This window comes from Scyliorhinus torazame, chromosome 11, assembly GCF_047496885.1.
Source record: "Scyliorhinus torazame isolate Kashiwa2021f chromosome 11, sScyTor2.1, whole genome shotgun sequence".
Classification (NCBI taxonomy): domain Eukaryota; kingdom Metazoa; phylum Chordata; class Chondrichthyes; order Carcharhiniformes; family Scyliorhinidae; genus Scyliorhinus; species Scyliorhinus torazame.
In genome coordinates, this window is record NC_092717.1 from 23,029,154 (window position 1) to 23,101,242 (window position 72,089).

Below are 72,089 nucleotides of genomic sequence, written 5' to 3' on the forward strand. Positions count from 1 at the left end.
AGGTTTTTTTCTCTATGCTGAGATGGTCCATTATACAAGTGACCTAATTGTTAGATATTGTGCATTGCTGTGGTGTACAATGGTGTACAAAAAAAAAGGTTAGGAGGGGTTACTGAGTTACGGGAATAGGGTGGGAGTGAGGGCTTAAGTAGGTTGGTGCAGACTCGATGGGCCGAATGGCCTCCTTCTGCACTGTATGTTCTATGTTCAATGTAATGGGTGTGACAGGAACATGCTTGAAACAAGATATGTCTCCACATTAAAGTTTTCAGACTCACCTGTCACACTTCAGGTACTGCACTTTGTCACACACGCACATACACACACAGTTGCAAATCTCTATGTGGCGATATGCCTGTGAACAATATTACATTCACTCAGCCGTGCGACCTCCGACCAGCAGGTGGCGTTGGGCATCAGTCATGTGACACCCGGCTATCGGCAGAAGGTTGTAAAGCGTACACCAGGACAGTCGCACATAAGGATAGTTCCAGGAGAGTCTAGGAGACTCAGTCAGTAACTTGGTCTGTATAGCATTCTGATTGTTACTTTACCACGTGTACAACAATAAGACATCATTCTAGTTAAGTCACCAGCAGTTCTGTAGAATCATTGCATAGATAAGATCACAGAATACAACACTCTGTTTTACATTTTTTTCAGTAACTCATTGGAAAAAGGAAAGCCTATTACTTGCTTCCTGGTTAAGCTTCCCCAACATTGGTAAATGCTCTCCATGATGCGGAAGTTCCTGAATGCAATTATTTTCTAAATGACCTCAACGCAGAATCTGCTTTCCCTTAGCAGCAGAATAATATACCGTGTATCACATGGTATTATGCTCCCCTCAGGAAATAGCCAACCCTCCGACTTACCACAAGCAATCACAGAATTTACAGTCCGGAAGGAGGCCATTCGACCCATCGAGTCTGCACCGGCTCTTGGAAAGAGCACCCTACTTAAGCCCACACCTCCACCCTATCCTCACACTTCCACCCTATCCCCGTAACCCCACCTTACCTTACCTTTTTTGGACACGAAGAGCAATTTAGCATAGCCAATCCACCTACCCCTGCACATCTTTGGACTGTGGGAGGAAACCGGAGCACCCGGAGAAAACCCACGCAGATGCGGGGAGAACGTGCAGACTCCGCACAGACAGCGACCCAAGCCGGGAATCGAACCTGGGACCCTGGGGCTGTGAGGCAGCAGTGCTAACCACTGTGGTGGAAAGTCAATTTGGCAGCTCCTCCGAAAGAGTCACCAAACTAAGCAATGGTACAAGTGACCTGATGGTCAAACCTGATGGTTTGTGAGAGATGGTGGCGATCACATCAGTTGAACAATTTTACTCAACTGAGACCTTCTTTACAATCGCTCTTGTACCCCAGTTCAAATCCCAGCATGTGTGGATGCTGTCCCTTTTGGTCATAATGTGTACTGCAGGGCTCAGGGGCAGGTAGAATCCTAATTAAGCAGTGCTCGCAGCTTTATAAAACTTACATTAAGATGCAATCACAGAGCAGCATGGCGTTCTCCACACCGGGAATTGCCTCAGACGTCCTCAAGCTTGTTGTCATAGAATCCCTGCAGTGCAGAAGGAGGCCATTTGGCCCATCGAGTCTGCACCGACCCTCCGAAAGGGCAGCCTACCTAGGCCCGAGCCCCAGCGCTGTCGCCGTAAACCCAACTCACCTTTTGGACACCAAGGGGCAATTTTATCAAGGCCAACCCATCTAACCTGCACACCTTTGGACAGTGGGGGGAAACCGGAGCACCGGGAGGAAACCCACGCAGGCACGGGGAGAACGTGCAGACCCCTCACAGTGACCCAAGCCGGGAATCGAACCTGGGACCCTGGCACTGTGAAGCCATTGTGCTAACCACTATGCTACCGTGGGCCAGTCCGAAGCTAAGTATGCATCAATAGCTGTAAATTGTGACCATCGACTAGAACTGGCAGCGCACAAAAAACATAATTAAATCGAGAGAGACTAAAGACTGAGGTGTGAAGACAAATGCTCTTGGCAAAATGTTTGAGCAAGCGGAAATTAAGACCATAAGGCACAGGAGTAGAAATAGGCCATTCGGCCCATCGAGTCTGCTCTGCCACTCGAATCTGGCTGATCTGTTTCTCACCCCCATTCTCCTACCTTCTCCCCATAACCCCTGATCCCCTTATTAATCAAAAACCTATCTACCTCTGTCTTAAAGACCCTCAGTGATTGGCTTCCGCCGCTTTCTGTGGCAATGAGTTGCGCTGAATCGAGGGGAAAGGAACATCATGGAAATGCTACACTTTAAATTGAAACTTCCACTGACAAACGGATATGAGCAACGTTCTGTCAATGATCTGACATTTTCTTGTTGGTGTCACTGTGCCTCTGATTCTATGCTTGTTTGACAAGAAAATCGGCCGGCCTAGGAAAGTGTGTGGACTCCAACGTTGCATCAAACTCCGCACAGACAATGACCCAAGCCGGGAATCGAGCCTGGGACCCTGGCGCTGTGAAGCAACAGTGCTAACCACTCTGCTACCGTGCTGCCCACTCCCTGCGTTCAGATCCCACCTGGTCTAAATTCTGGACTAACACTCCATGGCAAGAGAGAGTGTTGTACTGTCTTTCAAATGAGAATGTTTCTCAGTCAATAGCACACAAACAGCTTATCTGGTCATTATCATATTGATGTTTGCAAATTGACTGCTGCGTTTCCTACAGCACGGCAGTGACTGCACTTCGAGACGACTTCATTGGCTGCAAAGCACTTGGGATGTTCCTGAACGGTGCTATATCAACGTAAGTCTCTTTTCAACTTTAGCCCTGACGAGCAGCATGAAGTTTAAGAAGACCATTTGTATCCAATCAGCCTTTCCCTGGGCCAGGATTGGACAGCCCCTCCCTCCAGTTGGGCTATTAAGTTTCCACCAAACTGATTCAAGGTTTGAATGGCTCCCAGCATCCGCCGGGGGGAGGGGGGAGGGCTGTGGATGTGGTGTTCTTTGTGGTTCGGATCCGAGGATGGTTGGCGTAGTGCCCACAAAGACCACAACTAGCTTTTATATTAAACAAAGCTAATGATTTATTTACACTACTTAATTGAATTTGACCTCTTACTTCTATATAATCAACAATTGACAAAAAATATACAATCTACACTCATCTACCACTAATCTCGACACTAATACAATAACTATGATCTGCTCTCACTCACACTAGGTTTCCTAGAGTCTTTCTCCTAGCCTTCTCCTCAACCTCTCACCGAGAAGCCTTAGCATCGATGCTTTATATAGTTCTGCATCTCGCTCCCTCTAGTGGTTGATTCCGACATAACATTAACCCTTACAGTGCTGTACATTTCTCATAATGTCACAGTGGAGAGTGGGGAGGGGGGGGGGGGAGGGGAGGGGAGACATGTCGCAGCGGGGCCGTATCCTCCTGGCCCTGGATTTTCTCTCCATCATTGGCGACTTCATACAAAAGAGCACATTTGAACCTTTTAACATAATGACCACTAATGATGAGTAAAAAGCCCATACTCTAAGACCCTCAACTATCAGGCCCCATGTCGGTGGTTTGGACTGCGTGTGGTGGTCAATTGGCAGTTTGTTTAACGTCTCCCCGCCTTTTTATATTGATTAAAGTTCAGCTGTCGACTCACTTCCACTCATTTATTGCGGTCAAAATTACCCCCAAGAGCTTTACTGGGACTTCTCCATTTTGATGCCGGTTCGCAGCATTCACACATGGGCTTTCCTTTGATTGTCCGAGTTTGCATGTCCAGAGCAAGGGAATTCTGACTGGGAAAGGAGAGTCCATCCCTCTGGAAATAAGACTGACAAATTGTCTTTCTGGGGCACCTTTAATGTAGTTAAACATCTCGAGGTGCTCCTGAGGAGCTTTATCAAACACAATTTGACACCAAAGGCACACGAGGAGGCATTAGGGCAGGTGACAATGATACTGGTGAAAGGGGTAGGTTTTTAGGGAGCGTCTTGAAGGTTGAGCCCGGAGCAGAGAGGTGGCGAAGTTTACAAAGAGGGAATTGGAGGAGGACGTGGATCTCGCTGGTGGCACCTGATAAGTTGACCAGGAAGCAGAATTGACAGAAATCATACGGAGGCATAGCGCCCAAATCAAATGTAGTCTGGATAGAGTCTGAGGAACTCCTGGTGTTCCTGGTTAAATGAAAAGAACAAACACGGCAAATTTGACCGACCAGTTCGAAATTGTGTACCTGCTCTTTCATGTCGACGTCCCCATAACCCCTGAGTGTGGGTGAGGAGACCATGTGGAGGACACACTGTTTTGCACTGTGGGCCCTAGAGGGCAACACTGCTGGCTGCACAAAAGGGGAGGGGGGGGGTGGGGGGGAGGTCGGTTACTAACTCGCTCGGGTGGAGATCGTGTGCGAGCTTCAGGCACTGATATCGCGAGCGATGGAATGAATAAACAAGTGAAATGAAAAAATGAAAATCGCTTATTGTCACGAGTAGGCTTCACTGAAGGTACTGTGAAAAACCCCTAGTCGCCTCATTCCGGCGCCTGTTCGGGGAGGCTGGTACGGGAATTGAACCGTGCTGCTGGCCTGCCTTGGTCTGCTTTAAAAGCCAGCGATTTAGCCCAGTGTGCTAAACCATGATGAGGAATGTGGATTCTTTCGGTTCCCGGACACGGGTAACAAATGCCTGCTTTATATGGGTGACGGGATGGGGGGGATTGGAGGGGGGGGGATAAATGAAACCATCACTGAATACAGTCTAAGCTTAGGTCCTATTTTGTACTAACTAAGAGCTGGCCCAAAGCAATGGTACTGGTCAAGGTGCAATTTGCTCTTATCTAGAAATAGAAGCCGCCAAACTGAGGTTCAATTTTGTACATAGAATCATGGCATCATAGAATTTACAGTGCAGAAGGAGGCCATTCGGCCCATCCAGTGTGTAACGGCTCTTGGAAAGAGCACCCTACTTAAGCCCACGCCTCCACCTTATCCCCGTAACCCAGTAACCCCACCTCACCTAAGGGTAATTTAGCATGGCCAATCCACCTAACCAGCACATCTTTGGACTGTGGGAGGAAACCCGGAGCACCCGGAGGAAACCCACGCAGAGACGAGGAGGACGTGCAGACTCCGCACAGACAGTGACCCAAGCCGGGAATCGAACATGGGACCCTGGAGCTCCGAAGCAACTGTGCTAACCACTGTGCTACCGTGCTGTCCCGAAACATGTTTACTTCCAGCCTCACCCTTTTCACCCCCTCTCTAAACCGCCTTCCCCCCCCACCCCAAACAACCGCCCGCAATTATATTGGCGCGAGTTGATTTTAAATCAGGTTCGAGCCCTGCAAGGGGTGCTTTCCACTGATTGGCTTCTGCCCCTGATAGTGAACATCAGGAGATATATAAACCTCCGTTACAGCGCCTGTGGGAAACTCCAGTTACAGTTATTTTTTGCACCCCTGTGCTTATTCCGCAAATGTTGATCTCCAATGTCCTGCTGTGGGCTGTTTGCACTGGAACAATTTGATCGTAGATTGTGACCAGAATCTCAAACACAAACACAAACAAGAACAAATTGTATTTTACAGTAAATTAGACGCACATCTGCGATTTGTACCTTTGTTTGGTCTGTTCTTCTTTTGAGTGTAACAAAATCCTGTGACAATTTAAATTGTATTGGGTTTTCTTAAATAACAACAAAAAAAATTGATTCCTGGTCCTGGGGTAGTTTTTATTTTCCTCTTGTGATGCCTCTTTCAATTGGCAGGACAGGATTAACTCTTCTTCATAGAAGTGTATTATTCATAGAATTTACAGTGCAGAAGGAGGCCATTCAGCCCATCGAGTCTGCACCAGCCCTTACAAAGAGTACCCTACTGAAGCCCACGTATCTACCCTATCCCCGTAACCCAGTAACCCCCACTTAACATTTTTTGGACACTAAGGGCAATTTATCATGGCCAATCCACCTGACCCGCACATCTTTGGACTGTGGGAGGAAACCGGAGCACCCGGAGGAAACCCACGCAGACACGGGGAGAAGGTGCAGACTCCGCACAGACAGTGATCCAGCCGGGAATCAAATCTGGGACCCTGGAGCTGTGGAGCAACTGTGCTGACCACTATGCTACCGTGCTACCCCGTGTTTTTTTTTAGCAAAAATAAAACAATTACAGGTGAGTAACTGGCTGGCACTCAGTTTATGGACACAGCTTTGACAAAGGGTCACCTGGACTCGAAATGTTAGCCCTTTTCTCTCCCTACAGATGCTGCCAGACCTGCTGAGATTTTCCAGCATTTTCTTTTTAGTTTATGGACACAGATCTTTAAACAGATTCATTGCATCACGCAGTACAGAAAGAGGCCATTCGACACATTGCCCCCTTATTGGCTCGCTGAAACAGCAGTCTCATCAGTCCCATTTTCCTGCTCGTGAAATGAAAATCGATTATTGTCACAAGTAGGCTTCAAATGAAGTTACTGTGAAAAGCCCCTAGTCGCTACATTCCGGCGCCTGTTCGGGGAGGCTGGTACGGGAATTGAACCGTGCTGCTGGCCTGCCTTGGTCTGCTTTAAAAGACAGCTCTTTAGCCCTGTGCTAAACCAGCCCCATTTACCACAGACCAGTGTTTTTTTTCTTTTTTTGCATATTTATCAATTCATTTTTGAAAGCAGACACTTAGTCCCACAGCCCTTTCAGGCAATACATTCCAAACCATAACAACCCACTCCTTGTAAAAAAGAAATGTCTGGTTTTCCAATTATCGCAAATCTATTCTTTCTGGCCCTCCTTCTGTGGCACCAGTTCCTTTCTATCATGCGCGTTGCAATTTTCAACATCTCTATTAAATCCCTGATGTGTTTCGCTGGCTTGTCGAAGGATTTCATATATTTGATTTACCTCAGAGCAACGCAGAGGTGAAACTAGTTCCTGAGTGTGAAAAAGGTTGATTTCTTTCAGATATCCCTGCTGCCCCGCAAAATGCTTGCCGCACGCTTATCCCGGCTCAGCTTCTAGAGATTTCCATCAGCTTCTGTGGTACCGGTTTACTTATCTCGGAGTCACTACCCGAGTTCAACCAATCAAGCACAGTGAGCATAGATCAGTTAGCAGACTTGCATAATCGAGCACAGAACGATCAAATCACTGAACGTTCCAATTCCTCGTCTGGTGTTGTTGCAATCCTGTCATAATTAAGTGCCAGCTTTATTTATCAGTGAGAACAGCTGTTACTAATTGGGGAAAGGTTAGGGCATTGTTCTCAAGTATACAGAAGGACCAGCTTCCACCTTTGCCGGACGTGGGGGGGGGGGGGGGAAGAGGGGGGGGGATACAAATCTTGCCTGCAGCCTCTCCAAGGCATTGGCATCCTTTCAAAAGTGCAGTGCCAAGCATTGGATGCAATGTTTTAATTGAGGGTTAATCAGTGACTTAAAACGCTTCAGCAATAACCTGTTTGCTTTTTAATGATATGGTTTGGATCTTCATGCCGCTGCCACGTTGGAGGCAGTCTCACTTCCATTTTAGGCTCTGCCTATTTTCATCCGCGTGGGAAAGGGGGAGGGCCGTGTTTTGTGTGTGGACTCAGAAAGAGGTCAGGAGTCCGTGCCTTAGGGGCGGCACGGTAGCACAGTGGTTGCTACTGTTGCTTCACAGCGGCAGGGTCCCGGGTTCGAATCCCGGCTGGGGTCACTATATGTGCGGAGTCTGCACGTTTTCCCCGTGTCTGCGTGGGGTTCCTCCGGGTGCTCCGGTTTCCTCCCTCAAGTCCTGAAAGACATGCTCGTTCGGTGAATTGGGCATTCTGAATTCTCCCTCTGTGTACCTGAACAGGCGCCGGAGTGTGGCGACTAGGGGCTTTTCACAGTGGCTTCATTGCAGTGTTAATGTAAGCCTACTTGTGACAATAATAAAGATTATTATTATAGGTGGAAATATTTTCAGAACTCATTTGCATTTTCTCAAGGCTGCCGTCAAGGACTTCAGCGCAATATCCTTTGCAAGGGCTGCTGAAAGCTGGTGGAGGTTGGACTGAAGTTGAGAAAATTTTATTCGCCGTTACCCCAAACTGTTGATAGTTTGTTAAAGTCACCTGGACATCACTATTCAAAGTGCAAGCCTGACATATGAGAGAGGATGGGATTGGGGGGGCAGGGGGAAATATAACTTCAAGGATTGCAACAGCACATCACTAGAAAGGAAATGTGTCATCGATCTAGATTTAGGGCATGATTTAATGAAAAAGTTTCTAAGTGTGGTAGCGAGTGGGAACAGCCACAAGCTTCCCGACACTTGACTTGGCAAAACCGCCACCGCTATAAATTGTTGATTGGTCCAATTAATGAGGCCCCATTGTTTTCATGCCGCAAATGATGGCTGATTTGCCGGGACAGCGCTCGCCAGACCCCCGCTAACAAGGGAGAGAAGCTCTTAAACCGCTCCTGCACAGCCAAGGCCACTCAGCTCACAGCCATGCCTCTGGGAAGCCCAGCTCCATGACTCGGGAATGCCGACCTGGGCAGATTATTGCGTGCAGTCGCGACGAAATGGGATCCCCAGTTTCCCCGAGGGTCTCAGAAGGTCAGCCTCAAGGCATCCAGTGCCGCCTGGGAGTAAGTGACAGCGGGCGTCAGCTCGGGGAATGTGACCAGGAGCACCAGCACCCAGTGCCACCACACCCGCCCAACACCGGCCCACCCATGTCTAGCAGTGCCGCCCATGCCACCCACCCCTCATACCCCCACACGGGCCATCTCCCTAACGCCCTCCACTGCCTGCCAAAAACCCCTCACCCACCGAGCCCAACAGGACACCCCCTCCCAGAGCCCCCTACCCACCATGATGAACGGCATGTGTAGCTAATGATGCCCCCTCTGTGTCCCCGCAGGAGAAGTTGGCTCACAACAGACGGGAGAGGAGGGGTACCGGACATCAGAGTCATCACCCCCTACGAGGGGCGGGCCCTGGAGTTCGTGGGGGGTTGCCGAAGACAGATCTGCCACTGATGTAGAGGTTGGCGTACGGCGCTGAGATGAGGATCCGCCAGATGACCTGTCACACATGAGTTGTTAATGCCATACAGACTGACCCATTCCTCCGCCGACCACTTGTCCATTCTCCCACAGGTTCTCCGTCCTCAAGGAGACGGCCCATCCGGTATGGTTACCCCCCCACCCATCTCCCATGAGACACCTCAGAGGAGAGCTCCAAGGATACCATCGTCGATGTGTCACAGCTGTCATCCCCACCCTTCACCACACACCTTGCTGGGCAATGTTCGTGGTCAGGTTTCTGGAGCACATTCCGGTGAGCACCACACAGTCGCTGATGTACATCAGGCGGAGGCAGGAACGCCCAGGTGAGATGGCAGTCAGAGGGCTGCTGGATCCCAGGACCCAGCTGGGTCCCAGCCTGATGCTGAGTCTGTGGAAGAGGTTATCCCGGAGCTGATGCAGACACTAGGGTGCGGCCGTGAGATTCAGAGAGGTTGTTAGCAACCCTCCAGCAGGTACACAGCCAATTGGAGGAATCCCAGAGGCTACCGGCACAGGAGATGGTGCTGGCAATGCGTGGCACTGAGGCCAACACTGCTCGGGTGGCGATCGCAGTGGAGAGCCTGGTGCATGACGTCGGCAACATGAATGAAGGTGTCCAAGACCTTATGTAGCCCGTGACAACATGAGGGTCTCAGCAGCACGTCGCAGTTGCTGTGGGACTTTACCCAGTACCAGGCAGTACTTGATGAGGCACTGCGTCCTAGTCTCAGGTGGGTTGGCCGAGGTACTGCAGAGCATGTCCTGGTCGCTGGGGAACGTGTCCCAGTACACGTGGGCATTGCTGGGGTGTTCCAGAGCATGGCCCACTCACTGAGCACCATTGCCAAGGGCATTGCTGGGGTGTTCCAGAGCATGGCCCACTCACTGAGCACCATTGCCAAGGGCATTGCTGGGGTGTTCCAGAGCATGGCCCACTCACTGAGCACCATTGCCAAGGGCATTGCTGGGGTGTTCCAGAGCATGGGCCACTCACTGAGCACCATTGCCAAGGGCGTCGACACCGTGCTGCAGTGGTGGAGCCTCCAGGTCCGGCAGAGCCCGATGACGCTGGGTTAGCCGGGACTAAGTCCGGCTGCCCTTCATTCCCGACGTGAACCCCAAGGCCCTATGGGCACCGACCGGGAGAGGGGGCATCCGGTGTCAACCCAGAGCCACCCTATGGAATGGCGAAGGCAGCCACCCCCTCCCCCGAGCCCCACCCCACTGACAACGGTGCATCTCGGAGTCAGTTACCGGAATAGGGTGGCGCTCCGATGCAGAGGGATCTGGGTGTCCTCATGCACGAGTCTCAGAAAACTAACGTGCAGGCGCAGCAGATAATAAAGAAAGCAAAAGGAATGTTGGCATTTATAGCTAAAGGAATTGAGTATAAGGTAAGGAAGTGTTGTTGCAAATGTACAAGGCATTGGTGAGACCACACCTGGAGTATTGTGTACAGTTTTGGCCCCCTTATTTGAGGAAAGATGTAGTTACATTGGCGGCAGTTCAGAGGAGGTTCACTAGATTGATTCCGGAGATGAGGGGTTTGTCATATCAAGAGAGATTGAGCAGTTTAGGCCTATACACTCTTGAGTTCTGAAAAATGAGGGGACATCAAGTTGAGGTATATAAGATGATAAAAGAGATTGTTATGTGAGAGTACCTTTAAGACATGGATGTTTAAGCAATGTACCTTTAAGAAAACAGTGATGTCAGAGAGGGTGGGGCTGGGCTTTAGATCAGCCATTTTGCAGTTTAGCTTTGCAGTTGGAAAAGAGCTTGGGCGTGTCTGTGTTTGCAGTGAGCTGGATCTCTGACATGAAAGACTAACTCTGGATCATTTGAGTGATTTAAACTCGTAATAGTAAAGCCTTTAACCTGATGTGATTCTGTTTAAAGGTGTTAAGCCTCTTGAAAGTTTGAAGGACCATTTTGAAGTAAAGAGTGTTAAGAGAACCAATGTTTATTTGAGCTGTTAAGTTGAGTTCATGGAAAAAACATTGTTTTGTGTTTAAAAACCCACGTGTCCATAATAGTAATCCCACTCCGAGGGAACAAGCCATGTGCTAGGAAAAGCAACAAATACATTAAAGGGAGAGGTTTGTTGAACTCCATGATACATTTTAGGGTTCTGAAAATGCCTCGCCCATAACAATTGGGGGCACGTCCAGGATAAAAGTCTATCTATTGGATTGGCTTTTGTGACCTTAAAGACAGTGAAGGATTGTTGCTTTTCTGATGTGGTATTTTAGTTTAAGTGGGGGGATGTTGTGAGGCTCAGAAGTTTTTGGGGGTGGAGAATGCCACACGTAGTACTTTACGGGCAGAAACGAAAAGTAGACTGTTAGATTTGGCAAGAACATTGCAGTTAACATTATCTGACAAAATGCAAAAAGATGAGGTAATTATGGCGGTTGTTAAGCATTTAAAGTTGCCTGAGATACAGTTTGACTCATTGGAAATGGCAACATTTCAGTTGCAAATTAAACAAATGGAACATGAGAAAGAATTAAAGCGGCTTGAATATGAGAGTGAGAGAGAGGAAAAAGAAAGAGAAAGAGAGAGAGAGAGAGAGAGAGAGAAGAGAAAGAGAGAGAGAGGAAAAAGAAAAGGAGAGAGAAGAAAGGAGAAAAGAAAGAATAGCCCTAGCAGAACAAAAAGAAAAAGAAAGGGAGTTACAGATCAGGGTAAAAGATAAAGAGCGGGAGTTTGAACTTCAGAAAATGGCCATGAAACATGACAATCAGTTACAATTGGCAGACGTAAAGGGAAACGCACAGTTGGATGATAGTGATGAGGATAGTGAGAAAGAGAGTCAGCGTCGAAGGCTTTGTGGGAATCTATTTAAATATGTCCAAGCATTGCCAAGGTTTGACGAGAAGGAAGTGGAAGCCTTTTTCATTTATTTGAGAAGGTAGCTAAACAAATGAAATGGCCACAGGACATGTGAGTGTTACTGATTCAAACAAATCTGGTAGGTAGAGCTAATGAGGTGTTGGCATCACTACTGGAGGAGGTATATGGAACGTATGAGGAGGTGAAGAAATCCATCTTAAGTGCATATGAGCTAGTGCCTGAAGCTTACAGACAAAGGTTTAGAAATTTAAGGAAAGAATTTGGTCAAACATACATGGAGTTTGAAAGGCTCAAACATAGTAATTTTGATAGGTGGATAAGGGCTTTGAAAATAGACCAAACGTATGAAGCTCTCAGAGAAATTATACTTTAGGAGGAGTTTAAAAATTCAATTCCTGATGTAGTGAGAATTCATGTGGAAGAACAGAGGGTTAAAACTGCGAGGAGATGCAAACGATTGTACCACCTGTTCAAGAAGTAATTGTTAAGAAGGTGCCAGATGTCTTTAAAGAATGTACTTGTGTGGGTAAAGTTTACTCATGTGTATCAGGAGGAGCAGGTAAAGAAGTTACAATTTTAAGAGATACAGGGGCTAGTCAATCTTTAATGGTAAGAGATGAGGAATTATGTAGTTTGGGAAGAATGTTGCCAGAAAAGGTGGTGATATGTGGAATTCAGGGTGAGCGGAGTAGCGTTCCATTATATAAGGTAAGGTTGGAAAGTCCAGTGAAGAGTGGTGAAGTGGTAGCAGGAGTAATAGATAAACTATCTTGTCCAGGAATACAGTTTATCTTGGGTAATGATATAGCTGGATCGCAGGTGGGAGTGATGCCTACTGTGGTTGATAAGCCTTTGGAAAATCAGTCAACTGAAGTGTTGAAGGACGAATATCCTGGGATTTATCCGGATTGTGTAGTAACAAGGTCGCAAAGTCACAGGTTAAGACAAGAGGAGAAATCAAAGAGTGAAGATGAAGTTGAAGTGCAATTATCAGAAACGATTTTTGATCAGATGGTTGAAAAAGAACAAGAACAGGTGGAGAATGAGGCGGATATTGTTAGCTCAGGATAATTGGCGGAGTTACAACAGAAAGCTGTAGAAATAAAACGGATATATCAGAAAGCGGAAGAGGAATCTGAGAGTATACCAGAGTGTTATTACCGTAAAAATGATGTCTTGATGAGAAAATGGAGACCTGTACATATGCAGGCGGATGAAAAGTGGGCAGTAGTTCATCAAGTAGTATTGCCGGTAGGGGATAGAAAGGAGGTGTTGCGAGTTGCACATGAGGTACCAGCGGGAGGTCATTTGGAAATAAGGAAAACTCAAGCTAAAATCCAGAAACATTTTTATTGGCCTGGACTACATAAAGATGGAGTTAAATTTTGTCAATCATGTCACACATGTCAAGTGATAGGGAAACAAGCAGTGATAAAACCAGCGCCCTTTATACCCATTCCGGCATTTGAGGAACCTTTTACAAGGGTCCTAATCGATTGTGTAGGACCGCTTCCTAAAACAAAAAGTGGGAATCAATATCTTTTGACTGTAATGGATGTGTCTACTAGGTTTCCAGAGGCCATTTCGGTACGTAATATTACAGCTAAAAGGATTGTGGAGGAGTTACTTAAATTCTTTACTAGATATGGACTACCCACAGAAATTCAATCAGATCAAGGAATTAATTTTACTTCAAAGTTATTCAAAGAAGTTATGGATAAGCTTAGGAATAAAACAATTTAAATCAACTGCGTACCATCCAGAATCTCAGGGAGCGTTAGAAAGGTGGCATCAGACATTAAAGACAATGTTGAGGGCATATTGTCAAGATTATCCAGAGGATTGGGATAAAGGAATCCTATTCGTATTGTTTGCAATTAGGGATGCACCTAATGAGTTTACCAAATTTAGTCCTTTTGAATTAATTTTTGGTCATGAGGTAAGAGGACCACTTAAATTGATGAAGGAAAAATTGGTGGCTGAGAAATCGGAAATTACACTGTTGGATTACGTGTCAAATTTTAGGGAACGATTAAATAGAGCAGGTGAATTGGCTAGACAACATTTAAAAGTTGCACCAAATGTGATGAAACAGGTAGCGGACAAGAAATCCAAAGTTCGTAGTTTTGCCAGTGGGAATAAAGTTTTAGTGTTGTTACCAGTGGTAGGGAAGCCTTTAAAAGCTAGCTTTTGTGGACTGTATCAGATTGAAAGGAAATTATGTGAGGTGAATTATGTGGTTAAAAACACCAGATAGAAGGAAGACTCACCGAGTGTGTCATGTGAATATGCTTAAAAGGTACTTTGAAAGGGAAGGAGAGAAAAAGGAGGTTTTAATGAACCAAATCCAGATGACTGTGAATTTGACATACCTCAAATTAAATTGCAAATGAGGATGTTCTCAAAAATTGGGATGAATTGTTAAGTTACCTTCCAGAGGAAAAACAAACTGACCTGAAAGAGTTATTGCTATCACATGGGCAAGTTTGTAGAGATAAATTGGGAAGTACTAAAATGGCTATACATGATGGAGATGTTGGAAATGCTGTTCCTATCAAATAACATCCATATAGACTTAATCCTTTAAAATTGGCACAGGTTAACAAAGAGATTGAAAGTATGCTTAAAAATGGCATAATTGAAGTGGGTTGCAGCCAATGGAGCTCACCCATAGTGATGGTACCTAAACCTGACGGTACCCAACGTGTGGACTACAGAAAGGTTACAAGAACGGACTCTTATCCTATCCCACGTTTGAAGGATTGCATTGAGAAAGTGGGACAATCTGCTTTTATTTCGAACTTCCAGACATGGAAAGAACATTTAAAACATCGTATGGAGTTCTTCGATCGACTTCAGGAGGCGGGTTTGGTGATGAACCTAGCCGAAAGTGAATTTGGAGAAGCCCAAATTACTTTCCTTGCGGAGTTTCCGATACCCTCAAGACGAAGGGAAATAATGCAATTTCTTTGCATGAATGGCTTTGATCGAACAGTTGTGCAAAAGATTTGTGATGTGATTACTCCACTGATGGAATTGCTGAAGAAACGTAAAAAATGTCAATGGAGAGCGGACTTTCAACAGGCATTTGACTGCCTGAAAGCTGTGATCACCAATGCTCCTGTATTGGAGAATTGCAAGGGACTCTGTGGTCAGATTGAATTAAAGTATCTGAGTCTAAAGAGAAATGCCGAGGAGTTGAGGAATGGATGGATCGTGCAGAGACTTTGTTCAAAGAGGCTGTCAATTGAGAAGGTTTTCGGTTGGAGGAAGAAGAACGAAGAAAAATGGACTATATTATTATGCCTGTTTGAGTGTGTTGTTTTCTTTAAATGGAAATGTATATTTACTGTGTGCATTTCTTAGTGGATGGTGCAAACGTGAAAAATGAAACCATCTTGAAGTTGATGGGGGTTTTTGTTCTTGGGGGGCGGTGTCATGTGAGAGTACCTTTAAGACATGGATCTTTAAACAATGTACCTTTAAGAAAACAGTGATGTCAGAGAGTGGGTGGAGCTGGGCTTTAAATCAGCCATTTTTCAGTTTAGTTTTGCAGTTGGAAAAGAGCATGGGAGTGTCTGTGTTTGCAGTGAGCTGGATCTCTGACATGAAAGACTATCTCTGGATCATTTGGGTGATTTAAACTCATAATAGTAACGCCTTTAACCTGATGTGATTCTGTTTAAAGGTGTTAAGTCTCTTTGACGTTTGAAGGAACATTTTGAGTAATTATTTACTGTTGCAATATTTTCGGAGCTATCTTTGAAGTAAGGGGTGTTAAGAGATCCAATGTTTATTTCAGATGTTAAGTTGAGTTCATGGAATAAACATTGTTTTGTGTTTAAAAACCCACGTGTCCATACTTGTAATCCCATCCCTAGGGAACAAGCCGTGTGCTAGGAAAAGCAACAAATACATTAAAGGGAGAGGTTGGTTGAACTCCATGATACATTTTGGAGTTCTGAAAATGCCTCGCCCACAACAAGATGGATAATGTAGACGTGGAGTGGCTGCTTCCTCTTGTGGGGCATTCAAGAACGAGAGGTCATAGTCTCAGGATAAGAGGTAGCAAATTTAAATCAGAGATGAGGAGAAACTACTTCTCCCAAAGGGTTGTGAATCTGTGGAATTCGCTACCACAGAGTGCGGTGGATGCTGGGATAGTGAGGAAATTTAAGGAGGAGTTAGACAGATTTTTAATCAGTAATGGGTATAAAGCTACAGGTTGAAGGGTTACGGAGAACGGGCAGGATGGTGGAGATGAGGCCATGAAGAGATCGGTCATGTTCACATTGAATGGTGGACCAGGCTCGAAAGGCTAAATTCTAAGGAAAATGTATTCTGTCTAATTCCATCTTCCAGCTCTTGGTCTGTAGCCCTGAATGTAACAGCACCTCAAACATAAATCTGGTGTTCTTGATTAATAACAGGCTTTCTTGATTAATATGGGTATCAAGTGTTACTTGGAGAACATAGAACAGTACAGCACAGAACAGGCCCTTCGGCCCTCGATGTTGTGCCGAGCCTTGTTCAAAACCAAGATCAAGCTATCCCACTCCCTGTCATTCTGGTGTGCTCCATGTGCCTATCCAATAACCGCTTGAAAGTTCCTAAAGTGTCCGACTCCACTATCACAGCAGGCAGTCCATTCCACACCCTAACCACTCTCTGAGTAAAGAACCTACCTCGGCCATCCCTCCTATATCTCCCACCCTGAACCTTATAGTTATGCCCCCTTGTAACAGCTACATCCACCTGAGGAAATAGTCTCTGAACGTCCACTCTATCTATCCCCCTCATCATCTTATAAACCTTTATTAAGTCGCCTCTCACCCTCCTCCGCTCCAAAGAGAAAAGCCTTAGCTCCCTCAACCTTTCCTCATATACCTATCCTCCAAACGAGGCAGCATTCTGGTAAATCTCCTTTGCACCCTTTCCAATGCTTCCACATCCTTCCTATAATGAGGTGACCAGAACTGCACACAATACTCCAAATGTGGTCACACCAGGGTCATGTACAGTTGCAGCATAACCCCACGGCTCTTAAACTCAAGCCCCCTGTTAATAAACGCTAACACACTATAGGCCTTCTTCACAGCTCTGTCCACTTGAGTGGCAACCTTCAGAGATCTATGGACATGAACCCCAAGATCTCTCTGTTCCTCCACACTCTACAGAACCCTGCCGTTGACCCTGTAATCCGCATTCAAATTTTTCCTACTAAAATGAATCACCTCACACTTATCAGGGTTAAACACCATCTGCCATTTTTTGGCCCAGCTCTGCATCATATCAATGTCTCTTTGCAGCCTACAACAGCCCTCCACCTCATCCACTACTCCACCAATCTTGGTGTCATCAGCAAATTTACTGACCCACCCTTCAGCCCCCTCCTCCAAGTCATTGATAAAAATCACAAACAGCAGAGGACCCAGCACTGATCCCTGTGGTACACCGCTGGTAACTGGTGTCCAGTCTGAAAATTTTCCATCCACCACCACTCTCTGTCTTCTATGTGATAGCCAGTTACTTATCCAATTGGCCAAATTTCCCTCTATCCCACACCTCCTTACTTTCTTAATGAGCCGACCATGGGGAACCTTATCAAACACCTTACTAAAATCCATGTATACGACATCAACTGTTCTACCTTCATCTACAAACCTAGTAACCTCCTCAAAGAATTCAATAAAATTTGTGAGGCAAGGCTTACCCTTCATGAATCCGTGTTGACTATCCCGGATTAAGCTGCATCTTTCCAAATGGTCATAAATCCTATCCTTCAGGACATTTTCCATTAACTTACCGACCACCGAAGTAAGACTAACCGGCCTATAATTACCAGGGTCATTCCTATTCCCTTTTTTGAACAGAGGAACAACATTCGCCACTCTCCAGTCCTCTGGCACTATCCCCGTGGACAGTGAGGACCCAAAGATCAAAGCCAAAGGCTCTGCAATCTCATCCCTTGGCTCCCAAAGAATCCTAGGATACATCCCATCTGGCCCAGGGGACTTGTCGACCCTAAGATTTTTCAAAATTGCTAATACATCCTTCCTCAGAACATCTACTTCCTCCAGCCTACCCGCCTGTATCACACTATCATCCTCAAAAACATGGCTCCTCTCCTCGGTGAACACTGAAGAAAAGTATTCATTCAACGCCTCTCCTATCTCTTCTGACTCCATGCACAAGTTCCCACTACTGTCCTTGACCGGCTCACGCTGGTCATTCTTTTATTTCTCACACAAGAGTAAGAAGCCTTGGGATTTTCCTTGATCCAACCCACCAAGGACTTCTCATGCCCCCTCCTAGCTCTCCTAAGCCCTTTTTTTAAGCTCATTCCTTGCTACCTTGTAACCCTCAAGCGACCCAACAAAACCTTGTTTTCTCATCCTTACATACGCTTCCTTTTTACTCTTGACAAGACATTCAACCTCTTTTGTGAACCATGGTTCCCTCACATGGCCATTTTCTCCCTGCCTGACAGGGACATACCTATCAAGGACACGCAGTATTTGTTCCTTGAACAAGCTCCACTTTTCATTTGTGCCTTTCCCTGACAGTTTCTGTTCCCATCTTATGCTCCCTAATTCTTGCCTAATCGCATCATAATTACCCTTCCCCCAATTATAAACCTTGCCCTGCCGTATGGCCCTATCCCTCTCCATTGCAATAGTGAAAGACACTGAATTGTGGTCACTATCTCCAAAGTGCTCTCCCACAAACAAATCTAACACTTGGCCCGGTTCATTACCCAGTACCAAATCCAATGTGGCCCCACCTCTTGTCGCCCTATCCACATATTGTGTCAGGAAACTCTCCTGCACACACTGTACAAAAACTACCCCATCCAAACTGTTCAACCTATAGAGGTTCCAATCAATATTTGGAAATTTAAAGTCACCCATGACAACCACTCTGTGACCTCCACACCTATCCATAATCTGTTTTGCAATTTCTTCCTCCACATTTCAATTACTATTTGGGGGCCTATAGAAAACTCCTAACAACATGACCGCTCCTTTCCTATTTCTAACTTCAGCCCATTTTACCTCAGTAGGTAGATCCCCCTCGAACTGCCTTTCTGCAGCCGTTAAACTATCCTTGATTAACAATGCTACTCCTCCACCTCTTTCACCACCTTCCCTACTCTTACTGAAACATCCATACCCCGGAACTTCCAACAACCATTCCTGTCCCTGTTCTAACCATGTATCTGTAATGCCCACAACATTGTAGTCCCAGGTACCAATCCACGCTCCAAGTTCACCTACCTTATTCCGGATGCTCCTTGCATTGAAGTAGACAAACTTCAACCCACCTTCCTGTCTACCGGTACACTCCTGCGACCTTGATACCCTCCTCAGTACCTCACTACTCTCAACACTGGCTTCTGGACTACAGCTCGTTTTCCCATCTCCCTGACAAATTAGTTTAAACCCCCCCTGAAGAGCCGTAGCAAATTTTCCTCCCAGGATATTGGTGCCCCTCTGGTTCAGGTGCAAACCGTCCTGTCTGTACAGGTCCCACCTTCCCCAGAATGTGCTCCAATAATCCACGTAACTGAAACCCTCCCTCCGACACCATCCCTGCAGCCACATGTTTATCTGCACTCTCTTCCTGTTCCTCAACTCGCTAGCACGTGGCACCGGCAACAAACCAGAGATGACAACATGGTTTGTCCTGGCTCTCGGCTTCCATCCTAGCTCCCTAAATTCCTGTTTTAAATCCCCGTCCCTTCTCTTACCTATGTCGTTGGTACCGATGTGTACCACGACTTGTGACTGTTCCCCACTCCCCCTTAAGGATTCTGAATACACGGTCCGAGACATCACGGACCCTGGCACCCGGGAGGCAAGATACCATCCGTGAGTCTCTTTCGCTGCCACAGAACCGTCTATCTGTCCCTCTAACTATCGAGTCCCCAATAACTATTGCTCTCCTGTTCTCCCTCCTTCCCTTCTGAGCCACAGGGACGGACTCAGTGCTGGAGATCCGTTCACCGTGGCTTACCCCTGGTAGGTCGTCCCCCTCAACAGTATCCAAAGCGGTACTGAGGGGAACGACCACAGGGGATCCCTGTACTGACTGCTTCCTCCCAGCCCCTCTCACCGTCGCCCATCTATCTTGATTCTTCGGAGTAACCACATCCCTGAAGCTGCTATCTATGACCACCTCTGCCTCCGAATGTTCCGAAGTTCATCCAGCTCCAGCTCCAGTGCCCTAACGCGGTTTCTGAGGAGCTGGAGATGGGTGCACTTCCCACAGGTGAAATCAGCAGGGACGCTGACGGCGTCCCTCACCTCAAACATTCTGCAGGAGGAACATTGCACTACCTTCCCTGCCATCCCCGCTAGCTAACCTGCGGATAAAAATAAGAAAAAGAAAGAAAGAGCTTACCTGATATTCACTCAACCCCTTAAGTTAGAAGAGGTGGAAGGGTGGGGGACACTACAAGTGTAGTGTCTCGAGTTGAGGAACCGCCCAACTTAAATACAGAGAAAAATAAAGCACATTAGCAACCACTGTGCCCCGCACGATAACAGCAATCAGCTGTTATGGTCTCGCGCAAACAATTTCAATCTTAACTACTTACCCAGCAGTCACTCTGTCCTCACTCCGACCGGATTCAGCTGGAAACCCCCAACAGTAAGTTTTTTAAAAATTTACTCCGCTTAGCAAGCACTCACTCAGCAACCACTGCGCCCCGCACAATAACAGCAATCCAAAGAGGCAGGAGAATGGGAGTGAGAATTATCTCCGCATTGATCGAATGGTGGAGCAGACGTGAAAGGCGGCATGGCCCAACTCTACTCCTGTATCTTATGGTCTTATGTCTGTCCCTTTCACTAGACTGTCTATATCCTCTTGAATTGTGCGACTATCCTCCTCAGGCCCTACCAAGATACCCGCAAGCATGAATTTCCTGAAGGTTCCACCTGCTGTAATGTTGTTAGGGAGGGGGTATTCAAATGGGGGCAGATAAGAAGAGACCAGAGGAGGTTTCTTGAATGATGGAGTATATGGAAAAATAAATGGTAATAAAATTGGCAGGCCAGAGACTGGGGGGAGATATTGGGCGTGCAGAGAGGTAAGAGAGATATTGGGGAGGAGGAGAGATTGGAGGTGTGAAGAGATGAGGGGAGATGTTGGGGGGAGGAGAAATTGGGGGTGCGGAGAGATGAGGGAAGGTATTTGGGGGTGGAGAGATTGGAGCTGTGAAGAGATGAGGGGAGATGTTGGGGGAAGGAGAGATGGGGGTGTAGAGACATGGGAAGACAATGGGGGGGGGGCGGCTGGTGTGATTGGGATGTGGGAGATGGGGGAAGGTATTTGGGGGTGGAGAGATTGGGGTGTGGAAAGATGGTGGAAGATATTACATAGAACTGTACAGCACAGTACAGGCCCTTCGGCCCACGATGTTGTGCCGAACTAGTCTGAAACTAAGATCAAATCAACCGACTCCCAATCATTCTAGTGCACTCCATATGCCTATCCAATAACCGCTTGAAATTCCTAAAGTGTCCGACTCCACTACCATAGCTGGGAGTGCGATCCACGCCCCAACCACTCTCTGAGTAAAGAACCTACCTCTGACATCCCTCCTATATCTTCCACTATGAACCTTATAGTTATGCCCTCTTGTAACAGCTACAACAACCCGAGGAAAAAGTCGCTGAACGTCCACTCTATCTATCCCTCTCATCATCTTATTCACCTCAATTAAGGAACCTCTCATCCTCCTTCGCTCCAATGAGAAAAGCCCTAGCTCCCTCAATCTTTCCTCATAAGACCTACCCTCCAATCCAGGCAGCAACCTGGTAAATCTCCTCTGCACCCTTTCCAATGCTTCCACATCCTTCCTATAATGAGGTGACCAGAACTGCACACAATACTCCAAATGCGGTCTAACCAAGGTCTTGTACAGTTGCAGCATAACCCCACGGCTCTTAAACTCAATCCCCCTGTTAATAAATACTAACACACTATAGGCCTTCTTCACGGCTCTATCCACTTGGGTGGCAACTTTCAGAGATCTATGGACATGAACTCCGAGATCTCGCTGCTCCTCCACATTCTTCAGAACCCTGCCGTTAACCCTGTAATCCGCATTCAAATTTGTCCTACCAAAATGAATCACCTCACACTTATCAAGGTTTAGGGGTGCAGAGAGATAGGGGAAGATATTGGTGGAGGTGGCGAGATTGGGGGTGTGGAGCGATGTTGGAAGATATTGGGTGGAGAGATTGATTGGTGGAGAAATGCAGAGCGAGAGATCAGATGAAGAGATAGAGATTGTTTTGCAGAGAGATGTGGAGAGAACACTTGGGGTCAGAAAGAGTTGGTTGCCCTGTGGAGAAATTATGGGATTTCAATTACAGAATGGAGGTGCCCCAGCATGGGGGACGGTTCTGATCATGGGGAGAGAGGGCATTCGATCACGTGTGTGCGGGGAATCTGATTGCAAGGAATGGGGGTGAGATTGGGGTGGGTGGATGGGGATCTGATTGCAAGGAGTTAGGGAGTCAGATTGTGGGAAGGGGTATAGTTCTGATCACAGTGAAGTTACATCTGATCACAAGGAATAGGCTTGGCAGGACGCATGGGGTAGAAAGCAGTTCAACCTGGGAAGCCGTGGGCAGGAATGTTCTCCTGTGCTCCTGGCCCACAAGCTGTGCTGGAAAGGGACTGACATGGTGGATTCAGGCCCTCTTGCCACCCTTCAGCCAACGGCCTCCAGAGCTCAGGAAAACCTGCCCCTGAGGTGTTAAATTTAAAACAACTACCAAGTGACAACCCGCAAACTCACATCCATTAAAACCAAGGATGGGAGGTTTGAGGCAGGTTGGGTCAGGTATCCCGGGGGGGATTCTCCCAGCCCGGGGCGGGGCCGGAGAATCCCCGCGACCGGCGCAAATCGCGCCACGCCGCCCCGACGCCGGCACGCGATTCTCCGTAAAGCGGAGAATCTGCGCCATTGGAGCCGGCGTGGTTGGCGGGGTGCCGGTCGGGGGCCGCTCTATGCGCCCCCCCCCTGCCGATTCTCAGCCCGGGATGGTCTGAGTCCTGCCGGCGCCGTTCACACCTGCTCTCAGCCGGCGGGACCTCGGCGTGGAAGGGTCCGGGCGCGGCCTGTGGGGGGTGAGGGGGCGTCCAACTCCGGGGGGGGGACCTCCGATGCGGCCTGGCCCACGATCGGGGCCCACTGATCGGCGGGCCGGCCTCTCTGGCTGAGGGCCTCCTTTCTTCCACGCTAGTCCCTGTAGCCCTGCGCCAAGTTGCGTCAGGGCCGACGCGGAGAAGGGAACCACTGCGCATGCGCGTGTTAGCGCCGGTGACACTGCGCATGCGCGTGTTAGCGCCGGTGACACTGTGCATGCGCGCGTTGGCGCCGGTGACACTGCAAATGCGCGCGTTGGCGCTGGTGTCACTGCGCATGCGCGCGTTGGCGCCGGTGACACTGTGCATGCGCGCGTTGGCGCCGGTGACACTGCGCATGCGCGCGTTGGTGCCGGTGACACTGCGCATGCGCACGTTGGCGCCGGTGACACTGCGCATGCGTGCGTTGGCGTCGGTGACTCTGCGTATGCGCGCATTGGTGCCGGTGGCACTGCTCATGCGCGCGTTGGCGCCGGTGACACTGCGCATGTGCGCGTTGGCGCCCAGTTCATGCCAGGATCAGCAGCTGGAGCGGCGTGGATTGCCCCAGTGCCGTGCTGCCCCCCTGTAGGGGCCAGAATTGCTGCTCATGAGGCCCTGTTGACGCCGTCGAGAAACGCGACTGCTTTCCCGACAGCGTCAACGCTTAGCCTCAAGATCACAGAATCCCGCCCCCCCCCCTCCCCCCCTTTTTTGGCTTTTAAATGCTAACCAATGCTCTCCTGCTCATTCTGAATGCTTAAGAGTACTCCTGCCCCTCCCAACACCAATGCTGCCCGGCCTGCTGAGCGCTTCCTGTCTTGATTTTAGATTTCCAGAATCTGCAGAATTGTGCTTCCTTTAATGATGTCGCCCGCTATTGGGGGCTGAGCGATTGTCATTGCTGGATTTCGATGGAAAAAGCAAATTGTTGCAGAAAGGGTTAGGTTTGGCACCTACGGAGGGGGGGACGAGGGGTGGGGGGGGGGCTAAGCTATGGCTGGAAATCCCTCCAAACTCCCAGATGTTATTTCTCACCACCATAACCTTGTTGCCGGTGCAGAGAGCAGGGTTCCTGGCATGTTGAGTACACTGGCAGCATGGGGGCAAATTCACAGATATTTTCAACCTACTCTGTTGCAAGCTGATGGACATGTGTCTGTGACACTTGGCAAGAAAGTAAAATAACTGCCTCTCAGTTCTCCAGTCAAGGGAGGGTCCAGGGGTGACCTGTTGGAGGTCTTTAAAGTTATTAAAGTATAGACAAAGAGAGGACTTGTGTGGAAGAACAAAACCAGAGGCCATCAATTTTGGATGAACACCAAAATAATATCAAACAGAGAATTAATGGAAAAACCTCTTTACTCAGAGAGTGATAAGGCTGTGGAACTTGCTCCCAGGGAGTGGTTGAGGTCAATAGCAGAGATGCCCGTAGCTAGGTAACCATCTGCTGATCGTGTTTGATGAGGAAGGATGGCAGGAGGCTCTTATGGAGTAGAATTCTCTACCTACAACTAATGGTGCGCTAAGGCAGACTTTTGTCTGTTCCCATAGCTCGTAATTCTCGTAATTCAGGGTCGCTAATCACCAGAGGCTTATAGCTTGATGGCCGGGGGGGGGGGGGGGGGGGGGGGCGGGGGGGGGGGGGGGGGGTGGCAATGGTTGGTATCATGACCGGTACAGGCTTGGAGGGCCGAAGGGCCTGTTCCTCTGCTGTATTATTCTTTGTCTTTTGTTCTTTGTCTGGCTCAGAGGCAGGGACGCTACTCCCTGCTCCACAAGAACTCCTATGTACTGTCCTTTCTATTTAATTCTGTGGAGGTATCCATGCTGGGATTAAAATATAACGAGAGAGCCATGTTACTGTAAAGAGCTGGTTCTCAGGTACACCACCAGATTGCGGTGGCATCTGCAATATTGCCAGCGTTGATGTGAGGTAATGTAACGTCCTTTAATCACAGTAACTTCAGGCTGACCAAGTTGTGCAGGGAAATTTTGAAAATTAGAATTAGTTGCAGGACAAGTTTGCACTGGCTAATGAGGATTTACTACTTTTGATTGTACAGGCACTGGACCATAATGTGTATAAAACATTCAAACTAGTGGGTGATAGGTGGAAATTTTATGAGAGGAAAGTTTAAGAAACAAGAGGTGAGGACAGACCAAATACTTAAAATGAAAAATTAGCGGCACTGATACAAAACTATTGTCGGGAAATATAATTTTGAAAAGCTGAGGGAATGGTATGAGAAAGCACCGATGTTTGAGGACTGTGTGTAGTATGGGGAAGCACCTATAATTGAGTTAATACAGACTCACTTAGAACTAATTCATGTAACAGGATTTAAACCATGTTAAACAGAGGTACAAAATAAATTGCAATTAGGGATTGACGCTGGCAGAATAGTAATCGGGAGGCAATCAAAGATGTGGATTTGACGTTGGAGGATGAATGCTCCAAGCCAATTTTGTGAAAAATCTGTTAGGCATCAACTGGGAACTGTTAAACATTAGAGGGATTTTTTTTTTCAAAGTGCACACAGTATGGAATGGATTTTGAAGTATACCAAGGGAAGGTAGTTACAAGTATCTGGAATCAAAATGAAATGTGGGAGGAGATCTTTCAGCTGTATAAAATGAATCTGTGAAGCTTGTGTATACGGCCGGGATTCTCCGGATCTGGCGGACAGGTCGTTCCGGCGCCAAAGAGTGGCTTGAACCACTCCGGTGTCGGGCCACCCGGAAAGTGCGGAATCCTCCGGCGCTGGAGTGGTTGGCGCCGCGTCAATCGGCGGCGAAGGGCCTCCGCCGGCCGGCGCGAGTTGGCGCATGCGCAGGGGCTCCAGCGTGTTCCCAGAACCGCTGCCGTGATCCCTGCGCATGCGCAGGGGGTTTCTTCTCCACCCCTGCCATGGCGGAGCTTTACACGGCCGGTGCTGAGGGAAAGAGTGCCCCCACGGCACAGGCCCGCCCGCAGATTGGTGGGCACCGATCGCGGGCCGGGCCACCGTGGGCCCCCCCCCCCCCCCCCCCCGCGGGGCCGGATCCCCCCGCGCCCCCCCCGAGGACTCTGCAGGCCGCCCTCAGAGCCAGGTCCCGCCGGTACAGACCTGGTCTAATCCACGCTGGCGGGGACTGGCCGCAAACGGGCAGTCGCTCGGCCCATCGGGGGCCGGAGAATCGCCGCGGGGGGGGGGGGGGGGCGCTGCCAATGTCCCCCCACCGGCGCGGCACGATCCCCGCCTCCGCCAAAAAAACGGCGGTGTAGAATTCGGCAACCGGCGTCGGAGTGGTGGGGCGGGATTTCCGCCGCCCCCCGGCGATTCTCCGACCCGGCGGGGGGGGTTGGAGAGTCCCGCCTGTAGTCTCTCAGCACAGGCTGGATTTTACCATGATCTCCGGAACCCTGGAGTCGGTCAAAATAAGGGTCCCGAGGGAAAGAGGGTGGAGAGGGTGTTTCCACCACCGAAGATTCCTCATCGAGCTACGCATCCAAGTAGCCATTTTTGGCATCAAGCTTGCCAAAGACCTATTTACCCCTGCCATGACTGGTGTGATCTCCTCTCGTGTTGGAATAGGGTAATGATTCCTCTTTATCGCTGTGGTGTTCTTTGTGTTGCTAATACTCAGGATGGACTCTGGACATAGTGTACACAAAGACCACAAAGCTAAGTTCGATTAACATAGCTAAATTTTATTACACTACTTGTTATACAGTTTGAGCACTATTCCTAAAGCTAGCAACACTCTAAACTATAATTACAATCTACACTGTACTAACACCTATCTTACACACACTATCTCTACGTATTCCCTGTTCTCCATCTACTCTCTCTAACCTTCTCCCTCCTTCTCCCAGAAGTCTGAGAGGCATTCTTTTTTATAGGTCTGCTCCCCAGCTCTATCTGGTGATAGGATAAAAGATTACATTAACCTTTAATGTGCTCGACATTATACATAATGTCACAATCGCTTGGGGATACACAGTTGCCCATTCGGCTTCTCTCTCACCCCCATAGAATTTACCCAATCTGCAGGGTCTCTTTACTTTGTCACAATCAGGTGAGTAAGGGTTGATTGGGTTGAAAGGCTCCCTCTTTTTTCCCTTCCGTCCTTTGACCACAACAGGTATTTTTGTTTGAAACTTACTGAGGACTTAACTGTTTATGTGCTGTGCCCATAAAAGAACCAACAGGACAGGTTTTTCTGAGTTCAACGAAGCAAGGGGTTCACTTTATTTTACTAAAACCAATCTAAGTAAAATAATAAAATACGCACAGACGTTCGCACACACTCGATGTTCACACGCACAGAAATGTAGATTACAGACTGGGCAAGGATGGACTGGTCAAATTAGAGTTCATAAAATGTAGAAGAGTATACAGACTGTAGTTTGGTGACTGGGCTGGCTTCAGGTTGAATTTGATGGTCCTGATTTTTCTGGTTTGAATGTGTAGATGACTGAGCTGGTTGTTCTTCTGGAGATGGTGGTGCTGGGTTGTGTTCTTTTATAATCTGAAGGAACATAGCTATCCTAAAAAGAATGCTCAGACACTGAGCGGTGTCATGCTGGGTCGTCACAGTCAGCGAGTTGGGTTTGAAGCTTGAAAGCTGGGTTGGAGAAGGAAGGAGGAGGCAGGAGGGGCCCCACTCAGGTCTTCTCTCTCAGCGTGTCAGCTGTGTGTCCTCAATTCTTCAGAGGAGTGGGTGTCTAAAAATGCAAAGGGTTGGCTTACCATGTGACTGCCTCTCGCCAACTCCTCATGGGATCTAAGTAATGTCATTGGCAGTGTATTGTAAAGGTAACTTTAGGTCAGGTCTGGACAACTCTCCTTGCCAGAATTATATTGTCCAAGTGATTAAGCTCAATGGTTAACCTCCAACAGTTGAATACCTCAGCTGATGGCTTTAATGCCTTGCTCATGGGGCAGGACATTTGAGTCTTCCACTTCCCTAAGTGGTAATAATGTCTTTGACGGCTATTGCTGACACGTGCTCTCCATTCAAATGTGGTATGTGCAGCGATGAAAATTGGGGTAGTCATCTTTGGCTGTCAGATCAAATCATTTTTAGCCTTGGGGTTTAAAAAGTCTCTATTTATGAAAGTACAGTTCAAGTTTCCAGTAGTTGGATGAAAAATCATCATTTGACATGAAGCACGTTTTTATGCCAACTTCCGTCTCTTCAAGCTCTTTCTTCAAACTTCCTTTTAGCTCTGTTGATGCTTCACTTGGGAGGTAGCCTATTTGTCTCTTTTCTGGGTCAACAGTAGCACGACGGTCAGCATTTCCAAAGCGTCCAACCGTCGTCAGCTCTGGGCACATTTGTATCGGATCTTACTTGCTTCTAATCGGAGGGAGCTTTTCAATGCATGTACTGCTTTTCAGCCCTCAGAATAATCTCCTTCATCTCATCGCTTACTGAGACAAGCTGCAGTTCTTCACAACTGCTCCACCCCAGGATAGCAGAACCATCTGTTTCAGTGACATGGAACAAGCAATTAACACCTTTTCCTTTTAGTATCCCTGTGATTTGCGTCGTTCCTAGCTGCCAAATCTTGGTGCCTCGTGTGCCATTAGCATGACACCGCTCAGTGTCTGAGCATTCTTTTTAGGATAGCTATGTTCCTTCAGATTTTAAGTAGAGATCTTCTGGCGTGGTCTGACTGGGAATACGTTACTTTGGGCTCCGAAACCAAGCTGCAACTTCAGCTTTATAGTTACATAGAACATAGAACATAGAACATACAGTGCAGAAGGACAGTTGCAGCCTTATTTCTCCCCTCTTCCTGATCTGAATGATTGCGTGAGGTTTTTTTTCTCTCTGTGAATTCTCTCATCCAGGCATTTCGAGTTGGTACGTGGTTCCTACGCTTAATGTATCCTCAAATGCAGCATTATCTTGTGGGGTGTGGAGACTTTGATTTATTTTCTTTCTCATTCGCCCTGCCGCTCATGCCTCATGCTGACTCCTTTATTTTCTTCTTCCTTTGTTCTGCACGTATTTTCTCAGTGACTGGGCTGTCCACTACCACTGCAGTTTGATCTGTAAGCGGGACATGAATGAATGAATGAATGAATGAAATCGCTTATTGTCTCAAGTAGGCTTCAAATGAAGTTACTGTGAAAAGCCCCTAGTCACCACATTCCGGCGCCTGTTCGGGGAGGCTGGTATGGGAATCGAACCGTGCTGCTGGCCTGCCTTGGTCTGCTTTCAAAGCCAGCGATTTAGCATTTCCTACTCTCCCTGAATCTGCCCAGAGCTCTTGCATATATTTTTCTCTGCCTGGTGTGCATTCTTCTGTTGGACTTCCATTGCACAGTCCTGCTGCCTTTCCTTTGACTCTAATGGGGGCTGGCCATTTAGGAAGTCCGTGTCTTCATCTGTCCACCTACGGCTTCATGAGGCAATGTCAACAGCCTGTGACATTGTGAGCTTGTCTGTTCCGTTTAGGGTGCGCTGTGTCCCTACCAGCCATTCATCTATTTCCTGGAATTTACATTTTCCACCTACACTCCTCAAACTTGTTAAGAAATTGTCAACCAGGGGCAGCACGGTGGCGCAGTGGTTAGCACTGCAGTCTCACGGCGCCGAGGTCCCAGGTTCGATCCCGGCTCCGGGTCACTGTCCGTGTGGAGTTTGTACATTCTCCCCGTGTCTGCGTGGGTTTCGCCCCCACAACCCAAAGATTTGCAGGGTAGGTGGATTGGCCACGCTAAATTGCCCCTTAATTGGAAAAAATGAATTGGGTACACTAAATTTATAAAAAAAGTATAAAGAAATTGTCAAACGACTCACCTGGCTCTGAAAATTCACATTGGTGGATCTGATGGTTTGACTTTAGCTGGAGACCCTGTGATTTTATAATAATAATAATCTTTATTGTCACAAGTAGGCATACATTAACACTGCAATGAAGTTCATAGAATTTTTTTACACTGCAGAAGGAGGCCATTCGGCCCATTGAGTCTGCACCAGCCCTTGGAAAGAGCACCCCCACCCAAGCCCACACCTCCACCCAATCCCCGTAACCCCACCCAACCTGTTTGGATACTAAGGGCAATTTTAGCATGGCCAATCCACCTAACCTGCACATCTTTGGGCAGTGGGAGGAAACCGGAGCACCCAGAGGAACCCACGCAGACACAGGGAGAACGTGCAGACTCTGCACAGACAGTGACCCAAGCCGGGAATCGAATCTGGGACCCTGGAGCTGTGAAGCAACAGTGCTAATTACTATGCTACCATGCCAAAGTTACCGTGAAAAGCCCCTAGTCGCCAGATTCCACCCGCCGCCTGTTCGGGGACACAGAGGGAGAATTCAGAAATTCCAAATTATCTAACAGCACGTCTTTCAGGACTTGTGGGAGGAAACCGGAGCACCCGGAGAAAACCCAAGCAGACATGGGGGGAACATGCAGACTCCGCACAGACAGTGACCTAAGCCGGGAATTGAACCTGGGACCCTGGCGCTGTGAAGCAACAGTGCTAACCACTGTGCTACCGTGTCGCCCGTACTCTGGTGCTCACTAATTTCCCATCTAATTCTTTCTCTCTTGACCAGAAAAGGATGTAGCCGGCCCTTTCCTGTTCGCTAGAGCCTTTTAGAAAATTCCTGAACTGCACTTGCTTAAACTTCCAAAATGTCCCCAAGATATCAGTAACCATCCCACCTTTGTACAATTCACTCAAATTCTTCTTTCAGTCTCTCTCTGTCACTTATTCAGATTGATTTTTCTCAATCATAGTCATCATATATTTGTATTTTACTCACAAATACCCGCTGCCACCATTTTATGTCTTATTCCCAAAAATCTGAAATAATCATACTTTTAGACATAGCTCCTGGGCCTTACATCGGGTACACTTTTCAGACCTCCCCATGTGTGTGGCAGGATGATACAATGTTGGTTGGGCACACAGGCTGCGATGCAGTCATGAGTGATGTGGCACCTTGGATATACATGTATACATGCACATGACAATATAGATCCTAAATCATTTCGGGACACAGAGCTCTGCCCACAGAGCTCTGCCAAAAGGTGAAACAGTGGAGGATTTGCAGCCGCAGGTCACACTAAATTCTCTGATCTATGCTCTTAAGGGGCAGCATGGTAGCATTGTGGATAGCACAATTGCTTCACAGCTCCAGGGTCCCAGGTTCGATTCCGGCTTGGGTCAGTGTCTGTGCGGAGTCTGCACATTCTCCCCGTGTGTGCGTGGGTTTCCTCCGGGTGCTCCGGTTTCCTCCCACAGTCCAAAGATGTGCAGGTTAGGTGGATTGGCCACGATAAATTGCCCTTAGTGTCCAAAATTGTCCTTAGTGTTGGGTGGGGTTACTGGGTTATGGGGATGGGGTGTAGGTGTTGACCTTGGGTGGGGTGCTCTTTCCAAGAGCCGGTGCAGACTCGATGGGCCGAATGACCTCCTTCTGCACTGTAAATTCTATGATAATTAACAAGTAAGGTTCTGCATAAGGTTTCAGAAAGAAAGAAAATACCTATTGCAACCTGAAAATGTCCCTTTTAATGTGCTTTATTCACCTGAGGAAGGAGCAGTGCTCCGAAAACTAGCATTTGAAACAAACCTGTTGGACTTTAACCTGGTGTTGTAAGACTTCTTACTGTATTTTTTGTAATACAGTCCCTGCCTTCCAAAGCTTGTCCACTTTATTAGTATGTTATTAAAAATGGCATGTCCTGTCATCTTTTCACTCAGAATTCCTATGTCAACAGTGCCTATGGCTTTTTCCGTACTGTTTCCAGCCCCCGGTAATTTCTCAATAGGATTTTCCTATTGACGTAACAGTGATGCAGCTGCAAGACCTAGCCACTGGGTGACACTAGGGAGCACAGTACGGACCAGTGTATCTTCCTCCACTCCATTACAACCTGAGAGCATTATTGAATGCTTGCTGGACAAAATATGGATGTAAAAACAAATCAATGTGAGGATGTGAGCTTTTCTTTATATTTTAAATGGATATATACTTGGTCACATTTATTTTCTCCACCCAGCTGCTTAATATTGCCTCAGGTTTACTTTTGGCTGGTCTTTGACCTGGATTATAGTCATTCCCATCTCCTCGAGCCCACAAATTGCACACAGAACCTTCTCCTTTCGCTCGTCTCTCTAACCTTAATCCTTGTTGACCACACAGAACCTCTCGCCACTTCTTCCCCAAGCCACAATCTACAGCCATCTTGTGTCCGACATGCTTAAGATACAAAGGTTCGCCAAACTAATTCCTGGGATGGAGGGATTGTTCTATGGGGAAAGATTAAATAGGCTGGGCCTCTGGGGTTTGGCAGAATGAGCGGTGATCCCATTCAAACATACAAAATTCATACCGGGCTCCAGTGGGTAGGTGCGGGAAAGGTGTTTTGTCCTGACTGGGGAGTCCAGAACGATGAGACACAGTCTCAGAATAAGGAACAGGCCACTTTGGACCGAGGTGAGGAGGAGTTTCTTCACTCAGAGGGTGAACATGTGGAATTCGCAATCCCGTAGGGTTGTGAGGGCTTAGTGATTGAGCATGTTCAAGACTGAGGTCGATATACTTCCACATACTAACATCATGAAGGGAGATGGGGATAGCGCAGTAGAAGATCAGCCATAATCTTGCTGAATGACAGAGTGAGCTGGAAGGGCTGAATGGCCTACTCCTGTTCCTATTTCATAGAATCATAGAATTTACAGTGCAGAACGAGGCCATTCGGCCCATCAGGTCTGCACCCGGCCCTTGGAAAGAGCACCCTACTTACGCCCCACACCTCCACCCTATCCCCGTAACCCAGTAACCCCACCTAACCTTTTTGGACACTAAGGGGCAATTTAGCAGGGCCAATCCACCTAACCCGCACATCTTTGGACTGTGGGAGGAAACCAGAGCACCCGGAGGAAACCCACGCAGACACGGGGAGGATGTGCAGACTCCGCACAGACAGTGTCCCAAGCTGGGAATTGAACCTCTAAAGTGAGGTTCTCTCCCTGACCCTATTGCTGTGCCTCTTGAGGTTTTGGCAGACCAATTAAGCTGCATTCATACATTCTAGATAGCCTCTGCCCAAATACTGGCAGTGCACCCATGCATGTATAAAGAATAAATCACTTTTGTCTTTTGTGAACTCTGGACATCTCAAAGTGCTTCACAGGAAATGCAGTATTTTTTGAAGAGTATTTGCTGTTGTAATGTACATCGGAACATAGGAATTAGAAGCAAAAGTCGGCAATTCAGCCCATCGAACCTGCTCCGCCATTCAATCAGACCATGGCTGTTCTGTACCAGGGGCGAGATTCCCGCCCCCGCCGGTTGCCGAATTCGCCAGCACTGGATATTCGGTGGGGGCGGGAATCACGCGCGCCGGTTGGCGCCCCCCCCCCACCCCCGCGGTTCTCCGGCCCGGATGGGCCGAAGTCCCGCTGCTAGAATGCCTGTCCCGCCGGCGTAGATTAAACCACCTACCTTACCGGCGGGACAAGGCGGCGCGGGCGGGCTCCGGGGTCCTGGGAGGGGCGCAGGGCAATCTGGCCCCAGGGGGTGCCCCCACGGTGGCCTGGCCCGCGATCGGGGCCCACCGATCCGCGGGCGGGCCTGTGCCGTGGGGGCGCTCTTTTCCTTCTGCCTTCGCCGCGGTCTCCACCATGGCGGAGGCGGAAGAGACTCCCTCCACAGCACATGCGCGGGGATGCCGTGAGCGGCCGCTACCGCTCCCGCGCATGCGCCGCCCGGAGATGTCATTTCCACGCCAGCTGGCGGGACACCAAAGGCCTTTTCCGCCAGCTGGCGGGGCGGAAATTAGTCCGGCGCGGGCCTAGCCCCTTAAGGTTGGGGCTCGGCCTCCCAAGATGCGGAGGATTCCGCACCTTTTGGGCGGCGCGATGCCCGACAGATTTGTGCCGTTTTGGGCGCCGGTCGGCGGACGTCGCACCGATACCGGAGAATTTCGCCCCTGGTCTCAAATCCACCTCCCACCTGTTGCCCAAATCTCTTTAGCCTGTTTTTTAATCAGAAATGTATCTGTCTCCTTCTTGAAACCATTCAATGACTCAGATTCCACCGCACAATGGGGCAGCGAGTTCCACAAATTCACCATCCCCTGCGAGAAGTAGTTCCTCCTCATCTCAGTTCTAAATCTACCGCCTCTCAACCTTTATCCGTGACCTCTCGTTCTAGATTTCCCCACAAGGGGGAACACTTGGTCTACTTTTATTTTATCAATCCCGTTTAGTAGTTTATACACCTTGATCAGATCTCATCCTTCAAAACTCCGGCGAGTATAAGCCCAAACTGTTTAATATAGGAAATGCAGCAGCCAATTTGCCCATTCCAAGGGGAGATCGTGATGTAGTGGGAATGCCACGGGGCTAGCAATACAGAGGCCCCAGGTTAATGCTCCTGGGGCATGGGTTCAAATCTCACCACAGCATCTAGTAGAATTTAAATTCCGTTAATAAATTATGGAATTGAAAAGCTGGTCTCAGTAATGGTGACCGGGGGGGGGGGGGGGCAGCACGGTGGTACAGTGCGTTAGCCCTGCTGCCTCACGGCGCTGAGGTCCCAGGTTCGATCCCGGCTCTGGGTCACTGCCCGTGTGGGGTTTGCACATTCTCCCCGTGTTTGCGTGGGTTTCGCCCCCACAGCCCAAAAATGTGCAGGGTAGGTGAATTGATCCATATTTGGAAAAATAAATGAATTGGGTAATCTACATTTTTTTTAAAAGTAATGGTGACCGTGACAACTATCATCGATTGTTCACTAATGTCCTTTGGGGAGGGAAATCTTCTATCCTCACCTCATCTACAGGTGACTCCAAGTTCACAGCAATGTGGCTGACTCGTAACTGCCCACTGAAATGGCCCTAGAAAGCCACTCAGTTCAAGGGGCAATTAGGAATCGGCAGCAAATGTGACCTTGACAGAGACACCCACACCCCATGACAAAATAAAGAGAAAAAAAACAGGTTGAATGGTCCTGCTGTTAAAGTGCAATTAAAACCAGGAGCTTTACAGAATCAAACAGCCTTCCCGCTCTGAGCTTCCAATCAGCGGCAGAGAAGGATTGTCAGCTCTGTCACCCAGCTTCATCCGCTAATTGGTACATCATTTCACATGTAGGAAAATAATTTGATCATTGCATCTTCATTTACTCTGCGATGACTAAAGGCTGTTTCACACTTGCTCCCCAAGAATCAATTCTCAGCTGACATGTTGTGTTATCCAACAGATTCTTCACTGTTTATCCAGCAAATTGCTGCTGTATTGCACAGGTGCGTGCTGCAGACAGCGGCTACTGAGTCTCAATAACAATACTTCTCATCGCAGTCTTACATCAGCCTTGATTGTGCCAGCCTTGTCAGCTGTCTCGGTGCCAGCTGGGAGGACTGGGTGAGGAGGAATGAGCTGGCTCCCCTCTTTTTCAATCGCCTCGGTTGGTCGCAACAAACGTTTGTTTAAAATTCTTTCCCTGTGGCTCCATTTTCCCAACCCAAATGCATTCGCTTTCTTATATGGAGCCAATTCATCCCTTAATTCATAGAGAGCGTAAGTTTATTAGTTACTAAAAAGCTGAGGAAAAATAATAAAATAAATGACACACTCACACAGACCAGAAACAAGAAACTTGAGTCAAAGTAAATGTTGCAAAGAATATATGAATCCGTCCTTGACTTGTCTGCGAGGTGTAGTTGATGCTATGTTGCGGCCGTTAAGTTGGATGATTCCAATGGAACCTTGGAGCTGTCTTTGTGAGTTTTGCAGTCTGTTGGAGACGTTTATAGGCCTGAGTATCTCGGGCAGAGGTGACTGAGGAGGTTGTCTTCTTTCTTCCTGGTCATGGTCCGTCTCTGCTAGGACACACTTGCCTCCAGCAAGAGAGCGAGAGAGAGAGAGGGAGGTGCCCTGTTGTTGTTCTTTGTGTTTCTGCCACGTACTGGTTGTCGGTAGATTTTACCCTCTTTGTGCATATTTTGCAACTACAGTCTGTTGCGATTTCATTTCGGAACTTTGTTACACATTTTGAGATATAAACCAACAGGAGATGGGTTTTTGGATGTTGATGAGAAGTAGGATACAATCTCCATTGTCGTCACAAACGCAGGAGATTAAAGCCCAGCGTTTTGCATTTTCCATACCTGTCTTTCAGGTGTCTCTGTTCGAAGTGGGCCGTGAAACCTCTGCAGGTGTGAACTTCAATGTTTCAGGTCAGGTTTGTCAGTATAATCCACATAACAATTTTCCAGAAAGTGGTCACTCGACAGTCTCGGCCATCTTTTGATCAGCGTCTTTACTTGTATTTCTTTATTTTTTTAAAAACCACAGGCCTTCCTTGAAAAACTCAACACGCCCATAGGTAGCCGCTGTCCAGGCTGTGATTAACTATGCCGGGCCAGGGTGGCACGGTGGTGCAGTGGTTAGCACTGTTGCCTCATGGCGCCGAGGATAAGGGTTCGATCCCGGCTCTGGGTCACTGTCCGTGTGGAGTTTGCACATTCTCCCCGTGTCTGCATGGGTTTCACCCCCACAACCCAAAGATGTGCAGGGTAAGTGGATTTGCCACGCTAAATTGCCCCAACATAGATACCTTCCAGCAGGGAAAGCACATCTTGCCAATTAAAGTACCTGTAATTATCCGTGTTCTCTGTCTCCTGCTGTTCAGCTATTTTCCTGAACCTATCAATAATCTATCTGCAATTCCATGAACTTCAACTTTAATAATTGGTCTCTTTTGATGGTCTTTAGCAAATGCCTTCTGGAAGCCCATGTAAATGATGCCCATAAACATTTTGTGAGTCATTTGCCCACTACAAATCTGTGTTGGCTATCCCCGACAGGGCAGCACGGTAACACAGTGGTTAGCATAATTACTTCACAGCTCTAGGATCATAGGTTCAATTCCCGGCTTGGGTCACTGTCTGTGCGGAGTCTGCACACTCTCCCCGTGTCTGCGTGGGTTTCCTCCGGGTGCCCCGGTTTCCTCCCACAGTCCAAAGATGTGCAGGTTAGGTGGATTGGCCACACTAAATTGCCCTTAGTGTCCAAAAGGTTTGGGTGGGGTTACTGGGTTACGGGGATAGGGTGGAGGTGTTGGCTTGGGTGGGGTGCTCTTTCCAAGGGCCGGTGTGGACGTAATGGGCCGAATGACCTCCTTTGCACGGTAAATTCTATGATCAATCCAAAATTTTCAAGGTGTGCAGTCACTCTCTTTAATTATGGACTCGAGCAATTTCTACGAGTGTACGTACAAATTAGGAGGAGGAGTTGGCCACTCGGGCCTTCGAGCATGCTCGGTCCCAATTTCCCGAAAATAGATCTTTGGCTAAATGGTTGTTAATTCCCTTGATTCCCTCCAATTACAGAGGGAACATGTGGCCCAGATGTTGGGAAACCTGATGGGAGGGGACAGCTTCCCCAACCCGGCCAAAATAGACAGAGCCCACAGGTTGCTCTGGGTGAAACCCTAGGCCGGAGAGCAGCTGAGGGCGTTAACTGTAAAAATGCACCGGTACCAGGACCCTGTGCTGGGTCAGGCAAGGTCAACAAAGCATTTGATTACTTCGACCGGGGACTGTACACCTCCGAGACCCGCAAAGGTGACTCGAGGATGAATCAGTTCCTCGGTGAATTGGACAAGCCAGTCATGAGGGAGGATAGAAAATGGGGGCTGGAAGCACCATTCAAGTCATGGAGGGCATTAACTCCATGCAGCCGAGGAAGGCCCCGGGACCAGACGTATTCGTGATGGACTTCTACAAACAATTCGCACCAGCTTTGGCCCCGCACGTGTGGGAGATGTTCACCGACTCGCTAGCAAAGGGGACCCTGCCACCAACGGCGGCACAAGCCTCAATCTCACTGATACCCAAGAAAGCCAAACTGCCCGACTGATTGAGGCCAGAGGTGATCATCTCCCTGGACGCAGAAAAGGCCTTCGACAGAGTCAAATGGAAGTACCTCATAGAGTTGCTGGAGCAGTTTGGTCTCGAAGCAGGCTTCACCGCCTGGGTGAAACTCCTGATCAGCGCTCCAATAACACGAGCTCTAAATACTTCCAACTGCACAGGGGCACAAGGCAGAGATGCCCGCTGGCCCGGCGCCTATTTGCCCTGGTGATCGAAGCACTGGCGATTGCCCTCAGAATGGTGAAAAATTGGAAGGGGATCCAGAGAGGGGCAGTGAGCAGAGAGTCTCACTCTATGTGGATGACCTGCTCCTCAATGTCTCGGACCCCCAGAGCAGCATGGAAGGGATCATGAAGCTTCTGAAGGAGTTTGGAACCTTCTCGCGCTACAAACTCAACCTGTGCAAAAGTGAAATCTTCCTCGTGAACCCGCAAGGGGAAGGGGCAGGGCTGGAAGGACTGCTTTTTAAACAAACCCAAAACAAATTCCGCTACCTGGGGATCCAAATTTCCCACAACTGGTCACGGATCCATAAATGGAACTGAACTGGTCTGGTGCAAGAGGTAAAGAAGGGTCAGAGGTGGAACACACTCCCACTCTCCCTGGCAGGGAGGAGGCAGATAATCAAGATGAACGTACTGCCCAGCTTCCACACCAATCTGCATCCCCAAGGCCTTTTTTTACACAACAGATAAAATGATCATGGCATTGTGTGTGTGTGTGTGGGTGGTGGTGGAGGTGTGTGTGTGTGTGTGGGGGGGGGGGGGGGAGGTGGATTGGGGTGGATGAATCCAAGGATCCCAAAAAAGTTACAGAGTAAGAGAAGCATGGAAGGCCTTGTCCTCCCAAACCTGCAATGTTACCACCGGGCAATCACAGTGGAAAGAGTATGGGGATGGGTAAGGGTGCCGGAAATAGAATGGGTAAGAATAAGGAGAGTTATGCGTAGAAGCGTCCCTCCGGACCCATGCAACACTCCCATCCCCACCAGCCAAGAACTCTACAAGCCCAGTTGTAATAGCCACGCTCTGGTCAAGGAACCAGCTAAGGCAACACTTCGGCCTGAGCGAAATGTCCACCATGGCCCCCATCTGCAACAATCACAGGCTCACGCCAGCTACAGTGGACGGCACCTTTAAGAGGTGGAGACAGGACGGGGTGACACTGATGGTTAGGGACTTCCAGACGGACGGCAAACTAGCGACGTTAGAGTTGACGGGGAGGTTGCAACTACGACATTTACAAATCAAGAACTTCCTCCTGAAGGAGACGACAACATAGACACGGATGCCGAGACACTCAATGATAGAGGAATTTTTGTCGCGGGCGACTTGGGTAGGCGGAACTGAGGGAACCCGTATGGCCGGCTGTTAGAGGAGGCACATTCCCTGCTGGCTGAGATACGGGGTAAATAGGAGGAAGAACTAAAGATAGAAATAGGGTGGGAACTCTGGAGTGAAGCACTGAACAGGGCAAACTCCACCTCCACATGTACAAGGCTAAAAAAGCTGAAAGTCCAGAACCCGAATGAGCAGGTTCTTCCCGGAGGTGGAGGTCAACCATGCCCACATGTTCTGGGCATGCCCCAGACTTGTCGGGTTCTGTACAGCCTTCTTTGAGGCGGTGTCCAAGGTTGTGGGGATGAGGGTGGAGCCAAGCCTGAAAGTGGCAGTCTTCAGGAGAAACAGGTGAGCCATGGTTCGCAAAGGGAAGGGAAGGGGGGCAGCGGAGAGGGAGGGGGGAGTAATATCCCACAAGAATTCTTCAGCCAGAGGGTGGTGAACCTGTGGAACTCTTTGCCACAGAAGGCTGTGGAGGCCAAATCACTGAGTGTCTTTAAGGCAGAGGTAGATAAGTCCTTGATTAATAAGGGCATCAGGGTTATGGGGTGAAGCAGGAGAAAAATATCAGCCATGACTGAATGGCGGAGCAGACTCGTTCGGCCGAGTGGCCTAATTCTGCTCCTATGTCTCATCGACTCATCGAACGACAGTTCCAACCTGCCACAGCAAAAAACCGCACCGACCTCCTCAGAAGACAAACACGGGACACAACCGACAGAGTACCCTTCGTCGTCCAGTACTTCCCCAGAGCGGAGAAACTACAACATCTTCTTCGCAGCCTTCAACACGTCATCGATGAAGATGAACATCTCGCCAAGGTCATCCCCACACCCCCACTACTTGCCTTCAAACAACTGCGCAACCTCAAACAAACCATTGTTTGCAGCAAACCACCCAGCCTTCAGAACAGCGACCACGACACCACACAACCCTGCCATAGCAATCTCTCCAAGACGTGCCAGATCATCGACATGGGTACCACCATTACACATGAGAACACCATCCACCAGTGGTACATACTTGTGCGACTCGGCCAACGTTGTCTACCTCATACGCTGCAGGAAAGGATGTCCCGAAGCGTGGTACATTGGCGAGACCATGCAGACGCTGTGACAACGAATGAACGGACATCGCGCGACAATCACCAGGCAGGAATGTTCTCTTCCAGTCAGGGAGCACTTCAGCAGTCAAGGGCATTCAACCTCAGATCTTCGGGTAAGCGTTCTCCAAGGCAGCCTTCAGGACGCGCGGCAACGCAGAATCGCCGAGCAGAAGCTTGTTGCCAAGTTCCACACACATGAGTACGGCCTCAACCGGGACGTTGGATTCATGTTGCATTACATTCACCCCCCACCATCTGGCCTGGGCTTGCAAAATCCAACCAATTGTCCTGGCTTGAGACAATTCACACCTCTTTAACCTGTGATTATCCCTCTCTCCAGTTGTTCCGTTTGGACCTGTAAAGACTTAATTATCTCCAAAGACTCGCATTCAAAGTATCGTCTTGCATCTTTGACTCTGTCCATATATATGTGTTTCTGGAACCCACCTCTTCATTCACCTGAGGAAGGAGCAGTGCTCCAAAAGCTAGTGATTCGAAACAAACCTGGTGGACTTTAACCTGGTGTTGTAAGACTTCTTACTGTGCTCACCCCTGTCCCAACGCCGGCATCTCCACATCTTGGTCTTATGGTCTAAGAAGTCTGCGGGATGCAAGGGGCACAGAGGTAGGGGGATACACCTAAGGGCAAAAAGACCAGACAACAAATGGAGAAGCATAAGTCAGGGCCAACAACAGGCAATGCAGCAGAGGCTGACCGGCCGAACTAGGCCCACAGCCACCAACGAGAGACCAAGCAGGCAACTGTAAATATGTACAGCTCGCACTCTGGTGAACTTGTTTAATTTTCTTTTTTTCTCCCTCTTTTATAAATTAGAACCGCACCCTGACTACCTTTTGTAAAATACTACTCGCGGGTACAACACCTGCGACTTAACGTTTGAACTAAAAATATGTAATATAAAACGAATTGTCAAAAAAGAAATGATGACGTTGGTCTTTATGGGAACTTACCCCATGCACATTCGCTGCTGCATTTCCCTAAATTCCATCGACGCCTAAATTCGAAAATACCTCATCGTCTGTAAAGTGCTTCGGGAGGCCCCGATGAAAGGAATTATTTAATTTCCAGACTTTCCTTTTCCTTTCGGTTATCAGAATGTGCCATCGCAATTCTGAAAATACTTTATTATTTTAGGGCAGTTCACACTGTGGTCAGTTGTTTTGCGCGATTTCCCATCTTTCATTCAGCTCGGGGTTAAGCGGCATGAATGCAAGGTCGGTCAGCTCTTTGGGAATAATTAACCGTTCGCTCACCTTCCTTGTTCTGTTCAATTGATCACCGCTGGCGAAAGCCACTCGGGATATTGCTCCAATACCGTGTTGGACCTTTCACATTTTGGGTCATCACAGCAGATCCGTCTTTTAAAGAAATATTTAAATTCTCCTCCTTTTTCACATTTTCTCCCAAATTTACACCCACCAACAATAAACAATAATCAGTAATGAATGGAATGTCAATCCCCATATCAATAACAACGATCCCACCCTCCCACCAAACCCCCAACCAGCAGCCCGCATGTTCACATAAACAAATAACAAAAAGGAATTAGGGATCACCCATAATCACCATGAACACACACAGTCCCCCTCCCCCCAGCCCTCCCAGCCCCCAACCCCCTTAATGTTCAATGTTATCCAGTTCTTGAAAGTGCATAATGAATAATGCCCATAAATTGTAGAACCCCTCCATCCTTCCCCTCAGTTCAAACTTAACCTTCTCAAGAGTCAAGAATTCCAGCAGGTCCCCCCGCCACGCCAGGGCACGGGGTGGAGAGGTTGCTCTCCATCCCATCAGGGATCTACCTTCGGGCGATCAACGAGGCGAAGGCTACATCTGTCTCCGCACCCGTTTCCAACCCTGGCTGGTCCGACACCTCGAATATGGCCTCCCGGGGGTCCAGGTCCAGTTTCACGTGCACCACTTTAGAGATTACCCTAAAAACCTCCTTCCAGTAATCCTCCAGCTTTGGACAGGACCAAAACATATGGAATGTGATTCATGCCCCCCCCCCCCACCCCCCCCACCCCCCCCCCCCCCCCCCCCCCGCCGCAATGTTCTCATACATCTTCTACGCCCTCAAAGAGCCGGCTCATCCTCGCCCTAGTGAGGTGTGCTCTGCATACCACCTTCAGCTGTATCAGCCCCAACCTCGCCATCGAGGCGGAGGCGTTCCCTCTCCGGAGCACCTCACACCAGAAGCCCTCCTCCATACCCTCTCCCCACTCTTCCTCCCACTTTGCTTTGATCCCTTCCAGTGGTGCTTTCTCCTCTTCCAAAATAGCTCCGTAAACCGCCGACACTACCCCTTTCTCTAGTCCCCCTGTTGTCAGCACCTTCTCCAGCAATGTGGAGGCCGGCTCCACCGGGAAGCTCTGTATCTCCTTCCTGGCAAAATCTCGAACCTGCATGTATCTAATCATTTCCCCCTGCTCCAGCTTCACTCCCAACCTTCTTCAACCCTGCGAACTGACCCTCGAGAAACAAATCTTTTAGTGTCTTAATCCCCTTCTCCTCCCATTTCCGAAAGTTTCCGTCCCACTTCCCTGGCTCCAATCTGTGGTTCCCCCGAATCGGCAAATCCCTTGACCCTGCCCCCAACCCTAAGTGTGAGCACAGCAGATCCTTAAATGGGCCTCATGAAGGGTTCTGCGTTTTGTTTTTCTTAATGAATGATGCGCAAATAAAATTATTCGAGATAAGTGCGAATTAAAATGCCAGCTCACGAAACATCTACCGCTTCTGCTATAGGATGGCCCAAGGGCTTTGATGAATCAGAAGAAGCCTTCCGTTTAATTGCTCCAGATTATGCCGATTATATTAGTCAGTAGCTAGGAAACGCCTGTTGATCCTAATCAAAGTTGAGTTGTATTCACCATGCACTGTTTTTGCAAAGCACTCCTGTCCACTTTATTTGCTTCTGGAGGTCACAGTTACCTCCCCGAGGTTTTCCAGTTCTAAGGCTACTGTTACCCATTCCCAGATGATGGCCAGCCATGACGAGACCACATCAGCCAAATTGTTCAACTGGTGATATGTCTGATGCACTGATGAAGCATATCCTCCTACCTAAATATTTCTTTGTTTTCCTTTTTAGAAATTTTTGGGGGAGTATCCAATTCATTTATTCCAATTTAGCGTGGCCAATCCACCTAACCTGCACATCTTTGGGTTGCGGGGGCGAAACCCACGCAAACACAGGGAGAATGTGCAAACTCCACACGGACAGTGACCCAGAGCCGGGATCGAACCTGGGACCTCCGGCGCCATGAGGTTGCAGTGCTAACCGCTGCGCCACCATGCTGCCCTACCTAAATATTTTGAAACTGAAATCCTGTTGCAGATAATTCAACCTCCCCAGGCGAACTTTAACCTCACCAGCGAGAGTTAATCTACGCATCAGAAAACAGTGAGTTCCAGCACATATATCGGAGCTGGAATTACGGACAGGTTTCATAAATGAAAGAACACCGTGCTATTCACTGCGATGTCTGAATACTTTCAGCATAAGCATTTTACTTGCACAAGTGAAAAATTGCCCAAGTGTGTCCTGATCACAAATCCAATTCGGCCAATTACCAGCCCATCAGTTTACTCTCAATCATCAGCAAAGTGATGGAAGGTGGTATTGACAGTGCTGTGTAACTGGCACTTACACAGCAATAATCTACTCACCGATGCTTCATTTGGGTTCTGTCAGGTCCGCTCAGCTCCAGATCTCAGCCTCTCCTGAAGGGGAATAAAATAACTCAATTCCAGGGGTGAGATGAGAGTGACTGCCCTTGGACATCAAGGCTGACTGAGTGTGGCATCAAGGAGTCCTGGTAAAATTGAAGGGAATCGGAGAGAATGCTTTCCCTAGGTCCAACTGTCTTCTGATGTTTCATCAATGACCTTCTCTTCTTCAAAGTGGGAATGCTCACCGATGACTGCATGGTGTTCAGTACCATTCACAACTCCTCAGATACTGAGGCATTGCAGGAATTTTCCAAGGCTACTTCAACGGTAACATAGAATTTACATAGAATTTACAGTGTAGAAGGAGGCCATTCGGCCCATCGAGTCTGCACCGGCTCTTGGAAAGAGCACCCCACCCAAGGTCAACACCTCCATTCTATCCCCATAACCCAGTAACCTCACCCAACACTAAGGGCAATTTTGGACACTAAGGGCAATTTATCACGACCAATCCACCTAACCTGCACATCTTTGGACTGTGGGAGGAAACCGGAGCACCCGGAGGAAACCCACGCACACACGGGGAGGATGTGCAGACTCCGCACAGACAGTGACCCAAGCCGGAATCGAACCTGGGACCCTGGAGCTGTGAAGCAATTGTGCTATCCACAAGGCTACCGTGCTGCCTCTAAGCTCTATCACCCAGATGGGTGGGGCAGCAGGAACATGAAGACTGCACAAACTGCAAGACTCCCTGTGTCACACACTGATGACTTGTATTCCAGAACAAGCTGGGCCCTTAACCAAGCTGTTTGAGTACAGCTACAAGACTAGCGTCGACCCAACAACGTAGAAAACTGCCCTGACATGTCCACAAGAAACAGGACAAAATCTAATATGCCCCATTAGTCAACTCTTGATTATCAGTAAAGTGATGGGACGTGTCGTTAACAGTGCCACCAAGAGGCATTTGCTCGGCAATAACCTGCTTACTGATGCTCAGTTTGAGTTCCTCCAGGGCAACTCAGCTCCTGACCTCATTACAGCCATAGGAGCTCAACTCAAGAGGTGAGAGTGACTGCCCTGGACATCAAGGCAGCATTTGACTGAGTGTGTCATCAAGGAACCCAAGCAAAACTGAAGAAAGTGAGACCAGGAAGAAATATTTCCATTGGAGTCATACCTGACAGAAAGAAAGATGGTTGTGGATGTTGGATGTCAATCATCTCAGTTCCAGGACATCACTGCAGGAGATCCTCAGGGTATTATCCTCGGCCAACTATCTTCAGCTGCTTCATCAATGGAGGAACATCCCTCCATCATAATGTCAGAAGTGGGGTGTTCCCTGATGATTGTATATTGTTCAACATCATCCGAGACTCCTCAGAAACAGGAGCAGTCCATGCCCATGTGCAACAAGCCCTGGACAACAGGCTTGGGCTGATAGTGGAGCACCCACGCAGACACGGGGAGAACGTGCAATCTCTGCACAGACAGTGATCCAAGCCGGGAATTGAACCTGGGACCCTGGAGCTGTGAAGCAACAATGCTAACCCCTGTCCGACCATGAAACCCCAAACTTTCACCTCTTGGTAATCAGCCCCCTTGAACTAAAGACCACTGTTTTGCAGCTGCCCATTTGGCTTTTAGTGTTAACCCTACCTGGAGCCCGAAATCTCTCTGCCCTTCCACAATTCCACACTTAATAAAAAGTCCGATTTCTCGTTCTTTGGCCCAAGGTAGATGACCTACACAGGTAGGATTTTGCAACTGTTTATCCGAGGTCTGCTTCACCCATTCTGCTGTGAACATACCTGTGCTGATAGCTGGCAGTTTCATGAATAAACCACATACCCCTCAGAAATGTCAGCATCGACAGAAAAACAGGTCTGCACCGCTGGGCTGTCAGAGAAATTATTCACCAAGAGGATTGGGTTACTGGGTCGGATCAGTGAAGAAATAACATTTTAGTGAAATAAAATCACTTACTTTTGCTTGATTCGCAATAGGTGCTGATTCATTCTTTTCTTTATAAATAATTCACCTTGTTAATGTCGCTGGTCACTCATTTCCACATCTGGGTGCACAGTTTCATGTTCGGGAGACAGGCAGTGCTGCTTATGGATCTGTACAGCTGAGACAACTGTTAATTACCCATGAGTAATAATGCTTTAGTTATTTTGTCGCTGAATACTTTTTTTCCATGTTGTTGCGAGCCCTTTATTCTCCGAGATAACATGGATGGAGCTTTTTGAGACGTCCAGTTGAGGAGTGCTACATTAATGGAAGCCTTTCTTTTTCTCAACCAATAGGAATAAATTCTGCCTGGTCATGGCGGGCCTCTCTCCAACGTGGATGTCAGGAACCACATCTTGCATCCAGAGAGTGCTGGAAGATTCACAGCCACTCTGGCAACGGGGCAGCCTACAAGCTTATTTAAAGTGGCGTGGGTGAGCAATGGAATAGGCACCCCGGGGAGTCAACGAATCATTCAAATGCAAAATGATAAAGGGTTCTGTCAGAACATCGGCGGGCGCGATTCTCCGATCGCGGGACAGAGTGTCCGCGCCTTCGTGAACGCCCGTCGCGTTTCACAACGGTGCGAAACGGGCGCGGGCAGTAGCGATTCTGTCCCCCACAGGGGGCCAGCATGGCGCTGGAGCGGTTCACGCCGCTCCAGCCTCACTTCCTGGCACGCACTGGGGGCAACGCAGCCAGCGCATGCGCAGTGGCGACGCGCCAAACCCAAGCATGCGCGGTGGCTTCACGGAACACGCCGGCCCCCGATGCAACATGGCGCAGGGATTCTGGGGCCGGACGCGCAACAAAGTAGGCCGGGGGGGGGGGGGGGGGGGGGGGAGGCCGGCCCGCTGATAGGTGGGCCACAATCGTGGGCCAGACCCCATCAGAGGCCCCCGCCGGGGACGGAGCCCCCCCTCCCCCCCCCCCCCCAACCCTCAGGCCACCCCCGACCCTTCGCGCAGAGTTCCTTCCGGCAGCGACCAGGTGTGGACGGCGCCGGCGGGAACTCTGCTTTTTTCCGCGCAGCCGCTCGGACCATCCGGGCCGGAGAATCGGCGGCCCGGCCTCGTACCGCGGCCCGCCGGACCGGCGCCGTTGCCAAACGCGCCAGTGGAAATGGCGGCGGATTCTCCGCACCTCAGAGATTCGCGCGCCGGCGTCGGGGCGGCGTGGGGCTCGGAGAATCCCGCCCCATATTTTGGGGTTATGGGACATGGCTTGTGTAAGGTTAAGAAGCTTTGAAGTTAAAAGGTGACCTTTACTTCAAAAAGCTCCTCCAAACCACTGGGATTTTCCTTATCATAGATTATCATAGAATTTACAGTGTAGAAGGAGGCTATTCGGCCCATCGAGTCTGCACCGGCTCTTGGGAAGAGCACCTTACCCAAGTCCACACCCTCCACCCTATCCCCATAACTTAGTAACCCCACCCAACACTAAGGACAGTTTTTGGACACTAAGGGCAATTTATCACGGCCCAATCCACCTAACCTGCACATCTTAGGACTGGGAGGGAAACTGGAGCACCCGGAGGAAACCCACGCACACACGGGGAGGATGTGCAGACTCCGCACAGACTGTGACCCAAGCCGGAATCGAACCTGGGACCCTGGAGCTGTGAGCAATTGTGCTATCCACAAAGCTACCGTGCTGCCCGTTCTTGTGGCATTCCAGGACGTGCTTTCGAACTAATTGGTTGCTTCAAATCCGCTGGGAGTCACTGCCAGGCCGGCATGAAGGAAGACCAAACCAGACGGCAGGAAGTCACGGCTGGGAACCGGGCCGGAATGAACCAGGAGTCAGTTAAATGGTGCGAGTGGCTTATGGAGAACTCCAGTTAAGCGAGGTTCGGGGTTACCTTGTGCTGCACCTGAGGAGGAATGTTCAAAAACCATGGAGGAAACTTATCTTCTTCGTCCTGGATGCAGCTCAGCAGCCTGGTGGTGACTGGGAAGCCATCACTGTGACCAACACCCCCAGGCCTCCAGTTAAAACAAAGGATTGGGCCCGTGTTAGATGTGAACCTGGGGCGGGATTCTTCGGAAACTGGCGGGCGGGCAACTCCGGCGGGACGGAAGTGGCGTAAACTACCCCGACATCGGGCCGTCCCGAAGGTGTGGAATCCTCCGCAACTTCAGGGGCTAGGCCGGCGCGGAAGGGCCTCCACCAGCCACCGCGAGTTGGCGTATGCGTGGGAGCGCCAGCGGGAGCGCCAGCGTGTGCTGGCGTCATTCCAGCGCATGCGCAGGGGCGGGTTCATCCCGCGCCGGCCATCGCGGACCGTTACACCGGCCCGGCACGGAGGGATAGAGTGCCCCCACGGCACAGGCCCATTGGGCTCCATGGGGGCACGCCCCGGGGCCAGATTCCCCCGCCCCTCCTCCCCCCCCCCACCCCTCCGAGGACTCCGGAGGCTGCCCGTAGAGCCAGGTCCCGCTATCGTAACAGACGCCGGTGGGACATGCGAAAACGGGCAGCCACTCGGGCCATTGCGGGCCGGAGAATCGGCGGGGGGGCGGGGGGGGGGGGGGGGGGGGCCGCTGCCAGCGGCCGCTGACCGCCGCGAATCCCGCCCCCGCCAAATCCCCGGCGCTGAGGAGAATTCGGCGGCCCGGCGGGGGCGGGATTCACGCCAGCGCCCCCGGCGATTCCCCGGCCCGGCCGGGGCGGGATTCACGCTGCGCCCCCGGCGATTCCCCGGCCCGGCGGGGGCGGGATTCACGCTGCGCCCCCGGCGATTCCCGGCCCGGCGGGGGCGGATTCACGCTGCGCCCCCCGGCGATTCTCCGACCCGGCTGGGGGGCGGGATTCCGCTGCGCCCCCGGCGATTCTCCGACCCGGCGGGGGCGGGATTCACGCTGCGCCCCCGGCGATTCTCCAACCCCGGCGGGGGCGGGATTCACGCCGCGCCCCCGGCGATTCTCCGGCCCGGCGGGGGGATCGAGGATCCCGCCCCTGATCTCCTAGTTACAGTAGACTTTGCCAGTTAGGAATGACTGTCCTTGCCACCTGAATTTAAAGTTAGAGTCAGTCAGTAGGGGGCGGGATATGGCTCGCCCACCCACCCCCCCCCCCCCCCCCCCCCCCCCCCCGATCCCGCCCGCCCCAGAGGGTGGTGGGTGCCTGGAACTCGCTGCTGAAAGTGGTGGTGGAAGCAGGTACGATTGTGACATTTAAGAGGCACCTTGAAAAATACATGAATAGGATGGGAATAGAGTTAGGGTTAGACCCCAAAAGTGTAGAAGGTTTTAGGTTAGACGGGCAGCACAGTCGGCACAGGCTTGGAAGGTCGAAGGGCCTGTTCCTGTGCTGTACGTTTTCTTTGTTCTTTGTTAACTAACGCTCCACTCCTCCAATTCTACTTGGGGGAATGCGAGCACAGGAGGGAGAAGCGGGAAGGGGCCATTCAGAACCTTCAGGCCTGATCTGCCATTCAGTACGATCGAGGCTGACCTGCCCGTAGTCTGAACTCTATGTTGCCCTCGGCCCCTCCGCAACTCTGTCTGAAAGGTGCCCAACCCTGCCTTGAATAAATTCAATGACCCCGATCTCCACTGCTTCCCGAGGCAGAGAATCCCACAGACCAATTACCCTGAGAGAGAAAACGTTTGTCCTCATCGCCATCTCTGTGGGTTAAGGGCCGAGGACATTAAAATAGGAACCACAGAAACAGAATTGGTTGCCACGAAGTGAATGGAAAAGAAAAGGTTTAATAAATTGTAGCTGACATCAGTGAGATCCTCTCATGCGGGGATCACATCTGATGGCAGCGTAAACCACCAAGAGTGATGTGGAAACGGTTTAATCATCTGATTACAGGCCAGGGACCATCACTCCAACAAGTCTATTCAATTTAATAAACTCAGGTAGAATTTGTGAGGGGCATTTATTATATTTTTGGACTGAGTCAAGTGTCACGTTGGACAATGAAGCCTTCTGCAATTGTTTTGCAGAAAGAAATTGTGTCCCCTGGTATTTTGATTAAAAAGGCTATCACGGTGGTGCAGTGGTTAGCACTGCTGCCTCACGGCGCCGAGGCTCCGGGTTCAATCCCGGCCCCGGGTCACTGTCCGTGTGGAGTTTGCTTTGATTTATTTTGCCAATTCCCATGATAGGACGGGATCTTCCAGTCCGGCCAAAAGCCACCCTCCCGTGGCAGGTTCCCCGACGGCGAGGCAGGTGAGCCATGCAAAATGCGGTTGACACCGGTGGCACTGGAAGATCCCGCCGGCGAGCCGAGCCGCCGGAAATCCTGCCACGGCGGAGGGTGGGCAGAAAATCCCGCCCACAATCTTGACAATTTCCAATAGGTCAACTTAAAAATACATATTTGAAATAAAGCAAGGAATCCCTTAGATTTAAACATTATTGATCTTTCAAGAAGTTGATTGATACAAAGGTTTATGTCACTACTCGTTACGGGAGAGTCTCACGCCCTACATATTTTAGGTTCTCAGTGCGTAATGTCGTTGACAGCCTCGGGGCCTTCGCCTGAACTAGATTCCCTTGTGCAAGTTGTTATGAAGGTGCAACAGTAGGTGGCACTGCCATTCCATCATTTCTACTTGTGTGCAAACTGCCCGGCAGTTTCCAACCATTATTGCAATTGGAAACCTCGGGGTGAATCTCGCAGTATTCACAGCTCAGTCGAACCAGAATATCGTGACAAAAGGAAAGGCATTATCACAGCAAAGACAGCCGTCGAAACACAGGCCCACGACACCTTTACTTGAAAACTTCCAATGCATCATATCCGCATATCCGTGCGAAAACGTGAGACTTGAGTTGACTGAAGATGTAGATGACAAGAAGCCGCTGCACCAAAGGTCACCGCATACATTCCTGCTGTCACTCCACACTGACCCGCGTTATCCCTGTCATGCCTATGTTTTGCTTCAAAAATCAAACAAAAATAAATGGGATGTTGAACTTGCGGAAACGTTTTTTAGCATGAAGCAGAGCTGGAAATCCAGGCGGTGTTCTGTGAAGTGGCAGACTAACCAACGGTGAAAAGAACAAATGACTCTGCGTACACATTTTCTGAGCTTTCACAGAAGTGTCATAATATACACCAGTATTTCATGGTGCAGACACACACACTGATGGACACACAGTGGGACCAATCAACACACACAACACCGCAGCCAGTCACCAGTGAGAGCACACGCACTATAAAGACAGGGGGCATCAGAGTTCCCGCTCATTCGAGTTGCAGCTAGCTAGGAGGACAGAGCTCACAGCCTGCAACACAGACATTCACCATGTGCTGAGTGCACCGGCTGGTTAGGGCAAGGCAGAGGTCTTTAGTTAAAGCTAGTATTGTAGTAACCAACAGTCTAAGTATGTTTAAACAGTTAATGATTAAATAAAATAGTGTTGCACTATTTCAAGTGTTGGTGACCTGTATGTGATCCAGAACACCCAACACATCAAGAAGTTAAGAAATCGTGATGCTCCGGTTCCTGTTTCTCGACGGCACTCCGTTCGCATCATCCCGCCGCCTGTCAATGGGACTTCCCATTGTAACCACCCCACACTGCCGGGAAACCCGCGAGCTGCCAGCGGGAAAAGTGAATCGCAACGACCAGAGAATTCCATGGATAACAATGTAATCGTGCGGGAATGGAGGGGCAGCGCGGTAGCACAGTGGTTAGCACAATTGCTTCACAGCTTCAGGGTCCCAGGATCGATTCCCGGCTTGGGTCAGTGTCTGTGCAGAGTCTGCGCGTTCTCCCCGTGTCTGCGTGGGTTTCCTCCGGGTGCTCCGGTTTCCTCCCACAGTCCAAAGATGTGCAGGTTAGGTGGATTGGTCATGCTAAAATTGCCCTTAGTGTCCAAAATTGCCCTTAGTGTTGGGTCGGGTTACTGGGTTACGGGGATAGGGTGGAGGTGTTGACTTTGGGTAGGGCGCTCTTTCAAAGAGCCGGTGCAGACTCAATGGGCCGAATGGCCTCCTTCTATGATTCTATGAACCCGCGCGCATTTCCAATAGAATATTGCGCATTATGTAAGGGTGCAATTATACTCTGGCTACTGGTCTGATGCCAATATTGGTTTAGCGGGAAGCAGGGCTGCCCCACTCAGGGGCAGACGGCCCTCAGCCACCATTAAATGGAGGGCACCAAAGTAACACAAGCTTCCTCAACATGTTCTCCAACACCAAACGTGAGCCTGAATTCAAGTTTGATTCATACTCAAGTGACGTTCATCATTATCATGTGTGCTATTATGGGCGGCAAAGGGTCATTGAAACCACCGACCCCAACAGCGACTTTCTCCAACGTATCGTGAAGAACACTGAAGATAAATTCAGGAGACGGATCCCACGAAGTGACTCTGAGCCCACCCCACCAGCAACTTTGTTTCCCCAAAGGTCGGGGTGCCACTTTTAAAAGTCACCCCGATACATACAAGTAAAAACCTGACCCCCCCCCCCTGCAACACCCACCCCCATGCAAACCCCACACCACACAGCACGCCCCTACCCCCCCCCCCCATACAACCACCCACCCCACGCAGGCCCCTGCCAACCCACCTCCCCCCAACACAACCCCCCCCCGACACTACCCAGTCAAGCAGTGCCCGGGCATAACCCTCTCTCCCTGCAATGCACTCACCTGGGCTCGTGTAGACCTCTGGCCTACTCCCCGACACTGCGATCGCCGAGCTCCCGACCTCCAACCTCTCTCTTCTCTGGGCACCCCCTATCCTCCCGAACCCCTGGACCCCCAAGACTTACCTTTTCAAAAGGTCCCGGGCCTTCGTCCCAGGCAGAGCATTGCGGTGCCTGGTCGGGTTGAAGAACAGTCCGCCAATCAGACTGACCGACAACTCTCACGGGCGGAGGTCCCGCCCACTGCCAATCAACGCTCAGGCGAACGTTAAATGGCAGTGGCCGTTAGAGAGTCAGCGGCTGTGCATTAGATACCCACTCTCGGGTCGGGGCGCCACTTTTAAAAGCCACCCTGATACATAATCGACGCTCGCCACCCTCAAGGTGCTACCCCATGAGATCATTTTAAAAAATAAATTTAAAGTACCCAATTCATTTTTTCCAATTAAGGGACAATTTAGCGTGTTCAATCCACCTGCCCTGCACATCTTTGGGTTGTGGGGGCGAAACCCACGCAGACACGGGGAGAATGTGCAAACTCCACACGGACAGTGACCCAGAGCCGGGATCGAACCTGGGGCCTCAGCGCCATGAGGCAGCAGTGCTAACCACTGCACCACCGTGCTGCCCCTACCCGGTAAGCTAATAACTGATCTTATACGATAATCCTCAACTCCACTTTCCCGCCTTATCTCAATTATTGCTGATTAAAAATCTGTAGGAATCAATTTCTGTACAGATAAGTGGAAAAGGTGGAGGTCACTTGCAGGAGTATTTAACGGGGCTCCCAAAAGTAGTTACAGTGTCGGATAGAGCATACAGAAAAATAAATGGGTTGTGTAAGAAAGGTATTGTGATCATCACAGGTGACTTTAATCTAAATGTAGTTTGGGCGAATCAGATTGGCAGAGACAGCCTGGGAAATGACTTCATAGAGTACATTTGGGGCAATTTATTAGTGGTATGTGATGTAGCGCCAACCATGGGCCAGGATATTCCAGACCTATTAATGTGCAATGAGACATAATCGCTAACCTCATGGTAAAGGGGTTTCTAGGTGACAGCGATCTGCACATAACAGAATTCCACGTTCAGTTTGAAGGTGAGAAGTGTGCATCTAAGACTAGTGTTTTAAACCTAAATAAAGGCAATCATAAGGGTATGAAGGCAATGCTGGCTAAAGTGAACTGGGACTCTAGGTTGAAAGATAGGGCTGTGGCACTGTAGCAATGCAGTGGCACTTTTAAGGAAATATTGAACAATTCTCTGGAAATATTTATCCCAGTAAGAAATAAAGGCCAAGAACCCCCCCACCGCACCAACTGCGACATGTTTCTCGGTGGAGAAGGAGATTCGTCTTTAGCTACCAATGGGATATTCAGGTCCTGCGATGTCTCCGGCCTTTTGCGTAGCTCATAGAATCATAGAATTTACAGTGCAGAAGGAGGCCATTCGGTCCATTGAGTCTGCACCGGCCCTCTGAAAAAGCACCCCACCCAAGCCCACACCTCCACCCTATCCCCTTAACCCAGTAACCCCACCCAACACTAAGGGCAATTTTGGACACTAAGGGCAATTTATCATGGCAATCCACCTAACCTGCACATCTTTGGACTGTGGGAGGAAACCCACGCACACACGGGGAGGATGTGCAGACTCCGCACAGACAGTGACCCAGCCGGGAATCGAACCTGGGACACTGGAGCTGTGAAACAATTGTGCTAACCACTGTGCTACCGTTCTCGCCCATCCCAGCGACAGGGAACTCGCTGCGGGAGGGTGTGCAGGGGTGGGGCCGGTGGGGCGGGAGGGGGCGGGGGGGCGGGGGGGCGGGGGGGCGGTGGAAGGGGTTACCTTCATAGGGACCGGAAGATGCTTTCAGCAGGGAGGACTGGAAAATCGGCCCCCAAAGACTATTTGAGAAGGATGTATCATGCATGCCTAAATACGGAAGTTAGGAATAATATCAAATTAAAAGGAACATGGTACGAATGTGTGAAAGTTAGTGGTGGGTCAGAATATTGGACAGCAAAGAGTGAATAAAAGTAAAGTAAAAAGAGAGAGAGAGTATGAGAGGAAGCTGGCTGGAAATATACAAACTGATCAGTTACTACAAGTATTTATATAGGAATAAGAGGTGATCTTATTAAAACATATAAGATCCTGACGTGACTTAACAGGGTGGATACAAGGAGGAGGTTTTCTCTTGCAGAGGAGTCAGTTTAAGGGTAAGAGGACATCCTTGTGAGACAGAGTTGGGGGGAAATAGTTTCTCTCAAAGGGTCGTAAGTCTGTGGAATTTTCTTCCACAGAAAGCAGTGGAGGCCGGGTCACTGAATCTATTCAAGGAGGAGTTATAGAGACGGACAAGGGAATCAAGGGTTATGGGAGGCAGACAGGAAAGTGGAGTTGAGACCACAACTAGTTCAGCCATGGTCTTATTGATTGGAAGCACAAGCTCGACGGGCCAAATGGCCTACTCCTTACCTTACGTACCTGGGGGGGAAAATGGGAGCAATGTTTATGACCTTAAATTGTTGAGTTTGAAAAGCCCGTCGAAAAGATGAGATGGTGTTCCTCAAACTGCCATTGAGTTGATGGGATCGGTACAGGATGATGAGGATAGGGAGTTTAGAGTTAGATTGGAGTACTGACGTGACAAGTGAGGTGAAGCTCACACTTGCGGACTAAATGGCAATGTTATGTAAAGTGATCGATCAATCTGTGTTTGATCTTGCAACGTCGATCGTTCCTACTTTAGTGATGCGGCAGCCAACTTGTTCTGATGTATACACCCAGTGCCGTATTCCTGCGTTACTCATCCGCAACAGCTTAATCCAGGTCGCCGTACGTCGGCGGCCTGACATGTACATCTCCCGATTGACTCCAATGGAAATAAAAGTTAAAAGAGGTGTAAAATGAGTTGCCAGCTCACTATCACCCAAGGTCAAGATCTTCCCTGAGGTGCTCAGCATCTATAAATAATGGTTTGATGGTCTCAATCCTCAATTGTCACTGTATTGATTGTAAAGAGAGACAGAAAGAAGCTGATTGATGGTTGACACTTTGCCTGAAGTTTCCAATTTGACCATAGGTACCAAACTCCAGGGCAGGCTACCCCAAAGGACGCACTAGGGAACCTCCCCCCACTGGAGATTCACAGCTATGGTTTGCATTGCAATTGCCCAGAAGTGCAAACTGCCCCCCGGGCAATTTCCCTGCACTGCGGTCCATCCGAAAATGTGACTTAAATCGCAAACTCTGGATGGCTCTGACTGCGTTACATCAATAGTTAGCCAGAAACAATTAAAATCTCTTCTAACTTCTGGGTAACGATTGCGCAGACCCACACCGACCCCCCCCCCGCCCCACTCCCCCGGGACGCACCCATTCTTCCAAACACCCCCAGAGCTCTATCCCCCAGCTCCCCCCATACCTGAGACTACACCCCTCCCAGGCTCCACCAGTGCCCCGAGTGCCCACCCAGGGGTCTCTTCAATTAGGAACACTACCGTCCCCCACCCCCAGGACTCCCCCTACCTCCAAGGGACTACATACCCGAAAGGAACTCCCCAAACTACGGGATTCCTCACTCCCACAAAGATTATTTCCCCACCCACCCCTCCACTCCCAGGCCGACTCTCAACCCCACTTAAAACCGCCCTGACCCAACAACCCCTACCCCCTGACCCTGAGGCCTGACTCCCTGTGGCAGCTCCCCCCCCCCCCCCCCCCCAGCCCCGCAAACCTCCACCGCCACCCCCCAAATCCTACCAACTTACTTTATACACTTACCATCTCCCAGGCCTGTCAAGGACCTTTAAACCTGACAGGACCTTTGATTCCCTGAGACTGAATTCTCCGCTTCGCGACACCTGAAACGTGAATTGTGCTTGGGTGAAGAATCATGGGTCATCCAACAATTGAGGTTTGCGGCTGACACCTGTTCCTATGCCAAGATCCGAGTCCCTCACTGGCAACGATATCGACGTTTGCAGCCCGCGCCGGTGGATCCATGCAAAACCGTCATTTGCATAGATTTCAATATCAGTAGCAGCTTGGACACAGGAAACTCCACCCATACGCGAGGCTCCACCCCTCTGAGGTGGGTGTCGTGCAGGTGCAAATGAGTGCAAGTATTAACAAGTGGCTGCGGAAGGGGAGGGGAAGGCTAAGAAGCACTGAAAACCCCTCGACAATTGTCGGGCTTGCTGGGGGTGGGTGGCTGCCTGGGTCGGAGGCAGTTGCAGGGAACAACTTGTCAGGTCCATGGATTCGGGGTGCCCCCCCCCCTCGGGATTGGGGTGGCCTGGCTCAGGCCGGCCCAAGTGCTGCAGTCTGTCTATTAAACACATCCCTTTGGTGCTTCTTACAGGCTCCTGGCTGCTCACTCTGATGAGTGCTGCCTGTGTTCTTTAAATGCTCAGAAGGCATCTGGTCATCTGGGAGCCCACCCAGACTGCATCCCTGGATACCCTCTTACCCCAGCTCTTTCAGCAAGGGGATGGGCATGGCCAAGCTCAATCAGGGGCACAGTGGGTGTTGGCACTCCTCAGCAGCGCTGCCCCACTGCAGTGGAAGCAGAGGATCAGCAGAGCTCACCCCAACCAGAGGACATCCCCACCGTGACCTTTGAGCCTTCCCTGGTTCTCTGCCCCTCTCAGGGCAGAGGCTTCACCAGTGACCCGATCATGAGCTCAATCCTCCTGGTGAGGTGAGCACCTCCCAGGTGGTGTTCAGGAGGACAGGCTTGAGAACTGTGGCCCACCCTCGGGAAGAGGGTCTCCCTCTGCTCCGCACTGGGACTCCCGTCCTCGGGGGCAGGTCTTCTGTGAGCCATCTTTGTGGCTGGAGTGAGTGTGTGGTAAGTGGCACATTTTAAAAACAGCTCCAGCTACCAGGCTCTTTAGCGCTAACTCCAGCCCCGGCGGTTAGAACGGCCGCTGGCCGGGAATTGCTCTGGATTCACGCTGGCAGAGTGCTAGCTTTACGAATAGCGCCCCCAAAATAACGCGAATTGCAGGCTATTCAGTCCTGGCACCAAGACTTCGGGCACAATTCAGCGACCCCGCTGCACCTGGCACCGAGCCGGATGCAGAGGGTGAATTTCACAAGGACCCCAAATCGGGCTCTGTGCCGGGCTGATCGCGAGTCACCTGACCCGCTCCGCTCAACGCGATCTGGATCTCGCCATGTTGGGCAAGATCCAGGGGCGAAATTCTCCTACCCGCCCCGCCACATTTCTGTCCTGACCGGCCGGCGGGAGTCTCCGTAACACCGGCCGGTCAATGGGGTTTCCCATTGTGGGGCAGCCCCACGCCGTCGGGAAACCCCCGGGCGCCAGCAAAACGGAGACTCCCGCCGGCGGAGAATGACGCCCCTGATCTGGATATTTAAATGAGTCATTAGGCTCATGTAAATACTTGGGTGCCAGATTTCCCCAGCGCCTGGGAGCCAACGGCTGTGCCTAGACCACCTTGTCAGGATGCCATTTAATACTGCTCCACATAAAAGTGGGCCAGGCATGATGGCGCTTGGGAGGGTGGGGGTGGGGGTGGGGGGGTCTCTCTGGCCATTGGAGACCACCAGGACATACCGGGGACAGGGCCGGGTGGCAGCCTGACACTCCCCCTGGAACCCTGGCACCTTACACCCTGGCAGTGCCACCTAGGCAGGGCGCCTGTGTGGCACTGCCAGGGTGACAGGAGCACTGCCAGGGTGACAGGAGCACTGCTAGGGTGCCCTGCGGGCACTGCCGGCTTGCCTGGGCGCCAGGGGTCAGCACGCGGGTGCCTTGCCAATGAGGGGGAGGGGTTCCCAGGGACCTCCCCAAGATTTGGGCTGAGAGGGGGTCGATAAAGCGGGGGCGGGCGGAGGGTTGAAAGTGGAGATGGGGAGATCGAGGCTGCTGGGCGCAATGGCGCCCCGATCTGCGCACAGCCTCAGCAGGAAATCATTCTAAGTACGACCTCGGCGGAGAGAAATTCCCCGAGGCCAATAGAAATGGCAAAGTGCCATTGAATAGCGAGGTGAAACTCCCCGCGAAACACGCCCGACAGCGGACTTCATTTTAAGTCCACTGTATCGCGCCCTTGTTCTCCCAAACGGAGAATACTGCCCCTGCTCTGCGGCAGCTCGTGCCATAAAACACGGACCTGGCTCTCTTGAAGACGGCAGGACGGCACTCCACGCTAGGCCCTGGGGGCGTGTTGCACTACTCGGATCATGCCCAACCTGAGACAGGATCGAGAACGATGTGGGGGTGAGAAACCGACTCAGGTTGCCACTCCCCGGGAGTTCAGATCCGTGTTTTCATACCCTCTCTAATTACGATGATTCATAGTAGGCTTCACATTTGTTGGTACGGAAAGGCAGAAACCTGGGAGAAAAAAACATATACGTTTCAAAACTGGCTCGAGTTTGGCTGCAACTGGTACCGGAATCAAGGTTTGTGCACAAAGGGAGTATTTGGCCCACAATTATTCATGCTGAGTTGTGCTTACTTTATGCCTGGCTTTTGACATTCCGGTGCCCAGCAATAAGATTCTCAGGAAATTTTGACCCAAGTTGCAGGTTTGGGAGTGACGATGGAATAAAACGTTTTGTCAGAATTTAAACAGAAGTGAAATTCAGAGAGGTCTGGCATGTTACATGAATGCTAGGCTCTTCCCTCTTACAAGAAATAAAATAAAGGGTTTTGACAAACTCAAAAGACTTCAGACCCTCAATCCTGTGGTTTTGCACTGCTGGGAATCCTGGTTAAATGAGGAAAGCTTGAGGCCTTGCTGATTGGACTCGAGATGGAGTGCTGCCCTAGCAGCAGTGGCAATGAAAGTTTGATGCTGGTTCATTTTGCTCACAATGGTATGTTGATGACATAAATTCAGCTTTAAAGGATTACGTTCAGGTTTGAACACATGCTCACATTCGTTTTGCCTGCGGCAAGTTCTTGAACTTGGCACCGACTTGTTTGTGTGGAGAAACTTATATAATGACAGCAGCATACAAGACATTCATTTTAATCCCATCCTGGTGTTCAAACCTTTCCCACAGCATCCTCCTCCTCTCTCTCTCTCTGTAACATCCTACCAACCTCCGAGCTCCCTGCGCTCCTTCAAATCTAGCCTCCTGTACATCCCTGGTTTCCCATGTTGGCAACCGTGTCTTCAGCTATCTGGGCCCCAAACTCTCTCTCCCCCGACCCCTCAGTCACCTTCAAAGCCAACTTCTTTGACCAAACCTTTGACCCCATGTCCCAATAATTTTTGCGTGGCTCGATGGTCCATCGGGCAATGCTCCTGTGAACTGCCTTGGGGGCATTTAATGACTTTAAATCTGCTGCTTAAGTGAGTCATGTAAATTAAATCAATGGCAGTCAACAGGTGATTAAACTCTATGGGTGCAGGTATCGCTGAATAACCCCACAATCAACATCCTGGGGGTTACCATTGGTCAGAAACTGGATTGGGCTAACCACATTAATATTGTGGCTAGCGGCGTAGTGGTACCATCACTGGACTAGTACACCAGTAATCCAGAGTAATGCTCTTGGGTCCCAGGTTCAAATCCTGCCACGGCAGATGGTGAAATTTGAATGAAAAAAAATCTGAAATTAAAAGTCTAATGATGACCATAAAACCATTGTCGTAAAACCCCATCTGGTTCACTAGTGTCGTTTAGGGAGGGAAATCTGCTGTCCTTTCCTGGTCTGGCCTACATGTGACTTCAAACCCACAGCAATGTGGCTGACTCTCAATTGCTCCCTCAAGGGCAATTAGGGATAGTCAATAAATGCTGGCACAGCCAGTGAACGAATAAAAAAACTCCTTTAAAGCCTTAATTTGTTTGATGTATAACATGTATATAGTCTACATCCACAATCCATGAATTAAACCAAAGGTTCTGAGGTTTTTATTCTACAATTAGGAACTGACACTGCATTACAAAGTGTTCAAATATTCCCGGAGAGAGAGGAGGTGATTTTTGTCAAGATTCATCCCGAGCAGCTGCGTGACACAGGATTCTGCACTCTACGAGATGTTCCCCGGGACGCACATTGAGACAAATATCGGCATATGCCAAAGGATCATCAACTTGGTAAAAGATGCTCTTTGGTCTGCCCGAAACTTGTTGATCTTCCAGTGCAGAGGGTTGTCTCCGACCAAGTGTTACAGATTGGCACATTCCAAAGTGCAGGACGAGGTGCTGAGGTATGCACTAAAGCTGGGGGCAGCCGTGCAGAGGCGCAATGGGGGAAGGCCGCTGTCTCAGACCTTTCAGCCATAATGAACTGAGGCGAGGGCAATTGTATAGAGCCTTCTTGGGCTGTATGACTCACATTGAATATAGGGTGAATATTACATGTATCACGATTGTTTTGAAGCACCTCAGAGTGTAACATGGTTGATGTAGGCAACTTAAATACCTTTGCAAGTTTTGTGGTGAACATTTAGAAATGTCTGTAATGTTCTTTTGATTGTATTGAAGCACCTCAGAGTGCTGCATGATCTATGTAGAAAACATGACCATTTTGAAATGTTTGTAATGTTCTTTCAGGTATTTTATGAATAAAGCATACTTTTGGGGAAAAAAAGTAAGTCAATGGGAATTGGGGGAAGATTCTCCTCTGGTTGAAGTCATACCTGGCAGAAAAGAAGACGGATGTGGTTGTTGGAGGTCAATCATCTCAGTCCCAGGATATCACTGCAGGAATTCCTCAGGGTATTTCCCCAGACCCAACCATCTTTAGCCTTTACCTCCACCATAAGGAGTGTTCACTGATTAGTAGGTAGCCAGAATATAAACCATGTGATCAGCAAACATTGTTTAGAGGATCTTTCAGTTTAGCTAGCAACATGTGGTGTGAAGGAATTGTAATGTACCTCCCTGTTAACAATAGCTGTTGAATCTTTATAGTCAACCTGCCTGCTGAGTCCTGTACTGCATCTCCAAATAAAATAATGCCCCTTGTTGTTCAATGGCATTATTATCCCTGAATCTCCCACTATCAACATCCCGGGCTGGGGCTTACCATTGAGCAGAAACTCAACTGGAATAGCCATTTAAATGCTGTGCCTACCAGAGAAGGTCAGAGGCTTGGAGTGCGAGGGTGAGTAAGTCATTTCCTGATTCCCCCAAGCCTGTCCACAAGGCACAATCAGGAGTGTGATGAGATACTCTTCACTTGCCTGGATGAGTGCAGCTCAATACTCAAGTAATTCAGCAACATCCAGGACAAAGAAGCCTGCTTGATCAACACTCAATCACCACTTCAACCCTTCACTGCCTCAATTGGCAGTGCACAGTGTGCTTCATTTACTCGCCAAGGGTCCTCCAACAGTACCTTCAAAACCTTCAACCTCCGTCACCTACACATACAAAGGCAACCGACACATGGGAACAATGCCACCTCCAAGTTTAGCTCCAAACCAATAAAATCCTGACTTGGAAATTGTGGTGCATTTATAATGATATAAAGACATTAATCACTCATAAGGGATTGGGTAAACATGTTGTGAACTTATTTATTTCATAGAACAGTCCTGCGTTTTCATAGAATTTACAGTGCAGAAGGAAGCCATTCGGCCCATTGAGTCTGCACCGGCTCTTGGAAAGAGCACCCTGCCCAAGGTCAACACCTACACCCTAGCCCCATAACCCAGTAACCCCACCCCACACTAAGGACAATTTTGGACACTAAGGGCAATTTATCATGGCCAATCCACCTAACCTGCACATCTTTGGACTGTGGGAGGAAACCGGAGCACCCGGAGAAAACCCACGCAGACACGGGGAGGATGTGCAGACTCCGCACAGACAGTGACCCAAGCCGGGAATCGAACCTGGGACTCTGGCGCTGTGAAGCAGTTGTGCTAACCACCATGCTGCCGTGCTGTTAGGCATACAGAGACAGAAAGCTTAAAGGCATTAGCAGCTTAAAGACATCGGCAGCAGGGCTGGCGTGAGTGCTCTGCTCCAAAGCAAAAATAAAACTACAACTGGATCGCTTGACACACTTCCCTTCTAATGATGACATGCTGCTATCCTTTAAAGGCATATTACAAGAGAAATATAGTTCTATTTCTTTGTCATCATGGATAAATCCTGGAATTCTCTCCCTAAGAGCAATGTAGACATACCTACACCACATTCACCGCAGTAGTTCAGGAAAGTGCCTGACCACTATCTTTGCACAAACAATGAAGGATAATATTGGGTAATAAATCCTGGCTATGCCCACATCCCTTGAGTCATTAAAAAAAAAATTCAAATCTCTTGCCCTTAAATTGCACTTAGTGCCCAAAAAAGGTTTGGTGGGGTTAGGGTAGGGGTGTGGACTTAAGTAGGGTGCTCTTTCCAAGGGCTTGTGCAAACTCGATGGGCCGAATGGCCTCCTTCTGCACTGTAAATTCTATGATTCTATGATTCTTCATGATTTTGAACTCTTCTATCAAATCACCCCGCAATCTTCTCTACTTGATGAACAACTGCAGTACTTCCACGTCATTGAAGTCTTTGGCCAAGGTATCATTCCAGTGAATCTCCTCTGTACCTTCTCAAAATCTTCGACATTTTTCCAAAAGTGTGGTCCCCAAAATTGGTCAGAGTGTGGGCCAGCTAAGGACTAACCAATGGTTTACATGACTTAGAATCCCTACAGTGCAGAAGGAGGCCATTCAGGTCATCAAGTCTGCACTGACCTGCTAAAAGAGCACCCTACCTAGGTTGAGAACCCACCCCCATCCCTGCAACCCCACATCCCTGAACACTAAGGGGCAACTTTATCATGGCCAATCCACCAAACCTGCACATCTTTGGACTGTGGGAGGAAACATGGAGCACCCGGAGGAAACCCACGCAGACGCAGGGAGAACGTACAAACTCTACACAGTCACCCAATGCTGGAAGTGAACCCGGGTCCCTGGCGCTGTGAAGCAGCAGTGCTAACCGCTGTGCCACCGTGCCGCCCTTCTTTGTTTCGGTACCCAATGTCTCAGGAAGCTGCATCCTGTTTAAACGGCCTTCTCAACTTGTCCTGTTATCTTCAAAGACTTGTGTACATATACTGCTGGCCTCTGATCGTGCACCCCATTTTAAATTTGTACCATTTAGTTTATGTAGCCTCCCCTCAATTCTTCTAATAAAATGGCTCAATTCACACTTCTCTGCGTTGAATCTCATCAGCCATTAGTTGGTGGGTCAATAGAATCTACCTGTCTCAAACGGCAGATGTCCTGATTTGGGAAATTGGGTCCTGTGATGTATTTCGAAGCATGATTGTCATTTGTGTGGGTGAAGTGTGCACCTTGCGTGATCTGATCTGCTCAGGCATCCAGCCTAATCGCCAGTGGCTGGGTCACTGGCTGTGCAGAGTCTGCACGTTCTCCCCGGGTCTGCGTGGGTTTCCTCCGGGTGCTCCGGTTTCCTCCCACAGTCCAAAGATGTGCAGGTTAGGTGGATTGGCCATGATAGATTGCCCCTTAGCGTCCAAAAAGCTTAGGTGGGGTTGCGGGGATAGGATGGAGGTGTGGGCTTAGGTTGGGTGCTCTTTCCAAGGGCCGGTGCAGGCTCGATGGGCCGAATGGCCTCCTTCTGCACTGTAAATTCTATGATTCTATGATCCTTGAAGAGAAAGTTGGTTGAGCATTAGAAACCGAGGAAAACGTAAATCCATATCAAGAGATTGGGGCAGTGGGATTAGATTGTTTGAGCAGAAAGGACAAATTGAGCAAAGTTGCTTGTCTCCGTGCTGTAAACATCTACTGTTCTCAATTCCATTTCCAAATCAACTTTCACCCAAGGGAACTTGAATTAAGCTAAAGTGATTGCTGGATAGAAAAGAGAGCTGGAGTAAGTTCCATTCCCACATTTGTCTAAAAAACACCCTGAATCAAGCACTTTTACAAGTCACTTTTGTTGTATTTCCGTGCTTATTTTATACAAATTTATCAATCTCGCACAGCACTGGTAAATTAAACGTAGGTCTTTTTTATTCACTCAGAGGATGTGGGCGTCGCTGACAAGGCCAGCATTTATTGGCCAATCCCTAATTTCCCTTGGGACAGTGGTGCTGAGCTGCTTTCTCGAACCACTGCAGTTCATGTGATGTACGTACACCCGCAGTGCTGTTATGGAGTTCCAAGATTTGATCCAGCAACAGTGAAGGAACGGTGATATATTTCCAAGTCAGGATGGTGAATGATTTGGAGAGAAGCATCCAGGTGGTCATGCTCCCATATAGCTGTTGCCCCTGTCCTTCTAGATGGTGGTGGGCATGGGTTTGGATGGTGCTGCCTGAGGAGCCTTGGTGAGATCCTGTAGTGCATTGGGCAGCACGGTTGCGCAGTGGTTAGCACTGTGGCTTCACAGCACCAGGGTCCCAGGTTCGATTCCCCGCTGAGTCACTGTCTGTGCGGAGTCTGCACGTTCTCCCCATGTCTGCGCGGGTTTCCTCCGGGTGCTCCGGTTTCCTCCCACAGTCCAAAGACGTGCAGGTTAGGTGGATTGGCCATGATAAATTGCCCTTAGTGTCCAAAAAGGTTAGGAGGGGTTATTGGGTTACGGGGATAGGGGGGGGGGGGGGGGGAGTGAGGACTTAAAGTGGATCGGTGCAGACTCAATGGGCCGAATGTCCTCCTTCTGCACTGTATGTTCTATGATCTTGTACATGGTACACACTGCTGCTATGGTTTGTCAAAGGTGGATAAAGTGAATGTTTGTGGAAGGGGTGACAATCAAACGGGCTGCTTTGGCATGGGTGGTTTTGAGCTTGAGTGTTGTTAGAGATGCACTCATCCAGGCAAGTGGAGTGTTTTCCATCACAGTCCTGACTTGTGCCTTGTAGATGGTGGACAGGCTACGGAGAGTCAGAAGGTTAGCATATCGCCACAGGACACCTATCCTCTGACCTACTCTTGTAGTCACAGTATTTATATGGCGAGTCCAATTCAGTTTCTGGTCAACGATAAGCCGCCAGTATGTTGGTAGTAGGGAATTCAGTGATCGTTATGCCATTTGAATGTCAAGGGGCATTATTTTACTTGGAGACGTAGTACAGGATTCCTCAGCAAGCAGACTTACTATAAAGGCTCAGCAGCTATTGTTAACAGGAAATTACAGCTGCAATTCCTTCACACCACACACTGTTAAGTAAACTGAAAGCTCCTCTAAACAATGGCTCCTGGTCACATATCTTATGTTCTGGCTACTTATTTATAAGCCTAGTCTCTCTGAAAGTGATATCCCAGCATCTCCCTTTTTCTCCAAGATAATACTACATACATTAAGAGTGAAAATACATATACATTGGGGTAATTGCAAAAGCTATTTACACAAAAATAAATCTCTGTTCAAGAGTTTACGGATCGAAGAATTTGAGTTTAAAAGCCTATGTTACATATAACTGGTTTTACGATCCTTCCAGATCTCGTAATTGTATATGACCTTCCTGAGATCTAGACTTATCATAGAATCAAAGAATCATCGAATTTACAGTGCAGAAGGAGGCCATTGGGCCCATCAAGTCTGAACTGGCCCTTGGAAAGAGCAACCTACTTAAGCCCCCCCTCCACCCTATCCCAGTAACCGCACCAACCTTTTTTGGACACTAAGGGCAATTTAGTATGGCCATTCCACCTAACCTGCACATCTTTGACTGTGGGAGGAAACCGGAGCACCTGGAGGAAACCCACGCAGTCACGTGGAGAACGTGCAGACTCGGCACAGGCAGTGACCTAAGCCGGGAATCGAACCTGGGACCCTGGAGCTGTGAAGCAACAGTGCTAACCACTGTGCTACTGTGCCGCATGTGGTAGTCACCACTGTTGTATTATATAATATATACTGCACTGCATACGCGGGTATTACGGTAAGGCCCGTGTACTACAGGTACGGGGATAGATTCCCGCCTGGACGCTCCGTCCAGTAGGCGGAGTATAAATGTGTGTGCTCTCCGAACTGCAGCCATTTCGGCAGCAGCTGTAGGAGGCCACACATCTTTGTGTAATAAAGCCTTGATCACTCTCTACTCTCGTATCGTCGTTATTGATAGTGCATCAATTTATTCCACAGAGATTTTACAAAGATGGATCTCCGCATCGAGCCGGATCGCCTGCAGCTGCATCCTCAAGCATACAACGCCAAAAAGGCCTTTGCACATTGGCTAGCTAGCTCTGAAGCATACATCGGATCTGCGACAGACCCAATCCCAGAAGCACAGAAGCTCCAGATTCTGTACACGTGGCTGAGCTCCAATGTCTTTCCCCTCATCCAGGAGGTGCCTACCTACGCAGAGACCATGGCACTACTGAAGGAGAACTGTGCTCAGCAGACCAACAAGATCTACGCCAGGCACCTCCTGTCCATGCGGCAGCAACTTCCTGGTGAGTCTGTGGAAGATTTCTGGCGTGCCCTGCTCGCCCTGGTGAGAGACTGTGATTGCCAGGCCGTTTCGGCCACTGAACATTCGAACCGGCTAATGAGAGACGCGTTCATTACGGGCATAGGGTCGGCCTACATCCGCCAGCACCTCTTAGAAGGGGCTACGCTTGGCCTCGCGGCGACCAAGAAACTCGCGCTCTCGCTCACAGTTCCCTCACGCAACGTACAGGTGTATGCCTCCCTCTGGGCATCGTGGACCCCATCAGCGACCGCCCCTAGCCAACCCCACATCTGCGCCGCACGGCAGCCAAGCAACATCGGGGTCCCAAGTGCTACTTCTGCGGACAGATAAACACCCCCGGCAGTGCTGCCCGGCGCGGAGCGCGCTCTGCAAGGCCTGCGGCAAGAAAGAACATTTTGCTGCAGTGTGCCAGGCCAGCTCAATCGCCGCTATTGTCCCTGCACCCCCCGCATGCAGCCAGTGGGCGCCGCCATCTTCCTCGCCTCAGACCACGTGCGGCCTGTGGGCGCCGCCATCTTGCTCCCCTCACAACACGTGCGGCCCGTGGGTGCCGCCATCTTGCTTGCCTCACAACCAATGGGCGGAGCCATCTTGCCTGCCTCAGGACACGTGCGGCCCGTGGGCGCCGCCATCCTACTCAACTCAGGACCCCTGCCCGTTGGCCACCTCATCGGGCCGCTCATCACCTGCAACCGCCAACGACCAGCCGCGTCTCGCCTCCATCACAATCGACCAGTCCCGACCGCACAACCTCGCGACCGCGTTGACAAAGGTGAAGGTTGACGGGCATGAGATATCCTGCCTTCTGGACTCTGGGAGCACTGAGAGCTTCATCCACCCTGATACGGTAAGGCGCTGCTCCCTTGCGGTACACCCCATTTACAAAAGAATCTCCCCTGGCCTCCGGATCCCACTCCGTGGCGATCCGGGGGTACTTCATCGCCACCCTCACCATCCAGGGCGTAGAGTTCAGCGGCTTCCGGCTCTACTCCCTCCCCAACCTCTGCGCTGCCTTGCTACTCGGCCTGGACTTGCAGTGCAACCTCCAGAGCCTAACCCTGAAATTTGGCGGGCCCCTACCACCCCTTACTGTATGCGGCCTCACGACCCTTGAGGTCGACCCGCCTTCTCTGTTTGCAAACCTCACCCCGGATTGCAACCCGTTGCCACCAGGAGCAGACGGTACAGCGCCCAGGACAGGACCTTCATCAGGTCTGAGGTCCAGCGGCTGCTGCGGGAAGGTATCATCGAGGCCAGCAACAGCCCCTGGAGAGCCCAAGTGGTAGTGGTGAAAACGGGGGAGGAAAACAGGATGGTCGTTGACTACAGTCAGACCATCAATCGGTACACGCAGCTCGACGCGTACCCCCTCCCACGCATATCTGATGTGGTCAATCAGATTGCACAGTACTGGGTCTTCTCGACAGTGGACCTGAAATCTGAAATCTGCCTATCACCAGCTCCCCATTCGCAAGGCGGATCGCCCGTACACCACGTTTGAAGCGGACGGCCGCCTTTACCATTTCCTTTGGCGTCACTAACAGGGTCTTGGTCTTCCAACGGGTGATGATCTGAATGGTTGACCGGTATGGACAGCGGGCCATTTTCCCGTACCTGGATAACGTCACCATCTGCGGCCACGACCAGCAGGACCACGACGCTAACCTTTCCAAATTTCTCCACACCACCAAACTCCTCAACCTAACCTACAACAAGGAGAAGTGTGTGTTCAGCACGAACCGATTAGCCATCCTTGGCTATGTGGTTCAGAACAGAGTTCTAGGGCCCGACCCCGATCGCATGCGCCCCCTCATGGATCTCCCCATTCCCCACTGCCCCATGGCCCTCAAACGATGCCTGGGTTTTTTTTCGTATTACGCCCAGTGGGTCCCTAACTATGCGGACAAGGCCCGCCCACTCATCCAGTCCACCGCTTTCCCACTGACGGTCGAGGCTCACCAGGACTTCAACCGTATCAAGGCCGACATCGCCAAGGCCGCGATGCACACGGTCGACGAGACGCTCCCCTTCCAAGTCGAGAGCGATGCATCAGACGTCGCTCTGGCCGCCACCCTCAACCAGGCAGGCGGGGCATTCTTTTCCCGCGCTCTCCATGCCTCCGAAATTCGGCACTCCGTCGAAATGGAGGCCCAAGCGATCGTCGAAGCTGTGCGGCCCTGGAGGCATTACCTGGCCGGCAGGAGATTCACTCTCCTCACAGGCCAATGGTCGGTTGCCTTCATGTTTAACAACACACAGCGGGGTAAGATCAAAAATGACAAGATCTTGCGGTGACAAAAGGTCAAGCTCTCCACCTTCAATTACGAGATTTTGTGTCGCCCCGGTAAGCTCAACGAGCCCCCCGATGCCCTGTCCGAGGTACATGTGCCAGCGCACAAGTGGACCGACTCTGGTCCCTGCACGACAATCTCTGTCACCCAGGAGTCACCCGTTTTTCCCACTTCATTAAAGCCCGCAATCTGCCCTATTCCTTCGAGGAAGTCAGGGCTGTCCCAGAGACTGCCAGGTCTGCGCGGAGTGTAAACCGCACTTTTACCGGCCAGACCGTGCGCGCCTGGTGAAGGCCTCCCGCCCCTTTGAACGTTTCAGCGTGGATTTCAAAGGGTCCCTCCCCTCCACTGAACGCAACATGTATTTTCTCAATGTGGTCGACGAATATTCCAGATTCCCCTTCGCCATCCCATGCCCCGATATGACGCCTGCCACCGTCATCAAAGCCCTCAACACCATCTTCGCTCTGTTCGGTTTCCCCGCATATATCCACAGCGACCGGGGATCCTCATTTATCAGCGATGAGCTGCGCCAGTACCTGCTCAACAGGGGCATTGGCTCGAGCAGGACGACCAGCTACAACCCCCGGGGAAACGGGCAGGAGGAGCGGGAGAATGGGACGGTCTGGAAGGCCGTCCAGCTGGCCCTACGGTCCAGAAATCTCCCGGCCTCCAGCTGGCAGGAGGTCCTCCCCGACGCACTTCACTCCATTCAGTCGCTCCTGTGCACGGCGACTAATGAAAGCCCCCATGAACGACTCTTTGCCTTCCCCAGGAAGTCCACCTCCGGAGTTTCGCTCCCAACGTGGCTGGCAGCTCCAGGACCCATTCTCCTCCGCAAGCACATGCGGCTCCACAAGGCGGACCCGTTGGTCGAGAGGGTACAGCTACTCCACGCAAACCCGCAGTACGCCTACATAGTGTACCCCGATGGCCGCCAAGACACAGTCTCCATCAGGGACCTGGCACCAGCTGGGTCCCCACACAACCACCCCCCCTGCCCCGGCGCCACCCTCCCTTCCCCCAGCGCACCCCACCACAGCCCCCGCTCCAGGACAATCCATCCTCCCCTTGGTCCCACCCGGGGATGAAGAGGATGTCGGCATGCTCCCGGAGTCACCGACCACCGAGCCGACGCCTGACTTGCCACCAGCACTGCGGCGCTCTCAACGACGGATCAAGGCGCCCGACCGTCTAAATTTGTAACCTTCTCTGAAATTTTTGTGACAACCTGTATGTAAATAGTTTTCCACGACCCCCACTGGACTCATTTTTAACGGGGTGAATGTGGTAGTCACCACTGTTGTATTATATTGTATATACTGCACTGCATATGAGGGTATTATGGTAAGGCCCCTGTACTACGTACGGGGGTAGATCCCTGCCTGCTGGCTCCGCCCAGTAGGCGTAGTATAAATGTGTGTGCTCTCCGAACTGCAGCCATTTCGGCAGCAGCTGTAGGAGGCTACACATCTCTGTGTAATAAAGCCTCGATTACACTCGACTCTCATCTCATCGTAATTGATAGTGCATCCCCCCCCCACCGCCGTGCTACCGTGGGCGTCCTTGAATTGTAAGTGTGTTGGTATTTTGTGTAATGTCAGAGTGCTGATTGTTTGCACGGTGATCTTGTACAATTTCACTTTGAGCGATAATGTTGAAATTGTGCTGCAACGGAATACAAGTTTTAACTTGATAATCAAGCGCAGCTGTCCCCAGGGGCAGCACAGTGGTTAGCGCTAGGGTCCCGGGTTCAATTCTGACCTCGGGTGACTGTCTGTGTGGAGTCTGCACGTTCTCCGCGTGACTGCGTGGGTTTCTTCCGGGAGTTCCGGTTTCCTCACACAGTCCAAAGACGCGCAGGTTAGGTGCATGCTATACCGCCCCTTAGTGTCCAAAAGGTTGGGTGTGATTATAGGGATAGGATGGAGGTGTGGGCTTAAGTAGGGTGCTCTTTCCAAGTGTCGCTGCAGACTCGATGGGCTGAATGACCTCCTTCTGCACTGTAGGGAGTTTATTCTATGAGTTAAAGAAGGATTAGGGAATTGGCAAGAGTATATAAACCAGTTCACGCTGGGAGAGTCTGTGGTTTTGTTTTCTTGGAAATAGGTACAGGCTAGCTTCAGACTTATTCTTTCTCAACATAGATTTGTTGGAATTAACAATGAGTCCATCTTTGGATGTGTGCTGGACACCTACACAGGACACAATTGGACTGCTGGATGCGATGCTCGTGCCCAATTTCCTTTGCTGGCTTCAGTTCCTTCTTCAAGTCTCCCCATTCAGTGTTGTGACTTCATAGAATCGAGGCTGGTTGCAAATTTAGGATAGTTCCACAGGTAACTAAGTTCCTGGATAGGATGTATGACTGGAACCTTGGGCAGGATTCTCCGTGAATCGGCGCGATGGCCCCAACCCGTCTCCAGAAACGGCGCAAATCACTCCAGCGTCCGGCGCACCGAAACGTTGCGAATTCTCCAGCCCGGAATGGGCTAGCGGCAGCGTGACGCCATTTGCGACGGTGTCACCCGTCATGGACGCGCACGCCGTCAGTGACGCAACGCGGCATCACAGCACAAAGGACAGCCCTCCCCCCCGCGTCGCAGCACAAAAGATGCCCCCCCCCCTCCCCCCAACCTCCGATGGGCGGCACAGCCCTAGGTGCAACCGACATGGCTGCACCCAC

At 49.9% G+C, this 72,089-nt stretch overlaps 1 long non-coding RNA gene across 1 annotated transcript; it reads right to left on the minus strand.

Annotated features, from left to right (window-relative positions):
• Positions 1 to 26,809: 26,809 nt before the first annotated feature.
• On the minus strand, positions 26,810 to 56,731 carry LOC140385174 (uncharacterized). The gene is made up of 3 exons (XR_011933303.1): positions 56,507 to 56,731; positions 29,833 to 29,887; positions 26,810 to 29,079 (listed from the first exon to the last, which is right to left on the minus strand). It is a non-coding gene; the product is annotated as an uncharacterized lncRNA (long non-coding RNA).
• Between the last annotated feature and the right edge of the window lie 15,358 nt (positions 56,732 to 72,089).